Raw genomic sequence first — 61,655 nt, 5'->3', positions numbered from 1 at the left:
CCCTCCTTAACTCTCTCATATCTACCACTGAAATTTCTATATCCACCGCTAACTCAAACAACCTCATATACCGAACATATAACGGGACCTCTCCTAACTACCTATCTGTCCAAAAGCACGTGCCAACTCTATTACCTACCTTCCTTAACACATTCGACTCAAACCAACTCCCTCCCTCAAAACTAATACCATCCTGAATCCTCCCTAAATCCCTCAACCAACACGACCATCTACTCCATACCTCCCTCACACGCCCACCATCCATACCATATCTAGCAACTAGAACCCTATACCACAACCCCTCTCTCTCCAACACAATTTACCTAACAAAGAAACATTAAACTCCCTCAACCTCATAATCCCCACTCCTTCTTTCTCCTTACCAGAACAAATAGGATCTCAGGCAATCCAAGATATTTTCCTAAAATCCTCATTCCCACCCCCCCCCCCCCCCCCTCCAAAAAAAAAAAGAAACAATCGAGACAACAATGAATCAATAGAGGAAATGATACCTTAAGGGGTTTGGAAGAACGGAAAGAGCATATACAAGAAGAGAGGACAAAACAACCTTCAGAATAATAAGCTGGCCACCCAGATTTAAATTCCAACTCCTCCACCCAGACAGTCTAGACTTAATTCGATTAAGAACCAATTCTCAGAATAAAATGGATTACCCCCATCGGCAAACCCATGTAGACGAAGGGAAGCTTCCCAATTTTACATTTCAACACAAATGTTGTCTCGGTTAGCCAAGAATCACTGACATTAATTCGAACTAACAAGCATTTATGGAAATTCACCTTAAGGCCAGAAAGAGCCTCAAATAAAATCAAAAATGCACGCAAAACTCTAACATTTTCCAAACTCTTACGGCCAAGTAGCAAAATGTCATCAACAAATTGCAAATGAAAAATCGCCAAAGACACAGAAGAACCCACCTGATACCCAGCAAAAAGATTGTGATCCACCAAAGAAGACATCATTACATGTAGTTGTAAGTCAATTAGATAAGTCCACAAGATTTTTACCATATTCCACGTTGTATCTATAATTATGAATGAAATGAGTTGTTATTTTTTGTCAAAAAAAAAATGCGAGTTTAAGTGTTGTTCTATAAGTTGTGGGTCATTAATTTACTTTGTCACTAATGTACAGGCATAGTTGCCATCTATCATGATTTTTAAAACAATTTAAAAAAAAAATTGTTTCAAACAGGCGCTTAGTTTTTTGTAAGTCATTGAGGTGGAGGATCACGATAAATACAAAGGAAGTTGGAGAAAACTTGGTTTGGTAAACACAAAAAAATCAAGGACAATGTGGCAAGATTCAGTAGGGCCAGTGAAGGAAATAAAATCATCACATAAAAAGATAGAAAGAAAACCAAATGATGAGGAGTACGCATTACAAGGGGTGAAGAGGAATTGAAAAATATTCAACTAATCACGAGGGTTCAGTTGGTGATCTAAACCTTACAAAAATGATGCAAAAAGTTAGGATATACAATAATGAAAGTGGACATTAAATCACGAAGTGAGCAGAAAATTGAGATGTTGGACATTAAGGCTTTGTTTGGGAGTTTGGAGGGGAGGGGAGGGGAGGGTTTTGGAAAAAAGGAAGGAGCAAGTGGAAGAAATAGAAGACATTGGGAGAAGAGGGCTTTGGAGGTTAATTTTTTACTCATAATAAAAAATCCCCCTCATTTGGGGGAACTCAAAAATTGTATTGGGGGAGGGTTTTGGGGGGTTATGGAGGGTTTATATGAATTTTTCAAATTCAATCTATGTTGTTATAATATTCTTAAAATTAAAAGTATATTAATCATAAGTATTAGTTTATCATTCTCTAAAAAACTGTTTTTTCAAAAAATGTGAATTTTTTGTCCATTTTTCTATATATTTCCAACCCCCCAAAGCCCTCCCCTCCCTTCCCCTCCAAACTCCGAAACAAAGCCTAAGGAGCTGTTAAGTTCTAACACTGAAAAGGAAAATCAATATGGGATTTGTTGAAGTTTTCAGCTGTAACATTCTAATACAAACTTGTGTGGTTTAGTTTCATGCATGTCGATGAGTGAGATCCGTTTAGTACTAAACTTAAATTTTTTTTCCTCACAGATTAATGTGAGTTATATTTTTTTTGGTTACAACGAGTTATGTATTTTTTATGAATTACCAAAATGAACTTCAATCAAATAAAAAAATTTGATTAAGTAAAGCTCCCTATCATACAATCTTAAAGGTTTATAACAAAATTTACATATAATCAATCAATTGCATCATTCCTAGTTAGAATCAAAGTGACCATGGTGCTAGATACAATTGGTCGTAAACAAATTGGGTATACTATTATTTAGTAGCCCCAAAATGTCTTAAAAAAAGGGTTAATTATGTTTCTAGTCCCTATAAAATAGCGACCTTGTAAGTTTAGTCCCTACTTAATTTTAATAGCATTTTTAGTCCCTAATTTTGTTTTTCTGCACTGAGTATTAGTCCCTACTCAATTCAAATTTGTTTAATTTATGCTTAAACTCTTAAATTTTTGAACAATTTTTTGCAGACATGTTTAGAACATTACTAAAAGTTCGTCCGCAAAAAATTATTGCAAAATTTGATTTCTACATCCAGATTTTATTACTTTTTATCTTTAACTTTTGTCGTTTTAAAAAATTCATATTTAATTCATTTCATGTCAGAAAATTCTAAATTTTAGTAAACGAACCTTTCATAGTGTTCTAATCTTGTCTCAAAAAAATCGTTAAAAAATTTAAGAGTTTAAGGATAATTAATCAAACTTTGTTTTAGCAGGGACTAAAATTATAAGTAAATTTTTTTTATAGGGACTAAAAATGCTATTAAAATTAAGTAGGGACTAAACTTACAAGGTCGCTATTTTATAGGGACTAGAAACATAATTAACCCTAAAAAAAATAGCTAGGGATTCCTCTAAAAAAATAGCTAGGGATGATGTTAAAAATATTTGTTCACATCCAAAATATACACGGCCTTAATATGTTAAAAAATGGAAGGCATGATGTTAAAATTACAAATCTGATTTTATTTTTGGGTTAATTATGTTTTTGGTCCCTACAAAATTGCGACCTTGTAAGTTTAGTCCTTACTTAATTTTAATAGCATTTTTAATCCCTACGAAAAATTTCTGCACTCAAAATTAGTCCTTACTCAATCCAAATTTGTTTAATTAATGCTTAAACTCTTAAGTTTTTCAACAATTTTTTACAGGCGTGTTAATAACGTTATTAAAAGGTCCTCCGAAAAAAATATCGCAAAAATTTGATTCCTACGTCCATATTTTTGTTACTTATATCTTAAACTTTTGTCGTTTTAAAAAATTCATATTTAATTTATTTCATGTTAAAAAATTATAGATTTTAGTAAATGAACCTTTTATAGTGTTCTAAACTTGTATAAAAAGAATCGTTAAAAAATTTAAGAGTTTAAGGATAATTAAACAAAATTTATTTTAGCAGGGACTTAAATTATAAGTAATTTTTTTTTGTAGGGATTAAAATAGCTATTAAAATTAAGTAAGGACTAAACTTAGAAGGTCGCCATTTTATAGGGACCAAAAACATATTTAACCCTTTATTTTTTGACAATTAAGTTATTTCGTTACAAATGGATGATATTTCTATTTTTTTATAATTTAGGGGTGATTTTTATGTGTGCATTTATGGTGTTGTTGATGAGATGAAAGTAGGTCTTACAGTTCTAGAATGCACTATTATACAATGTTCAATGTAGGTGTTATGAGATGCAGATGTGAAAATTAATGAAGCACTAGAACTTTTACCCGGGCGGTGATGTGAAAATTAATGAAGCACTAGAACTTTTACCCGTGCTACCGCCCGGGTCATAAACAATGGAGAAGCTAGTATATTGCACTATGATCAATTACATAGATAAGAAAACATTTAGAAGCTAATATTTTTTAACGAATAATCTTTCTCGTTCTATTTTTTTGGTTCAATTAAGAGGTAAACAATTACTTTTTTGTCAATTTATGAATCTTGTTATTAATATTTATTTAATACAAAATAAATCTTTTCCCAAATTTCACAAAGGGACAGGTCAAATTTTTACAATAAAATTATTTTCTTATGCCAAATACTCTCATTCAATTCTTCAATATGTAATGACAATGGAACCTCTACCGTAACCATCTCATTCTTCAATTTATAACAACAATAGAGAGCTTGCAATAATGTCATTTGAGATGGCAAAATTAATTAGTCAGTCACACATAAGAGACGGTATTGAAAACAAAAATCCTTAACCAACAGAAAACCCCAAAATCCCCAACCAAAACTAGCAGAATTGCTGCACACTCCACCAAAAAACAGCAGGCAGCAGAACCTGCTAAGGGCAGCAACGCGCATGCTACACCTTCTGTTCCATAACCAAAACAGCGAGGACTCCAGCAGCACACAACACAACCAGCCCCCCTGATGCAAAACCTGCCACGGCGAACCACCTAGTCAAAACTAAGCACATGACTTGCCTTGAAAAAATATAACAAACAATAAGAAGAAAGAATCTCAAGAAACTTTTTTTCCCAATGCTTCATAGGGTGAGTCGAGGGAGGAGTTAAACGGGAGGCTAGAGACTTGGAGGCAAGCCTTAGAAGCGTACGGTTTCCGCCTGAGTAGAAACAAGACGGAATATATGGAATGTAACTTCAGTAAAAGGAGAAGTGGGTCTACCTTAGAGGTGAAAGTTGGAGATCATATCATACCCCAAGTTACACGGTTTAGATATCTTGGGTCCATAGTACAAAATGACGGAGAAATAGAAGCTGATGTACATCATCGTATTCAAGCTGGGTGGTTGAAATGGAGAAGAGCCTCAGGTGTTTTGTGCGATAAGAAAGTACCACTTAAGCTGAAAGGAAAGTTCTATCGGACAGCAGTCAGACCGGCAATGTTGTATGGTACGGAGTGTTGGGCGATTAAGAGCCAACACGAGAGTAAAGTAAGCGTAGCGGAGATGAGGATGTTGCGTTGGATGAGTGGTAAGACTAGACATGATAGGATTAGGAATGACATCATTAGAGAGAGAGTGGGGGTAGCACCTATAGTAGAAAAGTTGGTAGAAAATAGGCTTAGATGGTTTGGACATGTAGAGAGAAGGCCCGTAGACGCCGTGGTAAGAAGAGTAGATCAAATGGAGGAGAGTCAGGTTAAAAGAGGTAGAGGAAGACCTAAGAAAACTATTAGAGAAACCATTAGAAAAGATTTAGAGGTCAATGAGTTGGATCCAAATATGGTCTTTGATAGAACATTATGGCGGCATTTGACCCATGTAGCCGACCCCACTTAGTGGGATAAGGCGTTGTTGTTGTTGTTGTTGTTCATAGGGTGCCAAAGACTAATTACAATATGTATTTGCGAAAGAAAAAAAATAACGACTGGACCAAAATTTTAGTAACAAATTGTCCAAATAATAAAGAACTGCTTGTACATGGCAAAAACACTGAAAAACTAATAGATGTGTATGTGACAGAATAGATAAAGGAAGAAGAAATTTTGCTACATCAAAATTCGCTAAGTAATATTTCCCTGTTTTATGAAGTACACATATCAAAAGGAATTGGAAGATTAAAATACATTGCTACAACAACACAAATGAACAAAGAAGAAGATTGATGTATGGAAAGAAAAATGGTTGGAAGGGCAAAAATGAATGAAGGAAACAAAACAATTAAAACTTATCCAAATTTGCAATCAATAGAAATTGAAGAGGCATGAACACAAATAATTGGCTACACAAAGATATTTCATATTGGCGTCACTCATATCAACTCCAACCACTCGTATGAAAACAATGCATCACTAAGCTTGTTGAATACACTGTGATGGTGAGGGAACCGAAAAAAGTTGAGGTGTTCATAGAGTGTGCATCTCACAGAGTGGTTTTTTAATTCAGGTGTTCATAAAGACTACACATAGGAATTAGAATAGAGGCATGACTAATTAGAAGCATCATCTTTTACAATCTGCATCTAAATTCAACACAGCTGCAGAAAAATCACCAAACACATCTCTATATAGAGATAGATATAAATAGAGAGGAATGAGACAATTATTTTTGAAAACCAAGAGAACCCATAATTTAAAGAAAATCTATAACTTGAGCGCCATTTTTTTTGGACTAACTTTACCTAGCTATCTCATCAAGATTTCAATACTCAAGAAAAAAAAGATGCCAACTAAATTTGAATGAAATTTCACCTTATTTTAAAAATTTGAGGTTGAAGATAGTCATTTAATAAACCTGATTCAGATTCAACTGCTCTTTAATAATTTCTTCTCTTTTACACTCAACACCAAGCAGCAACCAACGTGAAACCATTTACCATTAAGCTGGACAGACACGTCGAAACCAAGGCAATGCAAACGATTATAAAAGCATGGGAAAGCACACAACGTGAAACCATTTACCATTAGCCAATGTGCATTAACTGGTACTCATTTAATTCCATATCTCAAGGATAACACCAACAGACTTGATGTTTCAAAGTTAGTTATTATGAATAGAGATGTTCACCATCATCCTCATACGACGCATTACATTATACTGCTATTTAAGTAGCGTAAACGCCGCAATTTAAACTGTAAAATAAGTGCAAACAACAATAACGCTGATCTATCAGTTGTTATTAATCCTTTTCTGAAGCATATGATATTGCTAACAAGCGTGTGTTTGGTTATGCGGTGACGAAAATTGAGTTTGGGTGAATTGATTTTACAAAATTGATTTTGGTTAAAAGTGAGTTGAATGAAAAGTGATTTATGTTTGGATACCTTTATGATAGAAGTGATTTGTGTGAAAGATATTGTTTGGATATTTTGTGTCAAAATTGCTTTTCTTTGTGTAAATGACCAAAATGGGTCTCTCATATGATGCATTTAAAACAAATTTAATTTATTTGAAAGAGATTTCATTTATTTTCTTTTACAATTTTCATTTCCATTTTTAGTTTTTTTATTTTTACGTATTTTTGGTTAGTTATTAAATTTTACGTTTCATTATTAATATACAACTATATAGATTAAAAAAAAACTATTGGGCCATTAAGACGACTTTTTTATGGGCCTGGAGCAATCCAAAAACCACCTGTTTCCTCCCAAAATAGTGTCTTCTTCAACCTTGTTTATTAAGATCTCTGCAACATAAAAAAAAAACTAACAGCAACAAAAAAAAACCATGCGGACAACAATCGGCAGTGAGATTTCGCACAGATTTCGCAGGTAGGTGAAGGATTTGTCATATATAAAAAAGGATAAGAAATGAGTGATGAGACTCAAGGGAAAAAGAGACAAATCTGTACTATTTACTTCTGCGGTTGAGAAACTCGATTTCAAGAAGCTAGGAATAGCAGCTTCTATAAGAATCGATTCTAAAGATGGAAATTACGACAGCGGTAGAGTATTGACAGAGAGCCAAACATGTTGAAATCGCGTTTCATGGGTAGGACTCGCGTTGGATCGTTTCCGCCGGGTATCCAAACATAGACATAATCTATTAACTCTAAAGGGTCATAGTAATAGGAACATAAATAGCGAACTAAATTGCGGCAACGCCACAATTTCACCATTTTATTGATGAAAAACAACCCAAATTCAGAAGTACATAAATGCGCAAATCCAATAACAACCAACTTTCTGCAATAACCATAATGTAAATTAAAACATAAACTAACACAAAACATAGTTTCTGCCTAAACATCAAAGCCTTCTTCATGAAAATAAAAATTACATTAGTGAAAACAAAATACTAATGATAAACCTGTCATGACACCACCAAATCCGTTCCAAAGAATGCACTTGATCAAAACCCTAATTACATTAGAATCCACAAACATTGGATTTTGTTTTTATATAAGACAAACCAGAATGATTTCTCAAAGTAAGGAGAAATTCTAGGTATAGGATCCAAAAAAAAAACATATCAGAAAAAACAAACAAAAGTTATAAGAAACTACATATCAAACACATGCTGAAGAATAAGGGGAAACAAATAAAGGAAATGAACAATCAGTAAATTTGCGTACCTTTTATTTGTTCAAACCGAAGCTTGTATTTGACCAGGACACTAAACAAAGGCAGCAGAACATAACTACTGGCTCGTGAGTACCAAATTGACAGGAAATGGAGTACACTAAACCAAGGCAGCAGAACATAACTATTGACAGGACACTAAACCAAGGCAGCAGAACATAACTATTGGCTCGTGAAGCTACTTGTTCTTTAACTTCTTGTGAGAAGCGATCATGGTCTTACCGATGACAGAAGCTTCGAAGTCAGAGTGGGATACACCGTCAACAATGAATTCAATCTTGCTAATACAATTATCTGGATGCACTTGTATTGAATAATCATTCAACCGTGTTCTTCGTTTTACTGAACACGGATGGGCGTATTTGGATGTGGATATAGATGTAGAAGCAGACCCCGAGAGGAAGAAGTGGAAGAATCACGATTTACAGGGTGGTGGGAGTGGATGGTGGCGATGGGGAGAATGGGTACGAGAGAAAGGGGGTGGAGATGAGGAATCGTAGAGAGATGGAGAGAGAGGAGGGTTAGGTCAGAGTCATGGTTCCCAATGAGATGGATATGCAACATTGTATTGGAAACCGATAACATTAACTATTTGTCATTTACAATGCACGGTAAACTGATGGAAATAAAGGGTTTGTTATTTATTATTTACAATGCAAACCATCAGAAAGATTTGATGGTCAAGAATGTTTGGAGCCAAAACCATTTAGGTTTAGGGTTTGCAAAGTCATTAGCAATGTTAACAAAGATTAGATATAAGTATGATTGTTGTATATACCTCAAAGACAACTAACTAATATAAGCACTTATCAGTTTTTTTTTATTACCGGGTATTTCTATGTGCAACTACATATACTTATCTCTTGAGTCTTATAGGACCATAATAGGTGGCAAATCTTTACACTGTTGTATTTTTAGGGCTGAATTTGAAGAGATCTTTTACCATCTCATCTAAATGTTCTTTGGTATTCTGTTTATGCTTCTATTTAAAGGAATCAAATTCACAATTTAAAGATGACTTTATAAGGGGGTGAATTAAGGATGGAGACTTTTATTTTTTTGTCAATGGCATTAGTTCTCCTTAAATTTTCCAAATCTATCAGAGAAATAAAAAAAAAAATTCTTTATAGGTTTTTTTTATAAGCAAAAGTGTATTGATGAGAGTACAATTAGTATTCAAAATCCATTACAGAAGAGTTGCATTACACAGTTTGAAAAGAAGATAAGATAAATGTCAACTCCAACAATTGAAAAATACATATTATTTGCCTCTACCCTTCAACTAATGAACCACATCCAAGATAATCTCTTGATGATATCAATCACCTCTTTTGAACTAATCACTTTCCCATTGAAGGGAATGTCCTCCTTTCCAACCAAATGCACACCAACAAGTAGTTAACATAAAAAATGAGATATCATATGCTCCTTTCTCTCCTTTACTAGAAAGTTGAATGACCTAAAATTTTCCACATTCTCGTTCCCCCACAATGCCAGGTTCCATCGAAGCAAATTAAAAATGGCATCCCAAATTCTGTTCGCACCCCTACATGAGAAAAATAAATGATTGTGATTTTCTATTTCGTTAAAACAAATCACACAACACTATTGATGGATGCCTCTTATTACTCATCTTTGACATTAATCAACATGTGTTTATAACGCGAACTTTTGACGAAACTGAGCTTTGCACGAAATGTAGTTTTAAAAGCCATAGGATTCACATCAACAACAAGAATGAATATTAATAAACACAAGAAATGAAACGAATAAGCTTTTTTTATACATCAAATGTAAATCATATACATACTTCAAATGGGAAGTTTTGCTGAGCACTCTACTAGAGGCGGAGAAAGATGCTTCTGTAGTAAAGACCCATCAAATATCATTATATTATGGTAAAATCTCCTAAAATTGTTCATCTGGAATGAGAATGATAGTTAGTTTTAAGAAGTTATCACCAATGAAACTCTATTAAAAATTTCAAAAAGTTACCCACTTCCTTGTCATTTGGCTTTGTAAACCCAAATTTATCTATCCACATTGACTCGACTTTATGAGCAGCTGGTAAGACTAATGTTTTTACTTTTAAGTGCCTAAGCACATTCTCTATGCAGGTAAACAAGGACCGGAAGTAACCCTAAAAGAAAACAATAACATTTTATGTATACAAATATTTTATATAATCCTATTTAACTTCAAATAATTGCTCAAATTTAAATTCATTGCTGAAGTAAATAAAATTACCCGTCTTTTGTATCTAGTCTTAGTTGCAACTAAGGGAAGCTCAGCCACTTCTTGGCCTAACACACGGAATATCCCGGCACATACAATCTCTTTCCTGTAAAACCATGAAATACACACAAAAATCAAGCATGTTTTGAACGAAATACGCAATTAGCAACAAAACATACTTCAGACTCGGCCTTACTTGAAATAGAGAACTGCACAGTACATTCCCCCAAAAGAGTATCGACCCTCGATCTCCATCCTATAGAAATCCAACGAACAAGAAGAAAATTCCATTCACAAGTTCAGCAATGTCTAAAACGAAAATCAATCGTAGAAGAAGTAAAGGCTTCTTACCCATCAAGCATTGCCCGAATTAAATCAATTTTTGTTTCAGGATCCTTTATGGACTTAAATTGTTCCTGGATAACACATATTTCAATCGTTAATAAATATCAATTTGATCATATATCAAACAATCTATAACTATAGTACAACACTGAAACCACAATACTCACATGAAAGATAGCATTAGCCTTGGAAATCAATGGACTAATATTATTTTTAGGATCGTTCAACTTCGTGTTGAGGACTCTCCATTTTATATCAAGACCCAGTTCACTTTCTAACCCTTTTTTTCCTTGCTTATTTTCAACAAAACTTGGGACGGAATCTGAAAGAAGCACTTCTCCACGAGCCATTAATTTTTGCAATTTCATATGAATATCATCACAATCTATGCCACATAACCATTTATCTTTAGGTAATTCCTGGTAAAAAAAAAATTGATTATCAACAATTGTATATAATAATGAAAAAAAACAATTCATGGCAAAAAGGAGACATTTATTACCACTAGGTTTGCCATGTTATGATCCTTCAAACACTCAACATGAAATTCCTTCTCACACTAAGGAAATTACAATCAGTAATTTAATCAAAACATATAGTGATATAACAATGAAAACAAGTCTATGAATAAGGCATGGCAAACAATGATTCACATGAACCAATACCTGCTCACAAATCATTACCGTTCGTGGACCAAACTCATCATTGTTGAAATCTCGTTCGCTGATACGTTGAACAAAGGTATGTTAAACCAGTATAACCTTTTTACATGACAAGAACAAAAAAACAAATAGAACAAACAATGAAAAATGATTATGACATAACTCACTCATAAAATAAAACAGGAATTACCTGCACAATGCACATGGACCATCCTCAACCTTTTTTTGTTTTTCTGAAAGGGTGCCTACCTCGGATATTTGTTCTGAAGGATCACCCTTTGCAATCCTTCTAGTTGCCACATCATTTTCTTTATGTTCTACATTTTTGTCCTTTTGGAATTTATTACGACAAAATCGCTTCCTCTTTGGCGGGGGTTCAAGAGGAATACACTCTGCAAATGAAAAAGTCCAAACTTGTTATTCTAGCTCTTGATGAAATATGGTATAAACACATAATATATGCAAACAATATATTGAATGATGCAATAGAAAACTAAAGTTAAACTAATACAAAAATATAAATTAAGTTATCAAGACTTCACCTAAGTGAAAAAATCGTTGGCATCGATCACAACATAATAGATCCCCTACTTGTTCACAATGAAGGCAACGTTCATCACTATCAGACATAGAAATTCTTCGGTTAATGACCAACTCATGTAGTGAGACTCCATCAGAGGTCCGTATGTACGAGTAACTACAATAAAGAAAACACTTGTTGATTCCCAAAACACCATACTAGAATTCTCCGTGTCATACATAAATAAGCGCAAAAACATGAAAATTGAGGGGGAAAAAAAGAAGAAACAATATAATTAGATGTAGATAAAATTCAATGTATAAACATAACGAGTATTTGATTACACCTTTATGCATGCAATGGCGAACCTAGGCATGTTATGAAGGGTGTGATTTGCCCCATATTTTCAACGATTCTACTAGATAAAAACTCAAATATATATACAAATAAAACTGAAAAACATAACAATTGTGTATGCGCAAGTGGGCTTGCGTGATAGATCTATTAAAAGTCAGGGCAACAATTTCATATGCACTCAAATCTAAGGGAATATATGTACCAAGTATCCAACATCTAGTAATATAGATTAAAGAAAAACTCACGGTTTCCGTCGCGATGCCCAGCCAGCATGTGCTTCAAACTTAGAAGGGCTGACCTGCTCATCCGATTTTTATTTTATTTTAAAATAATCTATTGCATTGTCTACTCAAAGCTGATAGATGAGACAACATATACTACATAATAAGAAGAGAAAATTACCACTTTATTACAGCAGCCACACAAAATACCAGATTTGTTTATATTTATTTTCCCGTGCAATTGTTTCTGCCAATACATGAAAACTATATTCAGGAAAGTTAAGGGTGAAAAAATGTATGTAACAACAAGTCATCATCAAAACAACCTCTCCACGAACGAAATATCCTACTGCAGCTCCATCTTCCAACACATTTTTTTGAAAGACCAACTTATGCAAGGACTGACCCCTTTAAAATTTCAAAAACGTAATAAGGGATACGACTATAAAATAGGAGATTAATACATCCATAAAATAATACTTGAATATGTTGTAAATTTTTAATATTTGAGCAAAAATATCAAACTTACTTCCTAGTAATTCTTCGTGGACTCTTATCACAATATGTGCTGCACTTCATTCCTTTGTATGATGAAGTTTGAGGCACAACCGGTTCAGGGGATCTGAAATAATCGGACAGTGGATGTTATATCACCATAATAACAAGATATTTTACCATTATATACTAAATAAAATTACGATTATGAAACAAATAAAATACCTATGATTAACGGTTGTTGGTGAGACACGACTATCACTAGTCTCAATTGTATGCCCTGGACTAGGTTGACGATTCATTGATTCCTCGCATGAGTTGGAGAATAATCCTGACACAACTTTCACATCTTCAAAAGTAAAAAATATTTCAAGATCGCTACTTAGACTTTTTTCGATAAGCATGCAAACACATAAATAAAAAGGGTGGGAAACTAAACATGTGATTTACAAACCTCTGTAATCCACAGAACACTTTGACCTTTTCCATTGAGTTGATGGCTTCTTATTCTTCTTCTTATCCGTCTTATTCGGCATTTTCTTCTCAACATAATCACCATTTTTTGCAACAGTTTCAACAACAACATTGTCCTTTAGTTCTTCTTTGGAACTGGACATTCTTGTCTTCTTAGGATTAGAAACAGGAACCATATTCTGGTTCTTACGAGGTCGGGTTTTACTCAATGAGGTCCAGATCTCAGAGTAAGAGTTAAGTGCAAAGGAGAATTCTCTCGTGTGCCCTGTACGCACTTTAGACTTTATCACGAACTGTTCAGAATCATTAACATTTGTCATTTATACTATATTAATAGTTCAATTAAATGAAAATTAATTAATATAAAAAAATAGAGAAGCTCATAAATATTGAAGCACGCTCCAAGTGAGAGAATGAAATAAAAGCATCAAGAAAGAAGAAAGAGGAAGTAGGGGTGAGACAAATTTTGGAAATTTGAGAATTAGGTTGAAGAAAGGAACTAAAGTGAATGCGACAGAGAGAAGAAAAGAATTAAAATGAGACAGAATTTGTTGTTAAGACCTATTGCTTTTGAAGAAGAAGTTTTGTTTTCCTCTGTATACATTTCTGTCACAAGAAATGTGGGTATTTAAAACACTTTTTGCCTCCCAAGTTTTCCAAACTTACGATTTTGGCCCCCCCAAGTTTGAAAATAGCACTCTTAGCCCCCCCAAGTTTCACCCCCTTTGCAAAACCATGGCCCCCTTGATTTTGACTCGGTCAAAGTTGATGTGGATTTTTTTTATTAAATGTTGCCACTCGTGCGTACACGTGGAAATTAATTAAAATTAAAAAATAAAAAATTGAAAAATTCTTCTCCATTCAGCTTCAACCCTAATTTTCTTCTTCTTCATCTTGAACTCTAATCTTCATCTTCAACTCTAACATATGAGCTTGAAGCTTGGATACTTTATGCTATACGATTAAGATTTGTTTGGATTTTATGTACATAGATAAAGGAGGAGTGCCCATGTAAGTGAACAGGAACTTTTAAGTCCCCATCAAAGCATTTAGTGGACATGCATATTAACAACAAGAAAAAATTAAAATCCATGTCAATGAAAAACAGCTGAATTTTTCAATTGATGATATATTAAAAGGGAGATATAGGAGTTATATTTTACTATTTTCTTTATAATTCTTGGTTCTTTTCGCGACATACACAACAACAACAACAACAAGAACAACACACATACAATAATTAATGGATAAATGTTTCCTAAAAACCAAAGTAATGGATCGATGCACATCTATTAAAATAGAGATATTTAATTTATATGTTGAAGTGCAACGTTGTATATGCCTCAAGGCTTGAAAAAGGAAACACTCATATTTGATTTGTTGAGGATGAAGATTAGAGACGATGAAGAAGAAGAAAATTAGGGATGAAGATTGAGGTTGAAGATGAATGGAGAAGAATTTTTCAATATTTTTAATTTTTAATTTTAATTAATTTCCACGTGTACGCACAAGTGGCAACATTTAATATAAAAAAAATCCACATCAGTTTGACCGAGTCAAAATCAAGGGAGGCTATGGTTTTGCAAAGAATTTAATTACCAAATGTACTTTGTATAAATTTTAGACCAAAGACATTTGAATTTTTTCATCTCATTTTCTTATATTTTGTCACGAAATTAGTCTGGAGAACCAAATTTCTACTAAGAATCGAACTCAGGTTCTCTTTTACAATTCGTCCTTGGTAGAGTTTATTAATCATTTGAGCTCAATGACTTGGTTTGAATATCTCTTCTAACTAAAATTTGAACCTAGGTTAACCATGTACGTTTTAGGGGAGACTAGATCCTTCTAAATCCAATGAACTCAACTCGTGTTGATATGTTTTTATTTGTTAATCTTTTAAATAATTACTTCAATAAGATAATAAACTTTATCATTTCATTATATCTCGGTCAAAGTTGTATCAAGTGGTAAGGACTTAAATATAATTAATAATGTAACATAAAACTCATCTTTGACTGTATCTCTTGCTAATTGCCAGAAATGCATTGTCTGTGAGTCTGAAATTATTTATAAATGGATTTATGGATATTCTATTTTTATATTTTACATTCCTTACAAAATATATACTAAATGTTTTCTCATTTTTATAGTTTAACAAGATTTATGACGTGTAATCATTTTATTCTATTGCATAACAACACCCTTAAGAATATGCGGTTTTTTACCCCTAAGAAATCTAAATGCACCCACCCTCCCAACATAGAATTAAGTATATTTAAGGATATTCTATTTTTATACTTTTTCTCATTTTTATAATTTACCTATTTTAAGATGTTGTATTATTTTACTTTTTGTAGTTAACTGAAAGGCCAAACCGCAAGTGCACGGTCTATCAAAGTAATAGTAGTAAGAGAGTATCGTTCCGCTAGGGAGTTGTTCAACTTAATTAACTTTAAAAGAATGATTAGAGGAGAAGAAAGATTTTAAAAGAGGAGGTTTGGTTGGTTGAAATTAAATAACAATAATAAAAAGAGCCTTGTGATTATTGGTTCATCGTAATAACGAATCTTTCACAAACAAGCCTTAAACTTATTATTCTACGTTAGTCTTAATTTCTAAAGACAAGTTTCTCTTAAGCGTATTAAAGCTTCTCTCGAAGTCAGTGAGTGTATTCCTCCAACAACCACACCTATTCTCATGGGTGATTGCCTTTGGAACCCTTGAAGATCGAAACTTTATATGTCTCAAGGTTTGCTAGACTATTCTCATGTTTCGCAATCCTTGTCTAAATTCACTTGTTCGAATATCAAAGCTCCGTGTTCGCTTTATGAATTGATATTTGAGATAATGAATTAACAATTATCAAACCCTCCGCGTTTGCTTCCACAGTTTGATAGTGGTTAATTCATGTTAAAACGGTGAATTTAGATTAGAAATTAAGGTTACATATAATTAAGGTTTAAGGCTTGGTTTGATTCGGATTACGTCATTAGACTTATCCAACAATCCCAAGACAAAGAAGTCTACTCGCTCATGCTCATTGTAGACATGGGGAAGAAGAGAGAAAACATAAAATTAACAAGAAAGTAAAGAAATAAAAGATGAACTTTATTAAGAAAACAATTGTCACTATTGAATTCCAAGAATAAAGATGAATATTTGTGATGGAGAGCTACTCTATTTATAGCTTTACAATTGACTTAAAATCTAAGCAACTACAAAGGCTATTCGGTAAAACTAAAACAGGGTAACTTGGGCTTCAAGCAAAAGCAGCAAAAGGCATCCTGGAGGGTGGCACGGCCGTGCCACATGTTGGCACGGGCCGTGCCAAGCTTCTGACTTGTGGGAGACATATTTTTGTCTCCGTATCTTCGTATTTTTGTTCCGAATTTGCTCCAGACTCCTCTCTTTTGCTCCAAGGCTCCTTCCATCATATATTCGTTACTGAAATATAAAATATGCAATTGAAGTAAAAAGATTCAAAAAGGAAATAATATTTAAATAAAATCAAATCAAATCTAAATAAAACTAAACTAAATAATGCATAAAAATAGACTAAATATTGACTCATCAAACTCACCCACACTTGAATCTTTACTTGTCCTCAAGCAAAAGACAATAGACATAGCAGCAACAAAAAGATTTAACATGGCAATACAATTGAAAAACTCAAGTCTCTCTTAAGGCTTAATCTCAAAGTACACTAATCACAATCTCAAGCATTCCTTATGAACCTATTCAACCCAACATCAAGTCTCAAGTGAGTGTGTGTGTGCAGTTCAACCCTTTTCTTGCTCCTGTATAATAGAGATATTATGAGGAACAGGTTCTATCCTTAATGCTAAAGTAACCAAGAAAAGTCCTTTCTTCATTTCATATAAGAGAGATGGGAATTTAGTTAAACATTAGATTAAATTAACAATTTAAGCACAAGGGGTTGCAGATTGCTTAGGGGCTATCTATCCTCATAGGAAGTCTTTTTGGAGGGGATGTCCTTTCCCCCTAGATTCAAGATCACCCTAAGTAGTGCTGCAAAATTTTTGATCATCTCCGCGTAGGAAGTCTTTTTGGAGAGGGTGTCCTTTCCCCCTAGCTTTGATGAATTTTATTTCCTCATTTGAGGGATTTGGAACTTAAGTTCAATTAGGGAGTCACCACCACATTTAGGAAGTTAGAGAGGGAGTGTCCTTTCCTCCACATGTTGGTGCCATTCTCCCGCTCCATTTTAGTTTAACAATTATAAATATAACAATAAAGCACATTAATTATTTCCCACACAAACTTATACTACTTTTACTCTAAAGACTTTTAAGGGTCTAAGTTAACATTAAAGCTAGAACGTGTTCCTTAAAATACCTACTCATACACTTACTCAAGGATTGCAACTGGGTGCTTTTCTCATTGGAGAATTTTTCACAATAAAACATGATGTGGGTATAGCAAGAACACTAAAAACACAATAAATCACTTTCATGTACAAGAAACAACCTTTTAAGAGAAGACAACAAAAAAATTTATGCCATAATTTCCATTAAAAACAAGCTACTTAATCATGCCTTTCGCTATAAAAAACGAAACAAAAGAATAAAGTTCAAGGGAGTTTGGAAACACTACGACTCTAGACACTTTATTAGCCCCCCCCCCCCCCCCCCCCACACACACACACACACACACACACACACACTTAGGGGAAGCATTGTCCTCATTGATTCAAAAGAAAAAGAGAAATTAAAAGAAAGAGAAGAAGAAGGAGTAGAAGAAAGAGTAGGAGAAGAAGAAGAAGAAGAAGAAGAAGAAGGAGAGAAGAGATAAGGGAAGAGAGGAAGAGGAAAGCTCACAATTTATTTAGGTCCATAAGGAGGACCTTGGAGATTGAAGTGGTTCATCATCCTTCGGAGCATTTGATTATTTTCTTCCGTCATGCGGTTGCCCCTTTGGACATCATTTCTTAGCCCCAAAAGTTCAACACCTTGCCTTTGTTGCTCGGTGCTCATCCTTTCAACCTCATTGTGCATCCATGCCCATCTTTCATTGTCATTAAGCTCTCCGGTTTCTTGGTTATGGTGCTCTTCCTCATGGTGCAAGTTAGCACCTTCTCCCTCATCTTGGCCTTGCTCTTGATGTACCTGGTTAGCATCAACATACAACAAATTTTCCTCCACCTCGGTGTTAGTCCGAGATGGGTACGGAAGCAAAAATAGAATAGGTACATTGAATTTAAGGGCATATTGCAAAGGTGGACGATGCTTAATGAATTTCATAGAGATTAGTGTCTCTATGTTAAGCCTATTATTGCCCTCAATTGGATTTATCTCCTCCTCCTCACTTACTCCAAACTTCCTAGCAATGAATGTAATAACACCACCCACTACTATATCAGCTACATGATCAGGCTTAGTTCCTATGGAGGCGAGGTAATCAAGCATGTAAAAACAAGTATTTACCGGATAATTTTTAAGCATAGCCCAAAGCACAATGAGTTCATCCGTCCTACATGTTCCTACTTCTTTCCTACCCCAAATTATACAAGCCATCACTCTTTGGAGGTACCTAAGCACTGGATTGTGAATGTTACTAGCCTTGTTGGATCGTGAAACATATTGATTTAAAACGGTGATGCATTTCCAAAAGCTAGCAGGGTCATAATCTTCCGGCTTTAGAGCTTGATTCCAAGAGTCATGGATGAACCCCGCATTTGCGAAGCCCATTTCATTGCAAAAATTTTCAAGGGAAATCTCGTAATCAATGTTCAAAAGCCGGAAGGAGACTCTATGATCGGGATCATCTAAACTCAACTTATCTTTCTTGAATCAGATAGAACTTAAAAACTCATAAGTGAAGTTCTCATAACCCCTCATAGGTGTAAGCATCTCACCCCATCCTAACCTATTCAGCAGTTCAAAAACATTGTCCCTAATTTCTAACACATTCATAGTATGAGAGTCAGGGTACCGACAAGGATGCAAAGGTTTAGAAATAAGAGCTTTATACCTATCCTTTTGGTTGTTGTCTTTGAAGAGGAAGCCATGATTCTTAGCCGGTGCTTGTTTCTTTCGTGGGGGTCCTCCGGAAGAGCTTGCTGGTTCTTTACCACTTCTCCTTGAAGCCATTGGACCTTAGGTTGACTTTTTGTGGTTTGGTGAAGGTTAGGGTTTGGAAAGAATTTTGGTGGAAAAGGTTGGTTTAGGGTTGAGGTTGATGTTTGTGTGAGGTTTATGAGTTTGGATGTGGAGATTGGTTAAGAATATGTGGGTTTTGGGTTAGGTTTAGGCGAATAGGTTTTTGGTGAATTATGGGTTTGGGTGGATGAAAGTTGTTTTTGATTGGTAGGGTTTGCTTAGAATGAAGTTTAGAGTGATTTGGTGAAATAATTGAATGGTTTGATGAAGTTTTGATGGAGATATGAAGGTATGAAGGTGGATGGTTATGGAGGTTTTAGAGAGAGGTTTAGAAGATGAGAGAGGTTTGTGGTTGAGAATGAATGAAGAGGAAGAGAAAAATTGAGGTTATAGGAGGGAGAGATCGGGCACAGTCGTGCCACCTATTGGCACGGGCCGTGCCAACCTTCTGGAGTTTGGGTTGGTTTTTGGCTTCACCATCTGGCACGGCCGTGCCAGCCTTAGCACGGGCCGTGCCAACCTTCTGGTCTAGGGAGCTTCAAAATTTTCAACTTTTCTCGAATCATACTTGGACAATTACCTACAAAACACTTAAAACAACGGAAAACAAACAAAATAAAGCAATTAAATGCGTGGGTTGCCTCCCACAAAGCGCTCGTTTAAAGTCATTAGCTTAACGGTTAGAAAGAGTCCTTAGAATGGATCAAATGTTGTGTAAATGACGCTATGAAGCGTTCTTTCACATCATGATCCTTAAATAATGCACAAGAGTAAAGAGCGGGACCTTTCATAACATTTTCCAACTCAAAGCCTACCATTTTATCACTCACTTGAAAGACAATCCTACCATTTTTAACATCAACTAGAGCTCCCTCAGTCGCGAGGAAAGGTCTTCCTAAGATTATAGGGACGTCATCGTCCTCTTCAATGTCAACTACCACAAAATCAGCTGGGATGTATACACCTTCTATCTTAACGGGTATGTCTTCAACAAAACCAACTAAATTTATTGTAGAACGATCAGCTAACTTCAAGACCAATTCGATAGGTTTCAACTCTCCTATCCCCATCCTCTTAAAGATGGACAAAGGTAACAAACTAACACTAGCTCCTAAGTCACACAAGGATTTGTCAACGGTCTCACTCCCTATCATACAAGGTATGGCAAAACTACCTGGATCTCTAAGCTTAGGGGGTGTCTTTTGGATAAGTGCACTAGTGTCCTTAGCTAAAGCTATTGTCTCACTATGCTCTATAGCCCTTTTCTTTTAAAAAATTTCCTTTAAAAACTTAGCATATAGAGGCATCCTGGACAAAGCTTCCGCAAAGGGGATCTTAATTCAAATTTTCTTAAGGATGTTGACAAATTTATTAAATTGACCCTCTAAGTTGAGCTTAGCTAGTTTTAAAGGGGAAGGAGCTTGGGTCACATCAAGCGGTTTCACAGTTTTCTCACCCAAAAGCTTGACACTTTCTTTCTCAATATTTTAACCTTAGCAATAGTTTCTCCTAACTTACTACCCTCAACAGAAGGGAGTCTTTCTCCTAAGGATGTTGACCAGGAAAGACTCAATATTGTTTGGCTAAGTTAGTTGAGTCTTTAGGATGTTGACCAGGAAAGACTCAACACAAATCTCCCAAATATTGTATTGACCAGGAAAGACTCAATATTTTAACCTTTCTCAATATTTTAACCTTAGCAATAGTTTCTCCTAACTTGCTACTTGTCCATAGGGATTTTGATTTTTATAAAAGTTTTGATTTTGTCTCATCCCTTGGTTGTATTGAGCGTAGTTCATTTGCTCAACACCATTAATAGCATTACCTAGTTGGCAATCAACACCAACATGACCAGTTATACCACAGATTTCACAAGAAGGAGATGTAGAAGCAGAAGTGACAACACTAACATTTAGTTTTTCAAATTTTTGGGTTAGTGCATCAATCTTAGAAGCAAGGTGATCATAGTTAGAGACTTCGTACATACCTGCCTCCTTTTTGGAGGATGAACAACTAGCGATGGCTATCTCGTCGGTCCATTCGTAATGATTTTGAGCCATGTCTTCAATCAAGGCATATGCCTCCGTGTAGTTCTTGTTCATTAGAGCTCCACCTGCAGCTGCATCAACAGACATCTTAGTGGTATAGGACAAGCCATTATAAAAGGTGTGGACTATAAGCCACTTCTCTAAACCATGGTGGGGACAAAATCTAAGCAATTCCTTGAACTGCTCCCATGCATCATAGAGAGATTCCCCATCTTTTTGATTGAACCGTGTGATTTGGTCCCTTAGTTTGGCAGTTTTAGAGGGGGAAAGAATCGGGCAAGGAATGCTTGCCTCATTTGATCCCATGAAGTAAAGGAACCGACTTCAAGGGAATGGAACCAAGCGCTAGCTCTATCCCTTAAGGAAAAGGGAAAGAGATAAAGTCTTACGGCCTCTTGGTTCTCCTTTAGGGTTCCACTAATTCGTAGGAAAACAGAGATGTGAAGATTGGGATCCTCGGTGGGGGATCCCGAAAACTGATTTTGCTGCACCAAGTTAAGTAGGGCAGGCTTGATTTCAAAGTTGTCATCCTCAACCGTTGGATACACAATAACAACTTGTGGCTCAGCCGTAGACGGAGTTGCATACTCTTTGAGAGTGCGATCAGCCATGACGATGTTATTTCGTGCGTCTCTCTTTCTTCTATGTAAAAACCTTTCGATCTCGGGAATGAATACCACTCGATTTCTGGTTTTTCGCATAAAAAATTGAGAACCCAAAAAGTTAACGATAACAAAGAGAAAAGAGAAAAGAAAAAGAGAGAAAGAAGAAAAAGAAAAAGAAAAAGAAAAAGAAGAGAATTCTAATCACTAAGAAAATGTTAATTAAATTAGTTAACTCCCTGGCAACGGCGCCAAAAACTTGATAGGCCAAACCGCAAGTGCACGGTCTATCGAAGTAATAGTAGTAAGAGAGTATCGTTCCGCTAGGGAGTTGTTCAACTTAATTAACTTTAAAAGAATGATTAGAGGAGAAGAAAGATTTTAAAAGAGGAGGTTCAGTTGGTTGAAAGTAAATAACAATAATAAAAAGAGCCTTGGGATTATTGGTTCATCGTAATAACGAATCTTTCACAAACAAGCCTTAAACTTATAATTCTACGTTAGTCTTAATTTCTAAAGACAAGTTTCTCTTAAGCGTATCAAAGCTTCTCTCGAAGTCAGTGAGTGTTGATAGGCCAAACCGCAAGTGCACGGTCTATCGAAGTAATAGTAGTAAGAGAGAGTATCGTTCCGCTAGGGAGTTGTGAATTCAATTAACTTTTAGAGAATGATTAGAAGAGAGAAAAGTTTATAAAAAGGGGGTTTAATTGCTGAAAGTAAATAACAATAATATAAAAGAGCCTTGGGATCATTGGTCCATCATAACAACAAACCCTTCACTAGACAAGACTTAAACATCTAATTTCATGGTTTACACCTTAATTTCTAAAGACCGGTTTCCCTTAGCCCCTCACCTTTCCAATGAAAGTCCGGTGAGAGTTTACTTCTAGCAACCAAGCCTATTTCGCTGACTTGATTACTAGAGGATGCATAGAGGATTGAAACTACTCTTGTCTCAATAATTGCAAAGACTATTTCACTGTTTTGCAATTATTGTCTAGATTCACTTGTTCCAACATCAAAACTCCGCTCTCGCTTTATGAATTGATGTTTGGGATGATGGATTAACGATTATCAAACCCTCAGCTTTCGCTTCCACGGTTTGATAATTGTTAATCCACGTTAATACGGTGAATCTAGATTAGAAATTAGGGTTACATAAAATTAGGGTTTAAGCTTGGTTTGTTTAGGATTACGTCATTAGACTTATCCAACAATCCCAAGACAAAGAAGAGTCTACTCACTAACGTTCATTGTAGACATGGGAGAAGAAGAGAGAAAGCAATAAAGTAAAAGAACAATAATATAAAAGTGAACTTTTATTCCAAGAACAAAAGATGAATATTTGTGATGGAGAGCTACTCTATTTATAGCTTTACAATTGACTTAAAATCTAAGCAACTACAAGGGCTATTCGGTAAAACTAAAACAGAGTAACTTGGGCTTCAAGAAAAAGCACCAAAAGGCATCCTGAGAGGTGGCACGGCTGTTGGAGTAAGCCCTAATATCCAATCAATATTGATTGGGTTTGGCTTTGTATCATGATATTGATATAAATATATATTGTGAATATATATAATAATAAGGCATTTCTTTATTGATTTTGTTATGTTTCAAAATAATAAAGTCCCTAGAATAGATAGTTCATGTAATGGAATATTAAGTGTGACTTAATCATGAGATTACATTACGTAAAGAACGCTATTCTTAAACATATCCATAGTCAAGCTTTAATATGAATTGGGATAATAATAAAGAATAAAGACTATTATGTATGTAGACTGATGACCGCATCTCATGGGTCATTGATATTGAGATATTAAGTCTATACATAGGTATAAATATTAGGGGTAATATTTATACTGGATTGACCCACCGTGAGAATACTACATAGTATGTTATGAAAATGTCATAAGATATTCTCACAATGATAATAATGTATATCGCTCTTAGACCTGAAACCACTATGATCCCTAGATGTGGACTCAAGTGCTTTGTTGCCATTCTAACGTTGTCTGTAAAAGGATAACCATAACGTTGGTTGATGGGTACTTGATGAATCATGCTGAGGGACATGAGTGTACTAGATGGGATTTGTCCCTCCTCATAAACAGGAGATATATCTTTAGGCCTCTTGATGAAATATGACTGTAAAATTGCATGGCCATGCCGAACTAAGTCAATATAAGATATTGGACTTATTCGTTATTCAGTATATTTCGGAATCAAGGAATATAAACATTGATCTATACAAGGGTGACAATATCTATGCCTTGGGATCAATAAAGATATCGAGACAAAGGAGTAACTGTACACATGAGTATTATCATGGAAAAGTTTCGTCAGATCACTTGACATTCTTGTCACTTGGGTAGCAATGATGTGTTGCTAGATACCTCTTATTGTTTATAATATTAAATATTAGATTTAATATTATTGCCAACGTGACTAGAACCTATAGGGTCACACACAAAGAACAGTCAAAAGAGAAATATATAAGTATGACTTATATAAGGGGTGCGTTTAGTAAATAACGCTAATTAGTTAGCAAAATTACTAAACTTGTTGTTGGGCTTACTGAAGCCCAATAGTGACTTATGACTTGCAGAGCACACTAGAAGTTCTATAAATTGAACTCTGGTGCTGAAGTTTTTGGTTACACGTTTTGAAGCAACCTCTTTCTTCTCTGCACTTCCAATTCATTGGCTAGCACCGAGTTTTGGAGGAGCACTGTTCGTGTGGACTTGCTAGAGGCTTTGCTGCTTGCTGCTTGCTTGGCTGTGGTCGAGATTCCAGTTTCCAGTTCTAGCTTTCAGATTCCACAGTTCAAGGTAACAATCGAATCACTGATTCATGTTTGAATTTCGTAATGATCCAAGGAATGAAAATCGAAATTCTTCTTCTTCTTCTTCTTCTTCCGCTGTGTATGATATTTTTCGATTTTCCTTCAACGGCCGTGCCACATGTTGGCACTGGCCGTGCCAAGCTTCTGACTTGAGGGCTTTATATTTTTGTTCTGAATCTTTTGTATTTTCGTTCCAAATCAGCTCCAGACTCCTTTCCTTTGCTCCAAGACACCTTCTATCATATATTCGTTCCTAAAATATAAAATATGCAATTTGCAGTAAACTATCTCAAAAAGGAAATAATATTTAAATAAAATAAAACTAAATCTAATTAAAACGAAACTAAATAATGCATAAAAATAGACTAAATATAGACTCATCAAGTGTATTCCTCCAACAACCACACCTATTCTCATGGGTGATTGCCTTTGGAACCCTTGAAGATCGAAACTTTATATGTCTCAAGGTTTGCTAGGCTATTCTCATGTTTCGCAATCCTTGTCTAAATTCACTTGTTCGAATATCAAAGCTCCGCGTTCGCTTTATGAATTGATATTTGAGATAATGAATTAACAATTATCAAACCCTCCGCGTTCGCTTCCACAGTTTGATAATGGTTAATTCATGTTAAAACGGTGAATTTAGATTAGAAATTAAGGTTACATATAATTAAGGTTTAAGGCTTAGTTTGATTCAGATTACGTCATTAGACTTATCCAACAATCCCAAGACAAAGAAGTCTACTCGCTCATGCTCATTGTAGACATGGGGAAGAAGAGAGAAAACATAAAATTAACAAGAAAGTAAAGAAATAAAAGATGAACTTTATTAAGAAAACAATTGTCACTATTGAATTCCAAGAATAAAGATGAATATTTGTGATGGAGAGCTACTCTATTTATAGCTTTACAATTGACTTAAAATCTAAGCAAATACAAGGGCTATTCGGTAAAACTAAAACAGGGTAACTTGGGCTTCAAGCAAAAGCAGCAAAAGGCATCCTGGAGGGTGGCACGGGCCGTGCCACATGTTGGCACGGGCCGTGCCACATGTTGGCACGGGCCGTGCCAAGCTTCTGACTTGTGGGAGACCTATTTTTGTCTCTGTATCTTCGTATTTTTGTTCCGAATTTGCTCCAGACTCCTTTCTTTTGCTCTAAGGCTCCTTCCATCATATATTCGTTCCTGAAATATAAAATATGCAATTGAAGTAAAAAGATTCAAAAGGGAAATAATATTTAAATAAAATAAAATAAAATCAAATCTAAATAAAACTAAACTAAATAATGCATAAAAATAGACTAAATATTGACTCATCATTAACTATTGATCTATTTGGGAACAGTAGGATGACACGATCTCGACGAGCATGTTGACTATGATCTGGAAAGGAAGAGCACTATGTAATGGAGACTATTCGTCACGGGTGAGGAAGAAACCTGTTGAACAATCAATTCCTCAGACTCTCAAGTCAGTTTGTGAAGTCGAGAGAGAAATGTCAGAAATGCGTGTAAAATGTGATTTTACCTAGGTTTGAGGCAGAGACGCACTTAAATAGATGAACACATGGTAACTACTTCCGTAAAATTCAGCGACGAATGCAGGGGTTAGTTAGAGATCAGTTTGACAGACCCGATCAACTCAGGGTGATTTTTGTTTTTGAAGAAGCCAAACTAGCATAGTGAAATTGGCACCAGAGAGAATATAATCTACAAACATAAGAGGAGAACACTCCAAGGTCCCAAGCCAACACCACTAGACCAACCCAAGTGTGTTCAACCTAGGGAAATGTTCCTGTGTGGCATGGCATACATGTGACCTTCCACAAGCCTCCATAAACTGGTGTATTAGGTTAATCTGCATGTTGAATTAGGTCATTGCATGGCATACATGTTGAATTATGACATGAGGAACTTATTTACGTTGATAATTGTGAGGTCGGCCCTTGACGTATATTATCATCCCTGGTTGGTCTTCGCACGAGGTCAGGAACTGGGGAGCGCTAAGTGAGAGCTAGAGGGTGATGAGTGGAGGAAGGTACAACAATTGATGTGTCATGGACATCTAGATTTGAAATGACTCCACTTTATTGGATTCTTGACGAGGGCCTTAATAACTCGTATTAAGGTGAAGCACCTTGATGTACTCAAGTACGGTTACATTTTTTAGGCATGATCTATGGTGTTGTATTGATCTTTTTAGATTCAATTCACTTACAATTGTTGATCTATTTTCTCACTAATAACTATATAAGGTTTATGTTTTGTAATTTGGGTTTTATTTTACATTTTTTGCCATTGCACTATCTTATTTTCTTTTTCTGGGAGTGATTCCTTGAAGGTGGCATTTAGGGTGGGTGAGGGAAAGAATTTCCCACTATGGGAAAGTTTTTTTTAACCATCAGATTAGAGAGGAGTACTGATCTTATCATGGTCTGCCTCTATTATATATTTTTTCTTTCTCTTTCATATTGTGTTCTACCCCACGAATACTGACTTTTTTTCACAGATCTGGAATTCAAATTCTGTGCTGCTAAATCCTCCCAGTCCTCACCAACATTTTACTTTTGGTACATCTCATTTCAAAAAATAGTTCAGCTTGATTTTTGACGAACAAAAAAGTGAAATGAACTAGACAACGCTTGTAGTAGAACTCTCAGAGGAATAAGATGAAACTCCATAAATTCTGTGTTGTTATAACAAATGAAACACTTCAAGAACACAAGCATGTAGTAAATGAAATTGGATATGGAAAATGAAAATAGACCAGGGAAAGAGTTTTTAATCTGAAAACAACAACATTCATCATCATTACAAGACCTGGAAAATGAAAATAGATCAGAGAAAAGGTTATTTCATTCATAGATCCATGCTTATAATCCGGCAACGGTGGCGACGGTAGGACGGCGAGGGAGAGTCAGTGGTGGTAACTACTGTCGTTCCTTCATAACAATAACTTGATTTTTTTTTTAAATTGCTGAACTGATTTTCTTGGAACATAACGGTGGTGGTGGTTGAGTGGTGCAAGTGGTAGTGGTGCGTTTATTGGTGTCTGGTTCATGATCATGAGGTTGAAGACAAAGGAAAAATAATTTTATGTTGAGGGTGTATGATAAAAGTGTGTTTTTCATTTGATCTAATGGTTAAAATTTACTTTCCCATGATGGGGAATTCTTTTCCTCACCCACCCTAAATGCCACCTTCCTTGAATCCTACCATTATAACTCTCCTTTGTTTCTTTATCTGGTACCCTATGAGGCCTTCCTTTTGCATTACTTTATGTATAATTTTTGGTTGATTCTATTCAATAGGGGATTTTGTTGATTCTCATAAACTTACTTTCTTCCTAAACGTGGTCATTATCGGCTCTAATCCGTCGCCCGATGTTATCAACTTCACCCAAGGTAATGTGTGGGCGATGTTGTGGCAATGAAGTTGACCTAACATCTCTTACGATAGTCTTAGATCAAGATGAGGATTCTACCTTCCAACATGTGAGAAGGGCTTTGAGTTGTAGTTAAAGTAGTGGTTTGACTCGGAAGAAATTACACTATGGAAGGACAATGCTTCTTGCTGTTGAAACTATGGTTCTTAATATATATACAGGGTATCCAAGATGGTGTTGGTTCTCTATTGGCGTAGTCAGTCGATATTCCTTTAGCCACAATTGAGTACGACTGGGTAGATGAAATTTTTTGGGTATCTAGTTATTCATATTATTCTCCAAGAAGGTTGTCATCCCTTCATGATGTGGGAGTGCGGCTGGATGATTGAGAGGTTGTGGTGACCATTAAAGACAACCTAATTTGCATCTGTTATGTTGTTTGAGGCCTTCTTATTTACGAGTTCCTTTTTGAAGGATTTGCATATGGTCCTCTTTCTTCGTGAGTTTAAACATGATTCTTGAATCATCTGCAAATTGCTTCATCCCAAATGCATCCTTTAGGTTTGTTCACGGTAAAAGTCTTCCAATTTAGTGGAGTACAGGAACGGTGCTCAATCATTGCCTTTAGTCTTCCATTTGTTCCATGTGCCAAGCAGGACAAATGCTGACATGGTTTAGCATGGGGGGTTTATTTCCCTTTGGCAAGGTTGTAAGGTCTTTGAAGCTTACAAAAATTATTTAGGGTCTTTCCTTAATAAGTATTTTTTTTTTGTTTTTCCTTGATGTGTGGGGCTCATGAGCTTCTATGTGTTCTTCAGGAGCATCTAGGGTATAAAGATGTGACATAGTATTGAGTATCTATGAGTGAGAGGATTTCAACAAGGGGTGTGGGTTCCTTCTCTTATCGGAAGCATAGCAAGATGATGTTTTATTAAAACAAATTCCCCATGTTCTGGTTGAAGACTCAGTTTTAAGATTTTGTGAGGGGCCCTTAAACCGATCGCGTAATGAAATCCCAACAACACGAAAAATCTATCTAGATAATAGCCAAGTCCTTAAAGAAGCCCTTTCACGGCAAAAAAGTCCTCATGGGCAAGGCCCAATGGAAGCCCCCCCAAAAAAGGAGTCTTCCCCTCAAGAGCCAAATAAAAGCCAAAAAAGGACTTCAGACCGTAGCTACCGAGCGAAATAAAAAATAAAAGCCAAAAAAGGTAAATCAAACATCCCAAATAGTGGAAAAGGACAAACATAGTATATATTACAAGCAAGAGAGGGGGAAAAAGCATGATTAGAAAATACAAAGGCATGGGCGCCAAAAGCAAATGACTACATCATCACCAAAAATGGTAGGTTCCCCTCGAGTTCCATAGAATCCACCACTACAACATTCGGCAAGTCACTTGGGATCTCCTCTGGCTCTACTAGCCCCGGTCTCTCTAATGACAAAAAAATGCCCCGATGGCTGTGATCAACAACAATCTTGTGGAAAAACTCCATCTGATGAATTTCGTTTTCAAAGGAGTTTCCCTCGATTGCATCAAGACCTCGCTTCATATCCTCAACCTCAGCCTCCAAAGCTTTGTTCACATCTTGTAGTGAGGCTTATTCCGATGGAACCGAAGCAACCTTCTCACGAAAAGTCCGCTCTAACTCTTCCAAAATATGAGTCAGCCTCTCACACACCCTTGACAAGCAGATTTTCTCCAACCTCTCAGCTTCCACAACTTCCTCCAAGTCCCTTACCAATCCATTGAATCTGCTTCAAGAAAGGTAACCTGGAACTTCAGAGTCTCGTGCAAAGTGAACAACCTCTCATTTGTAATGCTAAATTCTTGATCAACCGTCAATAAGGAGAAGGAGAGCGACGCAAGCCTCATGACCGAGGAAATACAGGAAGCCACTGCAGGACCCTGGGATGTAGAACCTATTGCAGAGATTGCCTCAAACTCGAATTCGTTAAACAGATCAAGAAAAGCCTTCAGAGATAAAGACAAAAGCAAGAATTAAAGGTCCCAAATTTCCAAGGACAACCGCTAGCCACCACGACATCAGCCAACCATGACGTCTCTCCCAGGAAACCCTTTCTCTTATTCGAGGTTGGACTAGAAGACGACTTAACCTATAGAGAAGTCAGTGTGGGCCCTTGCGAAGAAATCATGCAAATCATCAAAGTAAGACATATGAAGACTTCTGAAGATTTTGGGAAGATCATGAATAAAGATTCAAGAGGCCTCCAAAGACATTAAAGAGGGTGGAATTCTGTTCCCAAGTCCCAAGATATCTTATGTGGAAGCAAATACCCAAAAAGATGAAGAAACATACGTTTACGCACGAGAAATTACACTAGGGCACCCCGAGCATGGTCCATGCCCCCTGAGCATGCATTTTCTTCAAACTCATGCGCCCCAAGAATAGCCCAGGTGCACAGTGCACTGAGCATGAGGAAATTCGAGCCATAACTGATTTTTGCTACTTTTAAGTGGAAAAGCCCAATTTTTTTGCGCAACTTCAGGTGGAAACATTCCTTATAAATATCAAGCCTTTCATTCACAATTTCTCATTCATAAAAAAATCTGTTCAAGAGGAAGGCGGGCTCTAGGAGCTTCAAGGGAAGAGTTCTCTCATCACTCTGATTCTCTAGGGTATTTTATTTTATTTTTTGTAATGTGTCGTTAGTTACCATAAGTATGGTAACTAGTGAAACAAGTAACTTCATGACTTCAATTAGCCCAATAACTTCATTCGTCTGCCATCATTGGTAAGGTAGACGAGATAGGGTTGCCCGTTTGTAGAACTAACGAGAGGGAAAATGTGTTGATGTCCTTCTAAGATTCAATATATGAGGGAACCTTTAGGACACTGAGAATTTAGGTACCCTAATATCCGTCATTGTTTCAAATACCTCTGAGAAAGTAAGAACCTACATGTACCCCTACACGCGTAAGTGTATCTCTCTATAGGACTGACAACCCTAAACACATAAACTTGTAGGAACTTTGGTGTAATGGTTGCAACTGATAGTTGGAGGGAAATGAACCCATACCTCTGAGAGAGTAAGACCCCACATGTACCTACCCTTGTGATCAGCAGGTGCAACTTGACAGCTGGAAGGTAGTAAAACCCCACGGACTCATCACATAGATAGAAAACACTAAAATCTGAATAAGACTTGACTGTTAAATAATTCTAACAAATAATTCAAAGAATCCTAACCCCCTAACATTATGCAATCAAAACAGGTAAACATTGCTTTGTTACAAACAAATCAAATAGCAAAACCCCTTAAACTCTTTATCTTTTTATTTTCGTTATTCTCAATTGAGTAACGCGAATTTCCTAGTTGGAATGAAACTTTGTGGATACAATATTCTACTTACACTTTATAACTTGGTAAATGATTTTGTACACTTTCCTAAATTCGACCATCATGTTTTTTGTGCCATTGCCGAAGATTGTTTTGACAAGGCAATTTAAATTACTTATTTGTAAATGTCATTTAAATTTTCGCATTTTATTTTTCTATCAGTTATTTTTCTGTTATTTTATTTTTCGTTCAATTTATTTAAAAAAAAAATAAATATATAATTCCAATTGAATATGTCCTACTAAGAACTTTGTGTAGTTTGTTTCATGCATGATACCAAAACAGATATTCTCCCGCTCGATCCAGACATAGACGAAATTTAACGAGCACTTTGGAAAGCAGCCCGAATTGCAAGAGAAAGGACAAAACAAGTAGAAATCATCCCAATTTGAAGACTATTCATCAGACGAGTCAGAAATGGGAGACGAAAATCCTCGCATTACTCTAGGGGACTATGAGAGGGTGGATAACTTGGATGAAGTATCTCTTGGATTCCAACCTACGAACCCTGTGGTGTTCGACATCAAGAACAATGTCATGATTAATTTGAAATCTAACCAATTTTCAGGTAAGGAGTCGGATGATTGCAATGCTCACTTGACGCACTTCCTAGATGCTTGCAACACCATCAATCAACCAGAGGTATTAGAATCATACAAATGTCTAAGGTTGTTTGGATATTCTCTCACCAGACAGGCAAAGGATTGGCTTGACACATTACCAAGAGGTACAATCACAACCTGGGATCAGCTTAAACGAGAGCTCTTCGACAGATATTTTCCAACTATTAAATACTTGGCGGGGAAGAAGGAGATTTCCAACTTCAAGCAACAAGAAAGAGAAGTACACTATGACACATGGGAAATGTTCAAGTTATTGTTGAAGAGGTGTCCTGGTCAAAAGTTTTTAGAGATGGACATTATACAGACCTTCACCACAGGATTAAAGTCAGACACTCGAATGTTATCGGACGCATCGCAGGAGGAACCATGAAAATCAAGACAACTGGTGATGAAAGGGAGCTGATTGACAACATCTCTTAATGAATATCATGCACACACCAAGGAGGAGGCTGCCCCAAAGAAGAACGGTAAGATTGATCTAAACACACATGATATTTTACTTGCTTAGTAACAAACTTTTCAGCGTTCAATCAGAAACTCCATAAAAAAGATGGAGGCTCGAGAAGTTTCCCATATATCTGCATCAGTTACATGTGACTTCTATAAGCAAGCTCATGAAAGTGAGGCATGTTTACCTGCAAGTTTGGGGTTATCAGAAGGGTGGATCAAGTATATGGGTACTTTCACCAAGCAATAGAGAATTCTGTATTCCAACATTTACAATCCAAGTTCTCCCACCGAAGCAACAATGTTCTCCAACCACCACAGATAAATCCCCCTCATGGAACTCACCAGCAACAACCAAGGGTAAATCTAGAAGAAATGATCACTCAAGGCATGAAAATGACATAGATTCACTCCAAGGAATGTCAAAGTCTCAGGAAGAAACTTAGAAGAGGACCGATGCTGATATTAAGAACCTGGAAGTACAGATGGGACAAATGTCAACTGAATTTACAAACTTAACACTAACAGGATTTTTCATAACAACTTAGGAAAATCCTAAGAATGAAACTTGAAAATGATCGAAGTGGTTAATGATGGAGCAAAAAGTAAGGAAGTGGAAGAAACCGATTCTCTGGAAACTGAAAGCAAGGCGAAAGAAGCATTACATCAACTGCTGGAGTTATTGACCATTTTCAAGTTGAGACTGCAGACCATGAAAGTTGGTAAAGTAAATCAGTGATGCATGAGCTTTCTTGAATACCTATTCTTACCAAATGGTAAACCATTAGATGATAAAATGGTCGTTGTTACCAAAGGATGCCGTATCGGTTTTGAAGACAAACCTCAAATGAAGAAAGAAGATCCCTGATGTTTTAATATACCAATTACCATCATGGATTTTTATCTAGGAGAAGTGATGAGATACCTCGGATCAAGCGCAAACATGATATCACTGTCACTTTCTAAGAAGATTGGAGGGTTAGAACTCAAGCGAGCGATGCAATAATAGGACTTTCGGATGGATCAAGCAAACATGTTGAAGGTGTGATAGAGAATGTGAATATTAATGAGGACGGATTCACTTTCCCTATCGAAATTATAGCTTTGGAGATGAAAGGAGCTGAGAAACTTCAAATGATCTTAAGGAGACCTTTTCTCGCCACTACCCGAGCTATAATTAATGTGAATTAAGGGGAAATTATCGTCAGATCAGAAGAAGATTATCTTCTTTAGTTGTTGTTGTTTGCAAGCTTCTTTTAACCTCCAAAGATTCACCATATTCAGCGTGAAGATATTCTTCGTCATATATTGGTTCATCCTTATCCTCCTTCTCAAAAACATCATGAATGTCATCGGAACCATATTCATCATCATATATTGGATCTATGTTTCCCTCTTCTTCAAACACTTCATAAAAGTCAACACCATCATATTCTTCATCATATATTGGTTCTCCCATTATCTCTTCTTCAAATGATTCAGGAATGTCTTCCTTTTCTTCTTCAAAAATTTCATCTATCTCACCATTAAAGATGGCGATGGATTTATGATTTGGACAATCTAAAGCTATGTGAACATAACCTTGACGCAAGAAACATTTTGGTGTCCTGGTATTTCCCTCTATGATTATATTATGTTGGGGTTTGAATGAGAAAATAGGTTGGTGGGTTGGTGGATTGTGAGAATCTATATGTTTTTTGGTGGAGGAAAAAGTTTGGTATGAATATTTTTTGGACAATTGCAAGTGAGTAATGTTTTCTTGATAATAATAAAGAGGTAAATACTTACGGGTTAGTTTCCGACGCATTTTGTCCCACGTCTTGATCTTGCTTTTCCCTTCACACTTACGTTTCCTTTTAAGACTTTCCCACCAAATTAAAGCACGACTCTTAAGCTTGGCTGCAATGATCTTTACTTTTTGCTTCTCCGGTACCTCATTGTACTCAAATATGCGTTCAATGGTCTGAAGTCAATCAACAAACTCATCTGGTTGTAATTCTCCTTCGAAATCTGGAATGTCGACCTTGATATCATTCATCTAAGGTTGACATCTGTGTCACAGACTACTTCTAGATAATGAAGAGTCACTACTGGAGACTTCATCATCAAATCTTCTTTGACGTGCTTCCAATAAGGCTTGTTGGATGCTGACAGTCTCCTATAGTAGTTGAATTTGTCGCCTCATTTTTTCCATTTCAATTTCATGAAGAGATCTTTCGTTTTGTCTCCTAGGTGGCATTTTGACAATGGTGGTCGATGATTTTTTTTTTTTGGGTGAAGATGGTGGCGGTGCGTGGTTGTTTTGTTGGTGGTGTTAGCTTCGCGAACAAATGGCCGCAAAGTGAAGTTTTGAGAAAGCAACTCCTTGCTCTCACTTGAAAACTCACTTTTCGTTGATTTCTTCGCTCAAACAAAATGAAGGTGTTAGTTTCGCGAACAAAATGGCCACAAAGCGAAGTTTTACAAAGGCAACTCCTTGCTCACTTGAAAACTCACTTTCCGTTGATTTTTTTCGCTCAAACTCAACTCCGAGGTATCGTAACCAGCTCTGATGCCAAATCTGGCTCAGGGACAAAAGGAAAGGTAGAGAAAATAGAGAAACTCTCTAATATTCTCAAAGAAAAGATTATATTATTTGAATGTTTCTATGCTTTATGATCTGAATGTATGCCTAAACACTTGGTGGTAGGGGTGGCAAAAATACCCATGCTCATGGGTACCCGCGGGTAAAATCCATCACGGGCACGGGGCGGGTAGTTAAATGGATATCCACGGGTATAATTAATGGGTATTTGACTACCCATTATTATATGGGTACGGACACGGATTTGATGGTACTCATACCCACGGGTACCCATACCCAATAATAAATTAAGTTAATTACTAAAATATCCTTATATATCTTATTATTAACCTATTTTTAATTTATAACTTTTTTAATTTATATTATTAAGTTGACCGATTCAACTTTTCACGTCATAAAACAATCTCTTTCCCCAATAACCATGCCTTTATTTTTCTTCAATTCCCATTGAAACCATTATTTTTCTTCAATTCTCATTGTAACCATCTTTCTTCTTCTTTAAAACATAAGTCTTCAGTCACTCACCTCTCCCTCTTATCTTCTCGTTTGCTTCATATATGCTAAAAGTAGTTGAAGTTTTTTGTTAATTAAAAAAAGTTATTCTTTGTTCCAAAATTTAAATAAATTCAAAAATTCATGGGTACCCACGAATACCCATGGATACTTCAATACCCACGGGTACCCACATAATGGGTACCCATGAGGGTACGGGGCGGGCATGGATATCATATTTATCCAACGGGGCGGGCATGGGTATCATACTATCCGTGTCCATGGGTACCCATTGACATCCCTACTTGGTGGTGAGCCTTATTTATACTACTCTAGGAAGGCTCTCCATTACAAACTAGAAATATCTAGAAATAAAGAAAAGTCTAGAGATATGGATGTTCTAGTTCATATGACTAGAAGGATCTAGAAACATCAATATTTTCCTAGTGCTTAATTCTATTTTATTTAGTAGAGTATCTAGTAGCTTCCTTATTATTCTTTAGTATTCTAGAGACTTCCCTATTATTCTTTGGTATTCTAGAGACTTCTACATTATTCTTTATTATTTTAGAGACTTCCATATTATTCTTCATCATTCTCTATCATGGTGTCTACCTAGAGTCGAGCAGAAGGTGTCGTATCGCCTGCCCCATGAAGTCGGCAGGGAGGTCTGCTTCTGAATCAGTGGACTCTACGAATGACGAAGGGGGATCCTCGCGTCTGAATTTTGAAAATCACGAATCTTTCCTCTTTTTCTTTGTTTTCCATCTCAATAACCTACATAAATGAAGGGAAATAGGTGAAAGCAGCTTATCCGGGTAAAAATCATAAATATTATGTATTTATAATAAATTGGAGGTTTTTTAATATGATTTACTTATAAAAACAAGTCAATAAATGCTAGTGAAAATAACTGTATTTTTCCATTTATCACTGGTATATTAGGATATCACATTTTTATGTGTTACCCACACTTCATGGAAAACCCCTATACCAGTGGAAGAGGAGGCACTTGCAAAGATTGTTTCTGGAGAGGCAGGGAACATGGACTCAGACTTGGTCCTATGGATTAAGGGTCTTCAACTTTGGATGGTTTGAAACATATGTTTAGGGAAGCTCGATGAGGAATTATGTATTGTTGCAATAGGAGGGGGTGTGCTACCCAATAGGGTTTATGACTTTATATTTTTGGATATTTTATTTTGGATATTTAGTTATGGTGTATAATATTTTGTTATGTTTATATTATAAATTTATGTGTGTTGATGATATGTTTTGACATGTGTTGCTAATAGGCATTGAGTTTGTGCTAACCACTATGTTTTGTTCACAATGTGTGCTCTATGTGTTAATACACTTCAAAATATATAAATTGAATACATATTTTACACATTCTATTTATATGATATGAAATATGTCAATATAATGATTCCTGTAATGTTGTTAAAATTTGGTGTCATGGGGTTTGACACGGTTCAAATTATATAAACTGAAATGTTAAGTTATATTTAGAGACTATATGCCAAGCTAATAAATTACAAGATTATGGAATGTGATTTATTAAAAAAAATACTTGGTCTTATGAGTTGTGAGAGCTTTCGAATTCTATACGTTGAAATTTCATAAATACACTTCATATTCTATAATTTGAGCATGGTTTAAGTGAGGAAAACAGTGGAGTGCATGGAGCATGGAGGGTAAGATGAAATGTTTTTCTTACTTTTATGTTTGAATTGGATGTCTTTTTGCTCAAACCGGTGATAAATAGACCATACTATCTTCAAACTTTCAATTTTCTTACAATTAGATGATTTAACCCTTTTAATTAAAAAAAAAATCCCAAAATATATTTTTGGGTGCAAATTACAGTTCAATTTAGACCCAATCAAAATATAAAAATATATCCGCAGGTGCATAAATACTCCAAAAAAATCTTACACCACTATAGAAGATCTCAAGCATAATTCCAAAAAAATCATCACTTTCCTCCAATTCAAAGGTTAGTATTATCATTAATCAAATTCCCCTTCATGTTTACGACCTGTTTTTGTTTTCCTATAAAACCCTAATTTCACCTTCATGTTTACTCTAACAACATTTTCATTATCATCGTCATTCTGAACAGCAACATCATCATTTTCTAGATGAACAACAACATCCTCATTATTTTGAGAAGAACGAGTGTTGTCTAAAACCTCAGTTTGAAGGCCGTTTTGTGAAGAATTTGTTGTAAATTTTGAGTATATTTCAAAAGTTTCAAATATTTTGTGTTCTATATTTTTAGTTGAAAAATATAGAAAAAAATTTTAATTAAAAATCATTATCATATTATTAATTATAATTTGACTTAGTCTTATAACCATGTTTTAATTCCAAACTTTTGTAACCGCTTTTCTTTTAATGTCTATTGAATGTGCCTATTATTAAGGATGATTTTCTTGCTTCACTAAGGAATCACGTTTTGGTTGATATCTATAGCATCCGTGAATCTTATTGAAAATTTAGTATTGAAATAAAAAAACATTCTCTCTTCTCTTTCAAAAATATTTATCTTGGGTCACATCATTCTGTGTTTATCAAATTCAAGTTGTTCTGTCGCCTTTGATGTGATTCACATCAAGGAAGAACATATTGTATCCTGGGAGGATATGCACTTATGAGGCGGATAAATCCTTAAGGACAGTGACTTTGTCACGCCTCATGTTATATAATGGATTACTGTTTGGCAAGTTATCTCTTTTCATGGTTTCGTGTTTTCTTACTTCGATTTCGCCGACATCAAATCACCGCAATTTCAAGAAAGATATGTTTAATTGTTATCCCTCTTGTTTATTCTCTTTAAAATTTAATTCATGTTTTTATTTATATGATAGATTATTATTTTTAGAAATAATTTATTCCTAATTTTACAACAGAATTAGACTATCACATATGGGAAATCTGAGGAAGTGAAGGTAACATTGTTGTTGAATTTCATATAATTAATTAAGAAGTCTTTGTGAGAAGGAATAAAGGAAGCATATGATAGAATAAAATTTATGGTTTGGAATTTTGATGTTGTTAGAGACAACAGGAGGAGAATTTGGGGAGTGATCAAAATTGCATTCGAGTTTGAGGAGAGAGAAGAAACAAATTGGATTCTTCCCATACAAGTGATGAAGGATGATGAATATTTTCTTGATTTAAGTTTGTATGCTGAATAATTTATGGGTTTGGGAAACAAGTGATGAAGGATGATGAACATGATGTTGAAGAGGTGATTAAAAAGTTATATAGCTTTTTCCCATTTTTTTTCATTTATTTAATTTCATAAATGATTATGTGTCTTTTAATTTTATTTTTAATTCAAAACTTATCTACGTAGTATCCACCTCACTTAAGTGAGGTGTCACGCAAGCGTCGATCGGATCAAAATTGGCACTTGAAAAAGGGGGTAAATTAAAGTTAGGAAGTTGGATTGTTGTTTTATTTTAATAGGGGGTAAAATCGCAAATTTTGCAAAGTTAGGATGTTAAAAATGTGTTTAAGTCTTTCTTTTATTTTTTTTGGTTACAAGTCTTTCTTTTATTTGATCATTTTTTCGAAAGCTTGACGTTACGTAGAAAGTACCCAAAAAAAAGAAAGAGGGAAAAAAAAAGTTATGCAGAGAAAGTACATCAATGAGTTTTTTTTTTTTGAAAGAAAGAAATATGTGTATAGCATTTCATTAATAATAAAAGATTCAATACAATCGGGTATGTTAAAATAAACAATGGGACTAGCTAGAAACTTGGCTTCTCCTGCAAGCACATGAGCAACCGCATTTGCTTGTCGCCTAGCAAACTCCACCCTAGAGTTGGTAAAAGAAGAGCTGAAAAGAGATCGACAAGAAGAAATAATGCACCCAAATTCAGAAATGTCGTCTCGAGTAAAATGAAAAGCGTCACGAGTAATCTTGGAGTCAGTTTCAAAATCAACATTGTCAAATTGCATATCACTCAACCATTGCATAGCACTATGTAACCCCAATGCTTCACCAACATCAACTGAGTAAATACATGGAAAACTGACAACTTTTGCCAAGACAAACGTACCTTCAGAATCCCGACCAAGAACCCGAACGACGGAGATAAGAAGAATCAATGAGCTCGTCCACACAGAGCCGATAAGCACTACGCACATAATAACAACCATTCTTTTCCGCTTTCCAGATTAAACGGTCATCTTGGACTTGAACAATAAGTGGCGTGTTAAGAATCTTAGCAGCTAGATCAACACTAAAAACCTGGCGAACTACCTCTTCGTTCTAGCTCTTGTCGTATAGATTCATCAAATTATTAATGGTAACATTCTGAACAAAATGAGCTCCTATAATACTTCCATCAATACACTCCCCACTAGATAACCAAGGGTCATTCAAAATAGAAATAGAAGAGCCAGAACCAATACTCCATCGAGCACCTCCACGCACGATAAATCGGGCGCGTAGAATGCTGCGCCACACATAGCTAGGATTGTGGCCAAGTTGTGCCGTGAGATAGGTATGGGAGGGAAAATATCGTGCTTTAAAAATACGAGCAACATGAGAGTCCGGTTCCGTAAGAAACTTTCAACCTTGTTTACCCAACATAGCCAAGTTGAAAGCGGAGAGGTCCTTAAAACCCATTCCCCCATGAACCTTGTGTACTGACAACTTCTCCCAACTCGTCCAGTTAATACCACGTTGGGTAGTTCTACCATGATGCCACCCGAAGGAATTCATCAATGATTTTATGAATTTGTAATATTAATTAACCTTTGCAAAATTATTTTTTAATTTATTCATAATTCAATTTTTTACTAAAAAATATGTATTTCTTGTGTTCCTCTAAAAAAAAATTGTATTTCTTGTTTTGTGATTGTATATTATGTTTTTTTTTATTCCGATCAATTGTATATTATGTGGCATTTCGGCCTTTAAAAAATAAATAAATAATTTGTATATTTTGTCGGTGTAAAACTATTTGACACATGCATTTAATGATAATAAATAAATATAAAAATGCATGAGTTGTCATATTTATTAAGTGGCATTGCAGCACATTATTAAATGTATGTATAAAATAAGGGTCATGCTAACCGATGTCCTCGGGGCACTGGTTAAGCATACCATAAAAGGGAATTATTACCATAAAAGGAAACTGTTTTTGACTTTATTATAAATTAATTACACAATTTCAATACATTAACTACTATATAATTTCCTTTTTCATATCCTTAATCAGTGCCCCGGGGGCACCGGTTATCATTTCCCATAAAATAATTGTAAACTGACAATAATTATACTAAAAAAAATTACATTATATTATATAACCTTAAGTCATATCTAAAACAAAGAATAATACTCCTTGGGGAATCCCGTGCCTTGGTTGTTTTAACTTTAGTTTCATGCAAGTGATTCGAAAAATAAAAGTGTTTATAAAAAGGATTTTCCAAAGGTAGCCCAAATATCAATCATTGAACATCATTTCAATCTTCAATCTAACAATCCTTGTCTGGATTCTACGCCAAAACAATGATGCAATTCCTTCTTCAGTTTTACGGTTATAAGAATAACCCACAATTCGTTTTATTTCAATTGTTTTAAGAAATTTTTAGACTAATATGGCTTGGTGTGAATGGACTCTTGACTGGAATATGTGTTGGTCAAGACAATGATGAAGTTCAAGATTTGGCTGTGGAAATCAGAGGATTGCCTCTGAGTGTTTCTTGTTTATCGCTATTCGTGTAAGGTGACATACTATCCAATGTAGAATTCTATAAAAATAATAGAGCTAAAATTTCTTCCACGACCATGTGGATCTGTACTACTCTCTCCGTCCTTTTCATAGAATTAGTTTATAAAAAGTATCAATATTAAAAAATGTTGTTGAGTAATAAATTTGTCACAAATATATGTATGTTTTACTAAATTGTTCCTTGTATATAGATATATTTAATGTTAACTTTTCATATTTTAAGATACATAAAAGTATATATGTTTGAAAAAATAATAATAAATGCATTTACAAATTCGTAGATAGTCTTATATTTAGAGATATTTTTTTTTTTTTTTGTAAATAGTCTTATATCTAGAGACAAGAGAGTAAGATTTTGTTTTACTTCTAAAAAAAATTTAGTTAATTTATCTTCATAGTTTGTCGTTGTCATGGAGTTGTATTTAGATAGATTGATAATCGGTTGGTTAAGTGGCAAGGGTGGAGTAGTAAATAGACGGTGTGATAAGAGTTTGATCCCTCCTTCAAAAAAAAAAAGAGTTTGATCCTCCCCTCCAACGTAAAACTAATAATATCAATATCCATTTCAAAAAGGTTATAGTGTATCATGATATTAAACCGTTGTTGTGGATGAGCCCATTGTGATTGAACATTATATTATAATTTTCGTAGAGGATGTAGATTATGTTTTTTTTAAGAAGTCAAACTAGATAGTCAAAATTGAATCTGAAATCCTTATAGGAACGCACTTCAATGTCTCAAACTAACATGAAAATGCAAGAATATATTAACAGCAACCCACAACATTTTATGACAAAACACAAATGTTTGCAAAGATCCAACAACAGAAGAGTAACTCTCAAAACTTTATCATACAAAATACATCAACTTCTCGCTACTTTGACGATTTTAATCAGTCCCAAAACTTGTGCTATATAGAAAAATATTAAACTTTTCTACTATGTGAAATTTGGATTTTAACTTTAAGATAAAATGAAAAGCATACTCTCTTAACACTATTTTATTTTTTACACTATCTTCCATCATATTTCTTTCCCCTCCATGCCCCCACCACCACCGGGAACATCAAAGCCCTAAAATTATTTCTTCTTTTTCTCTTTTGCTTATTAGGCTCTTTTGCTTATGGATGTTTTATTTGAAATATTTATCTTTACATATATAAATTTTCAATTATAAATAGATGTGAACTTACCACACCAACTATAAAATATGTCCACGCTTATTAACAGAGTTGGATGGAAAAAAGTAACATTGTAATGATTTCAATGATCAATTTATTTAAAAAACATAAAATAGCTAATTTGTTACAAACAAATACCTTAGAAGACTTTAGAATGTATTTAGCATTTTAGCCAATAAAAAAAAAAGAGGAATGCTATATATACCTAATCATTAATTCGTGAAATCTCATGAGGCCATTGTTAATGTTAAACAGGGGAAAAAGGTAAGGGCAAATTTGAAAATAAAAATAAAAAACAGTAAAGGCAATTTTTAACATACATGGGGTATTAATGATAGTTGTAGAGGTATAGCTATAAGAAATAGATATATGCAATCATGTCATATATTTGGGCTTCTGGATTCAATAGGAAACAGTTGGACTAAGTCTTGTCTATTATGGGACTACTTTCATCCTAAACTTTCAAAAAGAAAATTATATTTCATATCCCCGCACACTGTCCACATACCCCCACAAATAATATGAATATCTTGAATTTCCCTTGTTGTACCTACATAAAATATGAAATTCATTTGTAAAATTTAATTTATAAATCTAGAATTCAGTGAGTAAGGAGACGGGATTTTTTTTTATTCTAGATTTTTCAATTTCAAAGATACATACGAAGTTATGTTGGAGAGGTATTAGTTTCAGCCCCGTTAGTACCTTTAAAGGAAGGTGAGTGTAAATACCAAAGTAAATAAGTTCTTTATGAGTCCGTAGAAAATAGGTTTGGATGGTTTGGGCATGTAGAGAGAAGACCTGTAGATGCCGTCGTAACAAGAGTAGATCAGATGGAGCAGAATTAGGTTAAAAGAGGTGGAGGAAGACCTAAAAAAACTATAAGAGAAACCATTAGAAATGATTTAAATGTCAATGAGTTAGATTTAAATATGGTTTATGATAGAACACTATATCGTAATTTGATCCATGTAGCTGACCTCACTTAGTAAGATAAGGTCTGGTTATTGTTATTTTCTTAGACTGTGACACTATCCCCTCATCATAAAAAAATTTCATAAAGAAATGTACCTGTCAAAATTACTAGATGTCTAAATATGAATTCTCTAGAAAAAAGGAACATATGTTTGTTTATTATAAGGCTGGCGGTTTGTACTCAAATTTGGGATTGGGTAGTTGGTGGCCAGAAGGCAGTGCACCTGCTCCTTTCAATTTCAATAACCTTCAAGTAATGGTCAGAAGATAATAGCCTTACAACTAAGGCAAGACTAATTACTTAAAGGAAAATGACACTTTGGCATTTCGTAACAGAGTTTATGTATGATCAACACTTTTGTTTTGTCCAAAAAAAAAATTTCTGGTGACATATTAATTAATATTTGACAATCAACATCACTCGGACAGCTAAGACAAATTAATGCCAAATGTTAATTTGATGCCTCTCTTTAGACACTTTTTTTAGACATTTATCTTTTTATAATATACAAAACTCTAATCTAAGATTTAGTAGGTGGCATCAATTTTATTTGACATAATGTGCATTAGCTTATGCATTAATATCATATCGATTTCATTTCATTTTATATGGATGTTTGAATACATATAAAATATGTAGAGATTAAAAAAAAAACATAACAAAGGAACAATAAAATATAGCTTAAATATATTTAAAAGAAAAAAAAAAAAGACAGACTTAATAGAACCATGAGATATGAGTATCAAATCAAACCATGGGTAGTGGGAATATATCTGTTTTTCTGTTTAATTAGTTTCAATGAGAGCGATAATCAAATGTAATAGAACGATTGCTACTCGTTGTTTCATAGAGGAGAAATTCTTTGTTTCATAGATGAGAAATTCTTGCATGATCTTGCCCTTAACACGTAATCTTTGAGCCCGTCAAATCAAATAATTTCAAATAATCAGTTATTAAAATAAAATAAAATTGAATGTTAAGGTCAAGATCATGCAAGAATTTCTCTTCATAAAGTTGGATCTCTCTATTTTCTCTCTTCATTCATTCTCTCAATTATTAAAGTTTTTAAATGTGTATGGATGTATAAAGAAGACTTTGTTGGTCGATATGGCAAGGTAATACGCGCTAAAGGAGGGTGAATAACACTTAAAATAATATATCGAGTTTGTAGCGAAAGCGTATTTAGTAATAGCAAGGTTCAATAACAACGATAAAAATAATAAGGTTATGTTCAAAGCTATGATTAACTTTGAATTGATAGATTCTAAGCAATCTTAACACAATCTAATATTAATGAAATTCACACAAGTTACAAAACAAATACAATCTCAAAACAAACCTAAGAGCAATTAATCAATTATACTAATGAACACAATTGTGTAAGTGTTTGATAAATTGTCAATGAATTAAAACTAAGTGTGATCTTATAGTAATGTGAGACAAATCAAAATCAAGTTTAAAGATATAAACCTAGATCACACCTAATTTCTACACTACCAATTTACCTAGCTTCAAATACACAATTAATCAAAATTAAGGAGGATAGAGAAGAGAGAAGACACCGAGATTTATAGTGCTTCGCTCTTTCGTCCTCGCTTTAAGCTACATCCACTATTCTTGATGGACAACGTCTCTACCAAGGACTTCCAATAGAATATTTAATGTTTGATTACAATGTGATTACAAGAACTCCTTGAAACTACCATCAATCTTCAATTCCTATGCAATCACTCCCCCAATCTTCAAATAACCTTTGAAATTGGTGCTTTTTGATGTTCTTGAATCTTCAATCATCCGTGCAACCCTTGAAGTTCTTCACTCAAACTCTTCGATGTTTCGTCTGGCAATTAGATCCCCTTGAACACAAGAACTTTAGAAAGAACCCCCAAGACCTTTGGAGGTGGAATGAGATTATTCACTTCACTTTAGAACCTTGATTTACCCAATCAATTTCCTTGAATGAACCAACTTACAATCCCTATACACTCTAGAAATCTATGACTAAAAGAACAAAGTGATTATAAGAAATAGATGCAACTGATTCAATGAATTGGGTGTTATGAGGAAGTCAGTATATATAGAAAAGGGTGGCAAGTGCAATATTTCGGGCAAAAACAACATAGTCAGTCGATTCACTAAATGTGTGAATCGATTCAGACAGCTAAAGGACAAGCCTGATGAATCATAAAGATGCTATGAATATTGATATGTATGATACATGATTTGATTCGATTCAAAAAGCAAAAGATGGAGATTGAAACGATTCAAATCAAGTCAGAAACATTTCATGATACGATTCAAGTTATTTTGAATCGACTCAAGCGTGATAAGATTAAAAAACGAATGAAATGATTCACCCCAAGTCAGAGACTTGTGGTTCAAGCTTATTTGAATCGATTCAAAAGGCCTGGAATGAAATATTACATGCAAGTATGGTATGCAAGACACAAAGGGACATAAATTGCTACCATGTTCATGATCATAGTCATAGTCATCCTCATCATCTTCATCCACATCATCCTCAATCTCAGCATCATTCTCAAGACCTTGCTCTTCATTTTCCATGTTCAGCTTCATCTGTTTTACCAAGTTAGGATCACTACCTTCTGGTACGGTGTGCCAGGAACCATCTTGTCATCATAATACCAATTTCCATTTTTTCCTGAACATAATGAATTTTCTGAACAATTTTCTTATCCAAACCACTAACTTCACTAGGTGAGGTGAGTAGAGTACCAACACTACGCACATTGCTTGCCCGAAGAACATCAATAACAAAGGATGGATAAGGAAGCTTCTTTCTATCATCATTCTTGTAGGCCATCGTACAGTTGCAAAAGAACAAAGGCCAATTAATCTTGATATGATTCTTCAAAACTCACATGATGCTCAAATCCAAATCATCAATTCTATCATTGTTGTGTTGTTTACTGATGATAATCTTGACAACCACCCAATGCAACATTCTATTAGCATATTTCAATTGAAGAGGACTAAAATTCGAGTATATCATGTCCACAAAACCAACTTTTGAAACATTATTCACAAACTCAACTTTGTTGTAGTTTGCAAGAGTGTCACTAGCCTCAAAATCACTACCATCATAGTCTAAGCCTACAAAAGTTGACCACTTTTCCGGATTGAGAGTAACAATCGCATTCTTAAAAACACACTCAAAACTCACACCCTATTGTCTTTGAGAATTGCAATAAAAAGCCTTAATTTGAGATTCATCATAGTTATCCTTAAGACTCACAAACTTATCCAATTTTTGAAAGGCTAACAACTCATGAAACCCAAAACCCATAGATTATATATCACTTAAGGAACAATAAAATTGCGGAGCAACATTTTTCTTAGATTGAAATTTCTCAAGATACTTATCATAATTAGCTTCTTCCAACAAGTCTTGAACTAAGATCCCTGCAGGTTCTTCAACCAGAGGAGCTGCACCTCGGCCTCTTCCAGTGGTAGCAGCCCTTTTTTTTTCAATTTCAGACCCATTTGGTTGATTGTTGTTATGGAAAAGGAATGGGGTAGAAATGAGAAATTGTGGGTGAATTTTTTGTAGAAAGTAATGAAAATGGGTTGGATTTGTGTTGATGGAGATTTTTGAGGGGTTATGGTTCGTACACTATTAAGAGGAAGAGGGAAAGATGGGTGTTGAAAAAATGGCCTAAATGTTGAGTAAAAACTTGATTTTTACGCATTTGATACGATTCACAACTTAAAGAATCGATTAAGGAGACCAAAATTTTAATATTTTCAAGAAGAGAGAGTTGTGAATTGTAGTCAAATGACCATGCATATATAAGTTCTGACAAATGCACTTATTGGTTTGAAAACAACAAATAAGATCTAAAAAACATCCTAACAAACAACTTGCAAACATTCGCAATTGAATCACAAGCAAGCATGCAAAGCAAAGCAAATACAAGAATGGTATGCAAAGAGGGATGTACAAATAGAAAGAAATAAGGACATGCACGAACGAACGACAAACACACAAAAAACAAGGACAAAGGTTGGATGGTTTTCAAAGGAAAGTCAAACGCATTAGACTTCCTAGAGAAAACACTTTACCTAACCAACAACTTACTCCCTTGAGGTGAGCTATAGGAATGATGAGGCGTGAGACATCACTCGTGATAATCAAACGTGAAAAGGTGGAGAGGTTACTTATTTGACATCCTCGTATAAGCCTCCAACACAATTTTCCTCTTAATGTCCTTGCAAAGAAAAAAGCTTCTTGTTGAATATAATCCTTGAATAAACTCATTATCAATCAACCTGCAATGCACTCACAAACAAGCAAACTATTTCCCAACTAGTGGGAGTAAGTGAAAAACAAGGGTTATCCAATTTGATCAAAGCATAGAGGTATGCCCCATTCTTCACCTAAGTGAATATAGAGGATATACCTATTTTATAGTGCCTTGAACAATCCTAGAATATACTTCTAAGATATGTAAGGCAATATTACAGACGTGATCAATTTGGAGCCCTTAGGTTCTCAACCGACGTTGAGACCTTGGGGTTATTGAGACAATCCACAATCTTGGGCACCTACATCATTACCCCTTTAGGAACTTTAACTTTCCTAATGTGGAAATGAGGTGTGGTGTGGCCAAGTCTTCCACAATAGTGACACCTAACATTTTGAGTATGAGGTTTGTCATTGTCACTCTTATTAACATAGGAATATTTCTTATAGGGTCTTTTAAATGGTTTTCTATTTTCCTTTAACTTTGTGACAAACTTCATCTCTCCTTTAGAAACATGTTCAAGCTTACGAGTTAAAATTTCAATTTATTTTTAAAGGCTAAGACATGTCTCACAACTAGCAAAGTTCATCCAATTTGAATCGTACTTGGGTGAAATTCGCTTAAGTGACTCTAAACAAGGATTTATAAGCTTTTCATTTACAAGAGATGCATGCCGATGCTTTAAATTTTCAAATGTGTTTTTGAGTTGTGATAGCTCATTTTCTAGCTATAAAATATTTTTCTTTTGAGCTATTATTTTATCGAAGGCATTTAAAGTCTCACATTATATCTCTTCAATGGCATCTTGTAATTCTTTATAGGAAGGTTTAAACTCGGAGTTGGAATAGGAGTAAGTTACCTCATTTGTGTTTTTCTTGGTGTGCCCCATGAAGAATAGGTTAGCAATTTCATCATTTTCAGTATTGCTTGCCACATAGGTGGATTCTTCATCTTTCCAAGCTATACAAACTCTTCTTCTTCTTGAGCTTCTAGATGAATTTGATCTTCCTTTGTCACTTGTTGGTCGATATGGCAAGATAATACGCGCTAGAGGGGGGTGAATAGCGCTTAAAAAATATATCGAGTTTGTGGCGAAAGAGTTTTTAGTAATAGCGAATTACGATTTATCAGATTACGCAAGGTTCAATAACAACGATAAAAAATAATAAGACTATGTTCAAATCTAAGATTGACTTTGAATTGAAAGATTCTAAGTAATCTTAACACAATCTAATATTAATGAAATTCACACAAGTTACAAAACAAGTACAATCACAAACCAAACATAAGAGCAATTAATCAATTATACTAATGAACACAATTGTGTAAGTGTTTGATAAATTGTCAATGAATTAAAACTAAGTGTGATCTTAAAGTAATGTGAGATAGATCAAAATTAAGTTTAAAGGTTTAAACCTAGATTACACCTAATTTCTACACTACCAATTTATCAAGCATCAAATACACAATTAATCAAAATTAAAGAGGATAGAGAAGAGAGAAGACACCGAGATTTATAGTGGTTTGCTCTTTCGTCCTCGCTTTAAGCTACCTCCACTATTCTTGATGGACAACTTCTCGACCAAGGACTTCCAATAGAATATTGAATGTTTGATTACAATGTGATTACAAGAACTCCTTGAAACTACCATCGTTCTTCAATTCTTATGCATTCATTCCCCCAATCTTCATATAACCTTTGAAATTAGTGCTTCTTGATGTCTTTGAATCTTCAATCACCCGTGCAACCCTTGAAGTTCTTCACTCAAACTCTTCGATGCTCCGTCTGGAAATTAGATCCCCTTGAACACAAGAACTTTAGAAAGAACCCCCAATACCTTTGGAGATGGAATGAGATTATTCACTTCACTTTAGAACCTTGATTTACCCAATCAATTTCCTTGAATGAACTAACTTACAATTCCTATAGCACTCTAGAAATCTATGACTCAAAGAACAAAGTGATTCTAAGAAAAAGTGTTTAATCTTGAAGAGTGTATGAACAATGAGGCTTGGAGCTCTAGAGAGAATTGATGCAACTGATTCAATGAATTGTGCATTATGAGGAAGTGAGTATATATAGAAAAGTGTGGCAAGTGCAATATTTCGGCTAAAAACAACATAGTGAGTCGATTCACTAAATGTGTGAATCGATTCAGACAGCTAAAGGACAAGCTAAGTGAATCATGAAGATGCTATGAATATTGATACGTATCATACAAGATTTGAATTGATTCAAAAATCTCAGGATGAAGATTGAAATAATTCAAACTATTTTGAATCGATTCAAACATGGTAAGATTCAAAAACTCATGAAACGATTCACCCCAAGTCAGAGACTTATGGTGATACGATTCAAGCTTATTTGAATCGATTCAAAAGGCCTGGAATGAAGTATTACATGCAAGCATGGTATGCAAGACACAAAGGGACATAGATTGCTAGATGCTTTAACATAATTTCAAGTTATACTACCTAAAGCAAAAATAAACAACATCTAAGAGACCTAATGAACATCTTCAAACTAAAAAAAAGGAAAAGCAAGCTTCAGACTTCAATTTGTTTAATGTCACACTTTATGTTTAGGCTTAAATACATTTTTCGTTCTTTATCTTTCACGGAAAAAGTGTTTTGGTCTTTTAACTTATTTTCAACCTTTTTGGTCCTTTATTATTTTAAAAAGAGTCATGTTTGTCCTTCATCGAGCTGGTCTAAATCATCAGTGGCTTTTTAAAGGATAAGTTGCCTTCATTAACCTCATAATCCACATTTTTTAGGGTTTCAATTGTCTATGAATTTTTTCCAAAATTGATAGCTAAGTTTTACTTGTTTTTCAAATTCATGATGGAATCTTCCTATCATACAATCGATAACATACGTAATTGTCATGTTGGTTAAGCTTAACACCATAATTGCCACGTTTGCAACTTTTGTTAACTCATTTGATGATTTCTGACTAAATGACTATGTAATTGTCATGTTTTTTGAATTCTCGATAATAGGATCGGTGGAGTGTAGTATTTGTTGTTCGGAGTTGTGGTTAAATCGGTGACAATCTAGTGTATAACGTTGCTTTGAGATTTGGCTGCAATTTTTATGGCGTTGCTTTGTGACTTTCTATTTCATGTTGAAAAAGTTATTAATAGTGAGTTTTTTTTTAAAAAAAAAATGACACAGAAAAAGAACAGTGTCAAAGAAATAATAGTGGATTGTTCTGTAATTTTAGTGGTTATTAGTTATCTTAAGTCTATCGTGGATCTCAAATGTTTAGAGTTGACTAATTATACAAATTATATAAATAGATATTTATCTATGTGAGGGTTGTGAGTAGGCATGGCATTGGGGTGGGGGACGAGTTTTACCTTCCCCGTCCTCAGCCTCGACTCACATATACTTACCCATTACTCTGTCCATACCCAACGAGTATGAGAAATTGAATCTCATCCCCGTCCCCAACTGGTTTGGGTATCCCCGTTACATCATTGTCCCCACAATGAATCATTTTTTTCAATAAAAAAAAGTTTTTTAACCTCGAGAACAATGTTGTAATACATTATCCAACAATATATTCATTTTAACATTTCCTTGAGTGAATGATTTGGCTGCTTCTTTAAATATCAATTTCAAATTTTATAACATGGCAAATATCAATGGATGAAAAGTAATTTTTTCAATGGGACGAGTTTGGTATGGGTTTGGAGTGAGTATCTATATCCCTGACACCCCTCTAGTACCCGTGTTTTGAAATTGGAGAAAACTCACAACCAATCAAAGCGGGGAAACCCCATCAAATCAGGTTGGTTCACGTGAGTAACTGTGGGCATGAATTTTGTTGCCATGCCTAGTTGTGAGGCGAGCCGCACACTAGATTGTTCGCATCTGCACACATATCCATTCAAATTTTTAGGTAACCATCTGAGTTTAAACCCATAAGTATGGGTATTTATCCAGTTCATTGCAGTTACTTTTTGTGGATGTCGAATGAACTTGAGTCTAAACCCATAAATATCGCTATCGCAAACCGATAAACTTGAATAAACCAAGAGAATCCTCACTTCAAATTACACTGAATTCATCCATAGTCTATATTATGGGAGGATAACATGATATTTCAATCATTTTATACTATGATGAATTATTAATTGTGAAATAATGTATGCACGCGGGATCTATAATTTCTAATGATTTTATTGTCAAAAAATAAATAAATGATGTCCAGTGCTTGGATTATGTGTGTTTTTTTTTAGGCAATGCTTTGGATTATGTGTTGGTATATAAAATCGTTTGCTTCTTCATAAAAAGTAATAGAAGACAATATAAATAGATATCTTAGTTCTAATTGACCCAAAAAAATCAGACCTAAACATAAGATAATTAAATCCTAATTTTAAATTTGATTGATAAAATTTCATCTAATCTTAATTTAAATTTTAAATCTAATCTAATCCTTCAATCATCTTCATTCAAGTAATGCATTTTCTTGAAAGTTTGTCTTGGCAATGGTTTGTGAGGAAGAAAAAGGAGTCTCTTTGTATATTTTATGAGTGGTATGTCGATCCTCTTGATTGTATTTTGATATAATTTTATCTAGTTTTTTGGATGGGTAGCATTGGCTCCTAAATTTCGTAGGTTTGTTGTGGGTAGGGTGAATACTTCTTATACTTCATATCAATATTGGATTTAGTACCACTTGTATTTATCTCGGCCTATGAATAAAATTTGTTTGATGCATGTTACAAAAAGTAATACATTTCTTTACGGGGGCGTTTGTTTCGAAGAAACACAAATTATTTTCAAGAATAACTTAACCGGGAATGAAAATATGAAAATATGATTCTTGGGTGTTTGTTTAAAAAAGTGTTTGGCAAATAAATTGACATTCCTAGGAAAATTGAATGTTACAATTTTTAAAAAAAAAAAAATATATATATATATATATGTGTGTGTGTGTGTGTGTGTGCGCGCGTGTGTGTGTGTAATATCATGGGAATGCACATTCCCACTTTCTTAGATGGGAATAAATTCATGAGAATAAGATAAGTTATGGGAAGTTACTTCATTCCCAGAAACTTTTATACCTAAGAATATTTTTTTCTCAACCTCATATCAAATATGGGTATAATCAATCATTCTCTAGCCATGTATTTCCGGGAATGTCATGCTTAAACTTAAAACAAACACCCCCTTAGCTTTCTAATGCAGCAGAAATCACCTCAATTACAGCTTGCACAACAGATAAATGTGCGTTGATTGATCTCATTGTCACTTGTATCATTCTCATTGGCATTATACACAGTAGCATGAATTGAACTTGTTTAGACCAATGAAATAAGGGCTTCATAATTCATTGAACCTATTCGACCAAATTCTTATCACTGGAACTTTAATGAATCTGATAATGAAATCTGATAATGTAACCTTCCAAATGATATGAGAATTCTCATATAGTTAAATCATGGGCAAAACGTGACCTTGTAAATTCTTTTAAATTCATCTTTGAAAGGGAACTCTTACAATAGCAAACATACAAACCAAGTAGGGGTCTATGCATGCTATTAAAAGTTAGGGCACATGTGTCCACCTAGGTATAGCCTCACCTGGGGTGATTTAATTTATCCATTGCATAATGCATATATACATTGCATTCAGTTAAGTGAATGTTGGCATCTTATTGGTGTCTTAAGAGTAAAGGCAATGTTTCATTTCATCCACTTATAATTAATTCTATGATAGTCTTCTAGATTGGACCTATGTCAATTGGAGTCTTGTTCAAAATTAAGATGTTTCATATAGAGGTGACCCTAACATAAAGATCAGATTTGAATTTGATAGATAAAGAAAGGAAGGATATGAAAGACACCTAACCTAACAAATTGTTTAACACCTCCTTTCTATCTCAATGTGAACGTTGGTATGTTGATGGATGTGTGTGACCACTTGCTATTACTCATTTATTCACTTCTGTTTGGGGTTTTTAGGTGTGGGAGCATTAAATTTCCTTCCTGTCGTCTAGTTGCACTATCCAATGATATGCAAGTTTAGTGTAGGTGAGACCTGGGAATAGATTGTCTCCTGTGAGAATGTCTCCAGTTTTCTCCATTGTCAAATCTAAGTCATTAAACATCTTCTCTCTCTTGATTTTAACATTTATTAACATTCAATTTCTTAAATGCATTGAATTTTCAATGGGTAGGATTTCACTAGACCCTTCAGTCACTGGAGAGGATCCATTCCCGGTGAGACCTAGGTTACTCTTGGAGAATTATGAGGACCCAAGTCACCCAACAACCAATTAAAACTAGTCACAAATAAAATTGTAAGAAATACCCACAAACTAATTTTCATTGATCATTGGATAAATTACCTACAAGTATTCAAGCCTTACCTAGGAAAAAAAACCTTACTTTTAAGAGAATTGCTCTTCTTCCATCTGTTTTTGTTCATTTTCGTCCAACTTGAGTTAACTTACGCTGAAAAATACACCTACGTGAGTTAACTCACGTTGAAAATACACATGCGTGAGTTAACTCACACTTAACTATTTTGACGGGAACGAGCATAAACAGATGGGAGAAGAGCGTTAACCTATTTTTAATTATAAGAATGGCATATAAGGGATTACTAAGTATAAGTTTGAGTTATAAAAAATGTAGATGATTTCTATTTGTTTCACTAATTTAAAACATGAATAACTAAAAAGTTTAAGTTTGACTTGGTAATTTCCTGAAAAAAAAAAGTTTGACTTGTTAATAAAAATAGTAGGCTTAATTAGTCGATTATAGATTTATTTTAGGTTTTATATTAACTCTCCTACATATGTTTTAAAAGTTTTAATTTTATTCCTTATGTTTAGTTGTTATGATAGGTTTTTGTAGTAGGTTGGTAGGATAAGTTGATACATACTGACATCCATAATATCATTGAAAGTGTTTTGTCAAATATACACAGACAAACTACTATTGCACTGTACATAAACTTATTTTCTATCATTTAGTCATAAATTTCATGGTATTTCATTTAAATTAATAGTGAGATTTATTAATCCAATTGTATAAACAATTCCGTGCATGGTGCAAAATATATGTTCCTTGTGCACCATAGACTTGACTCAGTGGTTGAATAAGTATTTTTTTTTTTGAAAGATAGGTAAAATAAGTATATGGTCCCATTAAATATACAAACTTTTTTGTTTTGATGCTTTTAAAATATTTCTTAGACTTTTGATCCCTATAAAATTTTCCATCCATTGAATTAGTCCTTGTTGTTAACTCATCAATGACGGTGCTGATGTGGCAATGCCACATGTGTATGTCCATTGACATGGCATTGCCACGTGGCTTTTTACAATAATTACATGGATTTTTTTATTTTTGTTTGAAAGAAAATTGAATTTTTTTTAAATATTTTTTTTCTTTTTATAAGATTTATTGTTTTACTGTTTTTAAAAGAAAAAAATGTAATAAATCTAAAAAACTTAAATCCATTTTAACTTTTTTTTTCATGTACATTAACAAGCAAAATTGATAAATATTTTTTATAGGACTTTAAATCGATTCAAGTATACCCCAAAATACTTTTTAGAGGTCTTTATATTTTTTTTCTTTTAAAAATAGTAAAACAATAAACCTGTTAAAAAAAGATCCCTAAAAAAATTTAATACTCCACATCATCATTGTAAAAACCATGTGGTAGTGCCACGTCAGATTCATGAATGAATAATTTACAGCAGGGGCTAATGGCATGGATGAAAAAAAATTGAGCGACCAAAAGCCTCATAAATATGTTAAGGGAACCAAAACTAAAAGTTTGTATATTTAGACGGACCATTTCCTTATTTAACCTTTTTTTTAATGACAAAGAAAATATATATTAAAATAGGGGAAACAAGGTACAATATAACAAGGAGTACAAGTTGTACTCCGATAAAACAACTCCATAAACGAAAACAACAACAAAAAACCAACCAACTATAAACTAAACAAGAAAAACTTCTAACTAGCACAGAGTTTTGAGACCAAGAAGAACCCAACCCATTTGAGAAAAAGGAAAGAACAAAGCATGATCACCCAAAGACACACGGCCCCGCACATCAAACCCCACAAGACTATCGGTGTCAACACATAATAGGTTACATTTCTCATTCGCAATAGGAGTAGGAATGGTCAAAAAAATAACTCATTTAACGTATATCGAAGTGTTAACCTAGATAATTTTAGATAGATCTCTTTCAAATTTTACCTCTCTTAAAACTTACATGCATATTTACCATCTTATTACTAATTTTTCTCCATTATTTACAACACCTTTCATTTTAATGAACTAGTTAATAATTTGTAATTTTGATTCTTGACCTACAAAAAAAAAAAAAAATTAGGTCCTCAAATTGTTTAAATGATTTAAAACTTATTGTATGAATTCTTGAATAATTTATATTAGAGGAGTTTGTTTTTATCTTGGTTTATTAGTAGAAAAAGTAGAGGTAAAAATTTTGTTTTTTTTTTCTTTTTCAGATTGGTGGAATAACCCATTATCTTGTTTACAAAGTGTTTGGGTTGTAATTAAGGATGTTCAAAACCAAACCAATCCAATAAAAAAACCGTAATTAAATTGAACCAACTCAAACTGAAACCGTAAAAAATTGCATTTGGTTCAGATGTATTGAGATCATTTTCTTACTCAACCACATGGTTTGGTTCGGTTTGCGGTTTTTATTTTAACAACCGAAACAAACCAAAGATAAGAAAAACATTATTTAAACATTTCTCACCTAGACCAATACTATAGAAAGTCAATGGAAACTTTTATAAAATGACTTGTTTTTTCTCTTTGTTAAGTCTCTTCTTTGTTTTTTTATTTCAAAAATGTATTTATGTACTACTTGAACTTTTAGAAAATGATAAGATCTTAGTCTTTTGCATATTTAGTCTTTCCTAAAAATGTATTTATGTGCTACTTGAACTCCATAAAATCTTAGTTTTTTATTAACATACTTTGCTTATAAAAAACAAATATATAATTACAACTTATTGATAACGATTAAACTACAATTTTTACTTCAGTGTAATGATCTTAAAACAATCCACATGAAATATGATTTCTTTCCCAAACTAACTCTCTTAGAAAGATTTTTTTTTTTTTTTTTTGAGGGAACTCTCAAAGAAAGATAAAAAGCTTCCTATACCATTCTTAGAACAAAAGGACAAAGGGCAGGAGCATTTACCGCACCTTTCGGATTATGCATGCACTGTGCCGGCATTTTTGTAACACAGAAAAGACAATCAAGGGCAACTTGGTAGGGTTAGACACTAGGGCATAGTTTATCCATAATAGAACTAAGACATGAAATTATGTGGATTTGTCGATAGATTCAGCCAATATAATAGGAATAGAGTAACGTAACTGCGTGGCTGTCCTTGGAAGTTGGAATAGCTTGAATGACCTAAATATCTGGATGTACGTTGTTGGAATTATATATGGTACTATCAATATGTTGGGGGAGCAGCAATGAGGATAACTCTCCAACTATCACATTATTCACATATATAGAGGTGGGATCTCTGCATTATATCTGCTTGAGACTACTAACTTTAGTTCAATAAAATTAATTATAAACACAATTATTTGGACTAATATTGTCGGCACTGAATTCAGTCAAATCAATCTTTGAACTTCATATTTTAATTCTATATGCATGCTTGGGCCAGAAAACACGATATATATAAGCTGTGAATTAAAAGGTTGCATTACTTTCCGTTTTTCTTTTAAATATTTTGTTAATCATGCAGTGGCGGGATGCACTTGGTGGGAATGAATGGAGTAGTTGCCTTAATATTTTTTTAGAGGGCCTTGATTTTTTATTGTGCTCCCATAAAAAAATAGTTCTTGTGCGGCAAATTATTTTTTTAGGGGAGATTCATCTCATTTCATTAGATAACAAGTCATTAGTACTCGTGAGCTTAGCTCAGTTGGTAAGGACAATTCATAATATATGCAAGGTCCGGGGTTCAAACCCCGACCACCACAACAAAAAAAAAGATAACAAGTCATTAATAACAAGTCATTAATACATAGTGATATATCAATAAATAATTGGGAGGTAGTGTCAAATAGGGTTGTTTATGCATATTCATAAGTCACCTAATTTGCTTGCCTCCGGCTAAACTCTATCTTAGAGTTGGTAAACTGGGTTCTAAGTAGCTGTCGACAATGACTAATAATACTTCCAAAATCATTGCTACTAAAATCAACGACGAGCTTCGAATTCAGAGAGAGATCCATTATATCAAATCCTAACTCAACCACCCACCATAGGGCTTCACAAAGTCCTAAAGCTTCATCAATCTCCACTAAACACAATGGTACAAATCATACTGTTTTAGCAAGCACATAACCCTCATCGACATCTCAAATACACATACCGATACCAATTATGTGACAAAGTATTTTAAATAAATATATAATTTATAAAACATAATACAGAGATGTAGCGCAAGTGGTTGATGTGAATATTTAGGTGTTATACATTATAGAATACTGAGTTTGATTTCTAATGATATAGTTATAAAATATAAAAGAGAGCAAAATTCGATGCCAATTTTATTCCTCGAAAAGTTTTTAAGTTTTTAAGGCTCTAGCACTTCTCTTTATAAGTGATTTTGTTGGCTATTGCACACATGTCGATACACGTTTTGATCTTTAATTATGTTTTAGCAAAAATAATAAAATAAATAAAAAATTTAAATAGATTCGTCGAGACAAATTCAACATCTTATATTGTTACCATGAGGAATGCTAGCAACACTCACTTTTGAACACTCTCTCTAGCACTCACTCTTTTATTGGATGAAATCAATACATGTCCCACCACTTTTTTTTTTGAATCGGCACATGTCCCACCACTTTGTGTTGGTTCTATTTTCAAAGAGTAGACCCACAATGATTTAAATCAATAAGAGACTGAGCATTAGAGAGAGTGTTGCTAGCACTACTCTTGTTACCATTTATCTTCATATAACAGAAAAAAGATATGGTCAAAGTATATTATGTGAATAGTGCACAAAGTTAAACTATATCATTTATTTTGAGACGGATGGAGTATTCAGCAATCTAAATTCGTTTACTTTAAATGTGTTGTGTTAAAGTGGGTATTCATCTAAGCAAGTTTGTCAAAATCAAGATTTTGCTTCAGATTGAAAGGGGATAGCAAAATCGAAAATTGTAAAAACGCAATCAAAATCGAAGAATTTTACTCAACTACTTTTATAGGATATATATGGGATGGAAAAATTGAAAATTGTAAAATCTCAATCAAGATCAAAGGATTCTACCAAAAGAAAAAGAATGCTAAATATAAATATTATAAAGTGCATATAGTCATAAATGACTCAAAGTTTCAAGTCCACAAAATACTTATACATAAATGACTCAAAGCATATATGTCAAATGGAAAATGCTTTATATCCCGAATTTTTGTTTCAAGAATATGTCTCGATGGCTATATAACAAAAAGGAGTGACCCACATCACACAATTATCTCCTTGTTTTCCGTGCAGAACCTGATTTTATTGGCTGAATTTTTTTTTCTTCGGGAAGCTCTCGGGATAAAAAGGGTTGTGATATATAGCAACGCCATTCTTTAATAGTCATAATAATACTAAACAACCTAGATAAAATACAAAAAGGCAACACCTAGATGCGTGACAAATTACTTAATCATAAATGACTCAAGGTTTCAAGGTAAAGCCTAGATGCCTAACGAAAACTAGAAAACTAAAGTAAAGAAAACATAAAAGGAAAACATATCTTACGATGAACGAAGATGGAATGGAGATGGAACTATGAAGCTTGAACGCTGAATATAGTGATCAATGAGCAATGAAGCTTAGGGTTGGGATTGAATGGAGGTAATTCCCATCATATTGTTGTGTTTTAATGGTTTTTTCTACAAACAAAAAAAAAATAGCTTTAATGATGAATTGTAAATTTTTACATAGTGAGTAATCCATTAAACAACCGAGATTGGCCGTGAACATGGCGCGGGAGGGACAGCCTCCCAAGAAGCTATTTTTAAGGACACAAAAATATTATTTTTACTTAATAGTTAGATATATATAGATATATTTCTTTTTAACTCACTTAAATTATTTCTATTGAAAATATATTTAGAGAATCTTGATTATGAGTGATTTTTTTTTGGTAAAATGACAAAAGAAAAAAAAAGAGAAAAAAAACCCCTAAAAACAGGGCTCAGCCTAGGGCATCAAGCCTCAAGACTGACTTCAACTCTGATGGGGGAGCATGCCAAAAAGTCACACCTAATCTTGAAGAGCTCTCGAGCTTGGCCAAGAATTTGCGCAATGGTTGCCCTATCGAAGCACATGTTGGAAAGAAATGTTACGAATATGCTCCTTTAACCCAAAAATCTTCACCAACAAAGAGGCGTACACATGCATATGAGAGTGATCTGGATCTTGAAGAAGACGGAAGACTTCTAAAGAAACTGTTTCGCAAATAACTCGTTGAATAGAGTTGCTGATTACCAACATCATCAAAGAGCGCATCCCCTTGCCCATCATTAGAAGAGAATCCAGCTATCCAATTTCCCTTGTTATCACGAAGTAAACCTCCAGAACCAATATCACCAGAAGCACCACAACTGCCATCAATATTCAACTTAACACATCCATCTGGAGGTGGAGTCCAATTAACCATGTGACGATTAATGTTGTGCTCAGAGGAGTGAGTATTAATAGAAGTTAGGTCGGTACACATAATGTCTATAAAATGAATGACACATTATGCACTTGTTACACAACAATCCCTTAAAGGAAGGGCGAAACAAGGAGGACAACGGGTAGGCGAAATGGAGGTTTGGGCGCTCAAGGGGTTTGGTGTTGCTCATATTTTACAAGAGATTTTGGGTTTTCCATTGCTTGTCGCCAAAAATATGATTATTCCTGAAGCGTCAGATCCAACAAATAGTTATTGCAAACATGTTAACAAACGCTCCTTTAGACATAGTTTGTAACCATGTTTTCCATGATGTGAAGCTGAATAAATATCGATGATTAACACTAGATATTAGCTGTCAAACTTCCTTCGATGGAGCACAATCTCTAAGGCAGTGAAGCATCTTAATTATGAGTGAATCTTTTGTACATGAAAAAAACTTCTGTTGATGTTTGCATATACTACTACATGTGCAAAAAGCGTGAAAACTAATTTCAAAAGGCCTACAGGTTGGTGATAGGGATTTGTAAATGTTCAAATTCAATTTGGGATTGCTTTATCTCCAAGAACACTGAATTAAAGCACAAGGTAGGTAAAGTCGAAAAGTTAATTAGGCATCTACCGTTTATTTATGTTGTATACAAACAACAGCTGATGATTAGGTTGAAGTACCTTTATGCAGACAAGTTTATGAACATGGTACCTTTTTATTAATAAAGAACGTATTATTCAAACTTGGAGCTAATTGTTAACTTAAACTCAAAATGTGTAAATTAATAACCAAAATCTAAAGGGTGTTGTTTGCCCATAAAAGTGTCATGTGTTAGAGGCTGCCTTTCGTGAGGTTCATGATGA

General features: G+C 34.5%; 1 protein-coding gene, 1 non-coding gene and 1 pseudogene across 2 annotated transcripts; 2 read left to right on the top strand and 1 right to left on the bottom strand.

Annotated features, from left to right (window-relative positions):
* Window positions 1–9,885: 9,885 nt before the first annotated feature.
* On the bottom strand, window positions 9,886–13,703 carry LOC146930255 (increased DNA methylation 1-like). The gene is made up of 16 exons (XM_085707521.1): window positions 13,364–13,703; window positions 13,135–13,258; window positions 12,944–13,036; window positions 12,741–12,822; window positions 12,596–12,661; window positions 12,439–12,491; window positions 11,859–12,013; window positions 11,507–11,708; window positions 11,320–11,377; window positions 11,157–11,213; window positions 10,822–11,073; window positions 10,661–10,725; window positions 10,506–10,565; window positions 10,322–10,415; window positions 10,074–10,214; window positions 9,886–9,996 (listed from the first exon to the last, which is right to left on the bottom strand). Exons 1-16 carry the CDS (start codon window positions 13,701–13,703, stop codon window positions 9,886–9,888), a joined length of 1,953 nt encoding a protein of 650 aa, XP_085563647.1.
* Window positions 13,704–21,695: 7,992 nt separating this feature from the next.
* Window positions 21,696–21,802, top strand: LOC146930254 (small nucleolar RNA R71). The gene has a single exon (XR_015009098.1). It is a non-coding gene; the product is annotated as a small nucleolar RNA R71 (small nucleolar RNA).
* Window positions 21,803–32,165: 10,363 nt separating this feature from the next.
* Window positions 32,166–33,096, top strand: LOC146930253 (uncharacterized; annotated as a pseudogene).
* Window positions 33,097–61,655: the final 28,559 nt, after the last annotated feature.

This window comes from Medicago sativa, chromosome 4 (assembly GCF_051527215.1).
Source record: "Medicago sativa cultivar Bolivia chromosome 4, Bolivia_mono, whole genome shotgun sequence".
NCBI classification, from domain to species: Eukaryota; Viridiplantae; Streptophyta; class Magnoliopsida; order Fabales; family Fabaceae; genus Medicago; species Medicago sativa.
Note: the sequence above shows the minus strand (reverse complement) of the source record. Positions and strands in the feature narration are given on the sequence as shown.

Bases quoted from the DNA above. Each gene is read 5' to 3' on its own strand.
- LOC146930255 (XM_085707521.1), bottom strand. From the start codon at position 13,703: ATGACAAATGTTAATGATTCTGAACAGTTCGTGATAAAGTCTAAAGTG. The intron at 13,037-13,134 runs GTATTTTATTTG...CGATTATTTCAG, and splicing joins CCAACAACCGTTAATCATAG to ATCCCCTGAACCGGTTGTGC. The intron at 10,416-10,505 runs GTAAGGCCGAGT...ATGGTTTTACAG, and splicing joins TGTGCAGTTCTCTATTTCAA to GAAAGAGATTGTATGTGCCG.